This window comes from Pyrus communis, chromosome 12, assembly GCF_963583255.1.
Source record: "Pyrus communis chromosome 12, drPyrComm1.1, whole genome shotgun sequence".
NCBI classification, from domain to species: Eukaryota; Viridiplantae; Streptophyta; class Magnoliopsida; order Rosales; family Rosaceae; genus Pyrus; species Pyrus communis.
In genome coordinates, this window is record NC_084814.1 from 21,487,635 (window position 1) to 21,542,499 (window position 54,865).

Below are 54,865 nucleotides of genomic sequence, written 5' to 3' on the forward strand. Positions count from 1 at the left end.
TAATGGCCTCACGTGCTCCACGTCACCCAAGTTGTGTTGTGCAAGTGTTAGGTTTGAAAATTTGTCACACATGATGAGACGTGTTAAGAATGAATCTCATATTGATTAGAGGAAAGACTTTTCATGTGCTTATAAGTTGTTAAACTACTCAACATACTCCCCTTATTACCAATTGATTTTATATACGTGTGAAGCCCAATGGCCCCACGTACTCCACGTCACCCGAGTTGTGTTGTGCAAGTGTTAGGTTTGAAAATTCGTCACACATGATGAGACATGTTAAGAATGAATACAATATTGATGAGAGGAAAGACTTTTCATGTGCTTATAAGTCGTTAAGCTACTCAGCCTACTCCCTTTATTACTAATTGATTTTATAGTGAAACCTCAATTTTCTTACTGTTTTCCCAATAAAAAATTGTTATGGTTTGCATAGTGATCTCATAAACTCCATTCATATAAATACTAATTTTAAAATTTTCTGATTCATCATTGCTAAATTGAAATTTTATAGTGCGCATAGATGTTTAAGTGGCAGAAAGCCTCCCATTTCATATTCAAACCAATTCTTTTGCTCTCAAAATTATGCAACCAAGTAAGAGACTCAAAAGATGTTATGCACAAATTATTGAAAAAATTAGACAACTGTGTACTTTTCTCAATCCAAAGTCAACGAAAATGCTTCATGATTTCCCAAAGTAATTTAAGAGATTATATCCATGATCAAACTTCAGTACAGCTTATGCAAGCATAAGAGAAGATTAACATTTTTTTTTTCTTTAACTAGATTCTAAAATCAATGAGAAGGATTAGAATAATGAATTTGATCATTTTTAGGTGAATTTAAGAATGACCCTTCTGTATGCTCAAAAAAAGGAAAGAAAAAAAAAAGATTGACCCTTCTGAGTTGACGGGGCTATTCACTTGTGATTAATTGTTTTCTTCATTTATGAAAAGAGTGAAATAAACACCGTAAAATAATATTTATAGACAGATAGACTATTTTATTCATAACAGAGACGTGAAAGTTGATAACACGTCATCTTAACTAAACACAATAACGAAAACAAAAATATGTTGTTATTTCAGAAAACAAAATAATATATGATTCATATAAGAATTGCCACAAAAATGGAGCAGGTGTTTCTTGAAGCCAGCCCCAACCAAGCAGGTGTTTGCGATAAGCAGTGCAAGTTTGGACGTGTTCTGATGGTTTTGTCACAAAATCAGTGGCTTGAAGTATTCCAGATTTAGCATTTGGAATATGTACGGTCAAATCGTAGCTGCAGGTGCGGTTTCTATAGGATAATATTCGGTTCTGTAAGCCGAACTTGCAGGCCTTAAACATGGTTTTCTTTGGGCATCAAGGTTGGGTCTTGATCATGTTCTGGCGGAAGGAGGTGGAAGGATATAATAGTTTCTTTCCTCTAGAAACTATTATAATAATTTCTTTTTATAGCCACAATTTTTCAATGCAGAAACAAATGTTTTTAATAAAATGAAGTACAAAATTCCTCTTAAGATTGTTCTCTCCTCTTATAACCCCAATTCTGTTTAGGTACTGCCTATTTTCATCGCGATTGTTGCGAATGTATGAGAGTTTGTGTAGAGCTTGGGCTCAGGTGTTCGCACCACCACCTTTGTCGGCCCTTCCCTATGTTCGTCCTTGTTGGCGATGTTGTACATGAAATCTTTCTTCCCCCGTACTTCTTTGATTTCAGGAGGCCAAGATTATTAGAGTTTTTATGTGTTGTTTTTTTGTGGGTTGGGCTCCAAGGCTGGCTTTGGGCTTTGTCTTCTGTGTTTTTGAGCCCATCTGATTTTTTGTGCTTAACTTGTATTTGAGCCTCTATTGTACTTATTCCTTGTTGGTAATGAATTTTATATTTGTCCAAAAAAAAAATTCCTCATAATAATTTGAGGTATGTACTAATTCAAATTTGGGGTTTGACTATAATACTTATACGTATTAAATACAATCATTCTCTAACGGTCAAATATGTTCATGTAAATATATGTATTTAATACAATCACTATCTGATTGAGATGGTGATTGTATTAAATACATATGATGATTGTATTAAATACATGTAAGTAGAGGTGAAAAAATACCAAAAAATCCTGAACCGAACCAAAAACGCCCGAAATCGAACCAAAAAGGAATAGTCTCAATTTTATGACCCCATACAAGAAAAAAAAAAAAAAAGGAAAAGTGTTTCCAAGGTATCTGCTAGTTTCATCAAACGGGCACGACTTTAGTTTAGCGAAATTTTATTTTTTGTCTTTTATTCTTTTTTAATTTATTCAATTAAAATGCTGAAGATGAAAAAAATATTAGTGCGGAAATCACTAGCAATTATGACTATCTTGTTTTCTTTGATCTACTCCAGATGCTTGGTAAAACGATCTCCAGGTGAAAAGATATACTATCTTATTCTTTGATGAAAAGCAGAAAGTTGATCATGCACTAGAAAAGAAGGAAAACTTTCCAATGAATGGCAAAGCATATGAGTTGGCCGTCAAAATAGAATAATCTTGTATTAGTTGAAGAAGCCCAATCAATCATTTGTGAAGGTGGAAAGTAAGTTTTTCTTCCTCAATAACTGATTTTCTATTTCTCCATTCTTTTTGCGGTGGGAAGGGGTTTACTTATAGCCCTTCCACCCTTGTTGTCATAGTTATTATCCGAGTGTATCTTTATCTCGTAAAAGTGGTAGTTCGTGGTAATTATTATTAAAAAATTATATTTTGTAAACAAATTATTAAAAATAAGATATTATTTTATTTTGTCTATTCTTTTTGAAGGCAGATTATCTGCCCTTTTATTTGGACGTCATTCACTTCTTCTTTTATTTTGTACGATCGGTTAAACCGTTAATATTTTATATTAATTTTTTAGAAAAATAATAAGAATATAAAATTTTAACGTGATTTAATCAGACAAAAGGAATGAGAAGGAGCGCAGACATTCTGCCTCATTCTTTTTCTCCATCATCTCTCGAAACATCGACCTCTCCTCCCTCTTTTTCTTTGTCCCCTCTGTCTTCCTCTCTCTCAAAACTCTCCTCCCCGTCTATCTTCCCCTTAGAAAATCACAACCCACAAGACTAATCAACACTCCACGCAACCTCACGACGCCAAATCTCATCACACCGCTACCGGCTATTTCTGACCATTCTCATTAGAGCCCCATCAAATCCTAAATCTAACTCCGCCGCTGGTTGCACCCAACACCCAGATCGTCGTCCCTCTTCGACAATGACGACGACCTTAGCTCTATCCCCCGCCGCACGGTCGACGAAATCCTCAATGACACCGATTCGTCCGCCTCATCGTCCACGCCCTCCTTCATTATCCACCGTCTCAATTTGGATTCCATGGTTGAACGTGGCTGACGACAACGTGACGTCATACCACTTGAGTAAAGCTAAAATACAAAAGAATCTCTAAGAAAGTTGTCTTGCGAACGACTTGATCGGTTATTTCTATCGAAATTTTCTCCATACTGTGAAAAAACAATATAAAAAGTAGTGAAAGAGAAAAAATAACAGATCTTTAACGAAAAATTCTGGGTACTATTTATTTTAACGAAAAATCATATTTTTATACTAAAAAGTTAATCTTGATATTATTCATTTTACACTTTATTTTGTTATTATCGTTAAAATTTAAAGTTTTCGAATAATTTTCATTAGTTTTCCTAAATAAAAAAAAGCAAATAAATAAATTTATATATATTCATATGTGGTGCATATATGGAAAATGTTGCAATTAGAGGTTCAATCATCATCAACAACTCCTCTCATCTCTATCACATATCCGACATTTTATGCTAGATACAGCCATTCATTAGCCTTTCAACATATTATCTAATATTTCTTTATATTAAGTTTGAAGACATCACATTCACACATCCACATGTTGGTAGAAGAAATTTGCTCAATTATCAAGATTAGATCAAGAAAGAGGAAACAGAAATTTTGTATTAAAAAAATATATAATATGTGGAAAGATGCCTCTCTAGGTTGGAAACTTATTGGGCATTCATTTGTGTATTTTGTCTGTCTTTCTCCAATCCTGCCCATTTGTTCAATCCCAGCTGTAACTGACCTCCAACCCCTCTCCCTCTTGGGCCCCACCTCCTCTTTTAGCAATCCAATCCTCCAACACACAAAATAATCTGCATCCTCACCGTCCCATGCTGTCCCCATTCCTTGATGTCCCATGTCGTTTTCCACCCTAGCTCATTCCTCTAGTGATGAAACCAATGATATTCCAAATCAATTACGTAATATCATGTAAAAATGTTAATGTACATGAATAACTTGAGGAATTGTCATCGTGCGAACTTGAAATACCGTCACAGTAATGTCTACGATGAGTATAGTCTACCAAGAGATGGATACATTTTCTCATTCAACCTTCCAGGCATAAAGAAACAAGCAAAACTCGGATGAACAAGCAGAACTTGCATTAATCCCTTCTACTGATGCAGAACTAGTCTGAGATGACAATGGAGTTGATGCCGATGAAGAAAATGGCAGCGAGGACGACGAGGTTCTCGATAACGGTGGCAGAGAGGTACTTGAAGCAGGCAAACTTGGCTTGAAAATAAACAATGCATGCCTTAATCCAGGACTAAAAAGCCAGTCATGGACATCCCAATAGACCTCAATTCTCAAATTGTTGATACGAATGGACTCATTACCTCTAAACTTCCATTGAAGATGCTTCACATGAACCACCAAATGCCCATCAACCCTAATCTCCAACTCCGGCTCCACCCCATTTAGGGTACTTCCACTCCCAATGCTCCCGCCGCCACCGCCACCGCCGCCGCCTCTGTGTTTGCATTCAATTGCAATTTCGTGCAGCCTGCCTTTCTCATAAAACTTTGCTTTTGTGGAAAACTTTTTCTTACCAAAAATGTGCTCTTTTTTAGAAACCAAAGTGGGATCGGTGAGGGCAGGTCTAAAACCTGTTTTTCTGTATGCATCTTTTTTGAGATCACCAAGAAGCAAAACAACTTCCTTCTCACAAAGAACCGCAACGTAGTACTCTGATTTGGGCTCCGTCCCGCCGTTGAATTTTGCGGCCTTGAGGTCCCAGAAGATCTCCACTGCTTTCCCATCAACCACAAAGCGCTTGGAGCCTTGCTTCCTCCAGAAGTACCATGGCTTGAGCTCAACTTTGAAGCTGTGTTGGGTGTGCTGCTGGGTTTGATCTCCATCCTGGCCCTCCATGGTCACCGATAGGCCATGGAGGAGCAGGTTTTTGCACCATGTGATCGTGATCAATCGGCTCTGATCAGCTATCTTGGCTCTGTACACTGACATGTAGACACTGTGGCCTGACCTAGCCACAGCTGATGCATCATCACTTAACTTCTCACCTGAGGAGAAGCAAGCAGGAATGCCAATGTGGTCTTGCATTTTTCGTCACCACGACGGATTCAGGATTTGAAAAATCAGGTGCGTTGAACGACGAATCCAAGACTCAAAAATGAGGTGCGACGAACCTTTTTAACAGTGACGGATCAGGATTTAAAACTAAAGCATATTTAAAGGAGTTTTCAAAGCAGAAAGTTTCTCAAGAGGATGAAAACCAAAGGAGCGGAAGATGAGGAACAGATTGGAGGAAGGAGAGTTGGGGGGGAGAGGGGAGTTTTAAGATGGTGGGAGAGAGTGAGTGAGAGAACCTAGTCACAAGATGTGTTGAGTCACAGATGCTGCCAGAGGTGTGTTTGGCAGCATTGTTTAAAGAACAATTTCTAAACTGGCAGATAGACTGGCAGTGTATTTCTAACCTCTCTCTTACCTGGATTTCAATTTATTTATTTTGTTAGTTGTATTTTAAATATATTACAATTTTCTTTGCAATTTTACAAAGACAACTTTATTGAATCCGAGGTGGTTTTGCTTCTGCTGCAAGCACTTAAATTACATAATTCCATGCATGGTTAAAAGCAGCAATAAGACCATTTGTCAACACATTATTTAGGGTTCAACCTTGTTATTTGACTTTTGTAAAAAACAGAATCTTAAATCATGAGTCGAACTATCAATCAACCATCGATCAACACATCATGCATTTCATAAAATATATAATTCATAATCTCTCTAACATCAACAAAAAAATCCAGTCAAAATTATATAACGTAATAGAGTTGGGTATTTGGTTTGCTTCCCGATGTGGGTCTTGTGGATTTTTTATTGTTTGAATAAGTGTTCATAAAGTTTGTTTATGGGAGGCGCAACTTTTTTTCAACTTTGTATTCAAACATGTGTAGTAATTTAGGAGAGGAATCTAATACTCCGGGGGTGGTGGCGACAATTGCTGAGGAAAAAGTCTGAGGAATCTAATGTTTGTAGCTGCTGCAGATCTGGTCCAGCTAGCTTCCTCTTTACATTGCATTGCAGCCCTATGGCTGCCCACTAATGGTTGCATAATAATGCTTGGATAATCCTTTCTTTTTTACCTATAAATGATATCATTGTGACGGTTTCATTTCAAGTCAATCAAAGCATTATTATGTATCTTAATTTTAATATTTGTTTTACATGATAATGCTTAATTCACTTAACGTACTGCTATAGTGATATCCAAGTTGATAGACCAAAGTTGAAATCCGAAATATCATTAGACAAGGAATGAATCCAAACTTTCTCACATAATTTAGAATGACCTATATTAGCAAACGCATCAACCAGCATTGTTAGTTGTCATTCGTGACATATCAAAATGTGTAAACTAATACACATGGATTGAAAAATGGGCAAGTTCCACGTTGAAACTTGGTATGTCATACTTGAATATCTAGGTATGTTTTTTGTTGTTCAACTCAAACCTTCATCTAAACCGCATATAAAGAGGGATTAAAAAACAAGAGGATCCTCAAACATAAACAACTAGATATCATCCCCCATGTCATTCTCTTTCTTCACCTTTCTTACACGAACAATGATTGACTACTGAAAGAAGAGTAGAAGCTCATGTTTAAAAATTGACGTGTGTCCAAATAAGTAGGATGATGTTGGTTCAAGTTTTAATTCTTTAAATTTGTGGACATGTGTCCAATTTTAATTACACTGATTGAATTCAGTAGGAGCTCCAGCTTTTCTTTCGGCAGCCAATCCTTATTCTTCTTACACATGCCTCATGAAATATTACATTTAACCTTTAATTTGGCACTTGAAGAAAAGGGCTAGTCATCTTCAGGTCCAAAGTCAATTACTGGGCCAGATTATACCGTTGATGTAGGCCCGTTTGTAAAATCCTTGGGCCCAAATCGGAGCCCTAATGCCTTGAAGCCAATGAGGGCATTTTCGTCCATCTACCCTGAACATAAACCCCATTTCCCAAGCGACCGTGGGTTTTGGGTAAGCCACCGGTCATCCCTCCCCGTTTGTTTCCCTAGAAAACCCAATAGAAAATTGCCTCCATTTTCTCAGCAACCAAACAGAAAATTTGATTGCATACCCACTTCGTAAAAATGCAGTCTTTAAGCGCGAGCATCCGATTGGTCCGAAGACAGAGAATAGACAGCTCAAAAATTGCTCATTTTAGATCAATCGGAGCTTACCAATGGAGTAGCGGTTCTGGGTTTAGCTCGTCGGCATCGGATCGTTTGGCGTCTGCCAAGAAATTGGGGGATTCTTCGGGGTTGGGGTCTCTGAAAAGTTCCTTGTTTCAGTCAATTTCCAAGTTTTCGTATCGGTCTTCGGCCTCGTTCGTAAGTTTTTGACTCGTTATACTCTATTTAACAGCATTTTAGCATGTTTTAGTTGATATTTAATTTGAAGATTGCATTTTTAACATGTTTATGGTATTGGATTTTACTTTGAATATGCCTGTTATTTGTGAATTTTAGGTGTTATTATTCGAAAACACAGTGTTCTTCGTGTAAACGAGTTACTGGGTGTTGGTACATTTGAAAAAAGAAGATTTCTTTGTTAACTTAAAGGTATTTGATGCACTTCGAGCTTGCGAATGAGTCTACAGGCCGATTTGCTTCGCATTTTGCCTTTCGTTTTTTGGAAGGTCACTTGCCAGTGTGCACAATGGAAAGGGATCCGGATCTCTTTCCACCTAATCCACCATGTCCATGATCCGGACCGTTGAAATTTGATCCAACGGCAACGGCTACAAACAAGGAGTCCCTTTAAAAGTTATAATAACTGTATCCGTTGGATCAAATTTCAATGGCCCGGATCCTAGACTTGGAGGATTAGGTGGACAGGGATCTGGAGAGGATCTGCACAATGGTCATAAGTCATAAATTTTGGTAGAGAAGGTGAATTGGACGACTATTTTTATGTGTATGAGATGTATATATAGTTACAAGGGTTAACCCGAACACCTGTAAACCGGAAATGTGATAGAGAAGTAACTAAAGGATATTCTGGAGATGTGGATTATGACATAATTACCGTACAACTAGGAAACACGAACATTAGATGACACGTCATAAACACATATTTATGTTATACAGTGTGGAATTCATCTGAAGTGCAATATTTTGTCTTTCCTTCCTATCATCGATTTTTTGTGATGCTGTGTACTATATTGTACCAGACTACGACTAGCTCTCCAAGTGAGACATCAACTTGTTCGTGTAGTTCCAAGGTATTAAAGAGTTCTCGACCAGGATTTTGTCGATGTGCGGGGGTTTTACCTCCTTTCCCAAGCAGGTGCATTACAACAGGGGCAAATCCTGTTCAATCAGCTACTCAAGATTCAGGAATGTATGAGTCTGATGTAGCTCCTCGCATCAAATTCAAGAGGCTTGATAAAACTGCTCACCACATAATGCAGGCATGCCTCTATCTTTTGGTATTCATGAAAAGACATAACGCATGTTCTATTCCTTTTATATTTATATTGGTTCATTGTATTTCCACAGATTCTAGATAAGGAAGCTGTAGAGGAAGTGAGGACACAGAGAGAAATACCGGATGTAAGGCCCGGGTACATGGTGCAACTCAGAGTGGTATGTTGTGTTCATTTTGAAAAATTAAAGTTTTGTAAGCTGCTTTATGTTGTGGACGGAGTTCCTTGCGAGATTGAGTAGATTCTTTTTTTCCCAATGCTTTTCTGTATGTGAACAGGAAGTACCCGATAACAAGCGACGTGTTTCAGTCGTGAAAGGCGTTGTGATAGCTAGACGTAATGCTGGTCTAAACTCTACAATTAGAATCAGGAGGCAAGTGGCCGGGGTCGGGGTTGAATCTCTCTTTCCACTGTAAGCAATTCTGGTTTTTATTTTCTTTGACATTGATGGTCCTAGCCTGTATTGTCTTTGCTACCCTGCTTTAAGATGTAAAGAAAACATGTGATTTTCATAGTGGGATGTCCTGGAAGTGGGTGTATTGAAATTTTCCCGTGATAACTTATTAATTCTCAACTCTGATTATACGGGTATTACATGCTTGTACAACTTTATGCATACGACAATTCAAAGATTAGTTTGTTGTTGATTGTCTTATAAAATGTACATTAAAATGGAGCCCGTAGAAAGTTACTGAATTATATAGTCAAAATTCTGTACTCTAAAAATAAGAAACTAACCATGCTCAGGAAATTATTTTGTATGCAAACTGGGTGTAGTGTCTTCAAACAAATATTTATATTGATTGCTGATTAGTTCATGTGCAACTCATGTGTGGGATTTGCCTATTCCTATCATTTGTTTCACATAAGAAGAACTGTGCTCAGTCTCGACAAAATGACTGAAAGTGGACAACGTATGGCAGGTATTCGCCTAATATAAAGGAGATTAAGGTGCTGGACAAGAAGAAAGTGCGGAGGGCGAAGCTGTACTATGTCAGGGACAAAATCAATGCATTTAAGAAGCAATCGTAGCCGGTGGGATCAAAAGGATGTTGCCTGACGAAGATGGTACCCATGTATGACTTGGGTCAGAAATCCAGCAAAATTTTTGGTGATCTCTTGTCCTCTTATTCTTTTTCTTTTGAACGCGTTATTAGTGTGTGAATCTTCGTCAAGTCTTTGAGAATCTGAGATGCCTGGTAGAGATGTGCGAGTTCAATTGAATACCGGGCAACTTACCTGAATATTTTACTTACCGATTTAGTATGTACTCAGGTTGATGAATGTTATCAAGTTGGCATAAATGTGATTGTTACACACGTAGACTGTTTTATCATTTATTTTACTTTGGTTAGCTTCTTCTGTAGTTTCAAGTCCGTTGGCCATCTCTTGCGTTGCTTGCTACGGAGAAATGAGAAATTTTTCAGTCTAATTGTCATATTTCTTTGTGATGTTACTAATCCACATGTTACGATATGGTATCAGTGGACAACATGGTTTAAACATAAGCGACCTAGGGTACGAGTGGAATTGTAACACAGCATGGCAGTGTGACCAGTCACACTGAATCTTTTGCTGACATCGCTTGAAACAATATTTGACAGTCAACTTTTGAATGCGTGAATTGTAATTGGTAGATAGGACAGAGATTTTTTTTTTTTTTTTTTTATTTTATTTAGTATATCGATATTTTTACACTAGGAAAATAAGAAGTTCGGCGAAACCACACAATTGGCAGTCTTATTTGGTATTGAATTTGCTATCCACGAGATTCGAACCTAAGACCTCTAATTTTTAAGACAAGAGGAATATCATCAGATCGTAGTAGTAGGTCTTTTTTAGCTTAGTGTTTTTGGACGTGAATTCAAGCTATGAGGTCACCATCAGCATTTGTGTGCTAGTTCGTCATGTCTTTATGTGATAAGATTTCTTTTGGAAAAATTATTTTTGTACATTAGCGTGACGAACATGATTAATTAAATTACGATTAATTAATGTCACATTAGGTGCTAAATATCCTGTATTAAAAAGTCAACGAACAACCCACTAACCTTATAGTACAATATCTAGTTGTGTCGCTCTCATGAATACTAGGTCCATTTTTGGGTGTTGGCGGAGATTAGTTTTGGTGAGCGTCTTTTGATGTTTCGAATTACAATTTACATACGTATTAAACTGTGATTTAAATATTTTCACTTTAAATTACAAATGGGATCTCTCTTTTCTCTAACATATAGCTTTGTTCAAGCTACTATCTTATTTGGAAATATTTCTAAAATGATTGAAAGTGTTTTTGATGAATGTGTTTTTAGATTCAAAAAACACTTGAAGCGTTTTAACTAAAGATTGGTTCTAAAAACACTCTTATGAAAAACGTTTTCAATCATTTCAAGACACTTTCAAACGAGTCACTTTCAATTGATTGGTAGTTTTATAAAACTTAAACAGTTCTGATCATGGATTAACCTGCTAACTGGTTAGCTTGCAAGTTTATACAACACTACCACTTTTTTGGATGAATATGTTTTTTAGCAGTCGTCTTATTAAGAAAGTCAAACTAATATTAATCAGTAGAGCCCACTTGCAAAAATTGTCAACCGTTAGATGGCCACACATAAAGAATCAACGTAGCAGTTTAACGTGCGAAAGCAAGATGAAGAAACGCGCGTAGCACATTACTCCCACTTGACCGCAATAAATACAACAAAAATAAAATAAATCAAATCAAAATCTCAGTTAGTTCTATCATCTGACTTGCTCTCTCTCCGTCTCTCTGCCAATCCGACGGCTTCGCTTTCACGTCCCAATCTCTCTCTCTCTCCTCCTTTCACTTTCTCACACCTCCGCAAACGCACGCTCCTACGTCTGTGCTCTCCGCCTTCATACTTCAGCACCTCCGACTGCCGGTTTCCTAATACGGTGCGTATTGGAATTTGATCCGAATCGGGTCGTTTTCGGGTCGATTCGCTTGGAAAAGACGAACGAGTCGTCGACAATGCCACATGATTTGTCGTCGGAGCAGGACACCGACGATGCCGATAGCGAGTTCGTTGAGGTTGATCCCACTGGTCGATACGGTCGGGTCAGTGGCCGTTACTTTTTTCACTCTCTCATTTGTTTTAATTTTCATTTTTTTCTGTTTTTATTTATTTATAATTATTTGTCGATTTGATTTAGCTGGTTTACTTTTGAAATGTTTGGAAATTAATTACTCAATGCCTTAAAGTCTTAATCTTTGATTAATAATGTAGTGATTTAGATTGATGTGTGTTGAATTCTCTTTTGTTTTGGTGATTTTGCAGTATAAAGAGGTTCTAGGAAAAGGGGCTTTCAAGAAAGTGTAACCTTTTTGCTCTCATTTGTTTATTTACTTATTTATTTTGTGAATTAATTTTTGGGTTTTTAGTTGGATACAAATACGTTTGAATTTGAACCATTTTACTTGATATTATATCGAGGCCGAATTGTGTTGTGGATCTATTTTTGTGTGGCCTTGATCGGTAAGGAACTTAGATATCGAGCATTTGATGAATTGGAAGGAATAGAGGTAGCTTGGAATCAGGTTAAGGTGGCGGATCTACTACGCAACTCCGAAGATGTAGAGAGACTTTATTCGGAAGTTCATTTGCTTAAGACTCTAAAGCACAAGAACATAATTAAGTTTTACAATTGGTGGGTCGATGCCAAGCATGAGAACATCAACCTTATTACAGAGATTTTCACTTCGGGAACTTTACGACAGTGAGTTTTTAGTGATCTGTTGTTGTATAACATTCAATGTATGTGATTCCTTTATGCTTTTATTCAGTGTCCCAGTGTTTCAGTGTCCATTATCGTGTAGGTACCGGAGAAAGCATAAGCACGTTGATTTGAGGGCGTTGAAGAAATGGTCTAGGCAGATCTTAGAAGGCCTTTGGTATCTTCATAATCATGACCCCCCAGTAATCCATCGAGATTTGAAGTGTGACAACATTTTTGTCAATGGGAACCAAGGTGAAGTCAAAATTGGTGACCTAGGACTGGCTGCTATTCTTCGACAGGCTCGTTCAGCTCACAGTGTCATTGGTGAGGACTACAATTATAATCATTATTCATATTTTTCTTCTGGGATAGTATTTAGTTCAGAATCTTTAGTAACAGAGCCGGCAATGTAATTGTTTCATTTCTTTAGGTACTCCTGAGTTTATGGCGCCAGAACTTTACGAAGAGGAATACAATGAGCTTGTAGACATTTATGCCTTTGGCATGTGCATGTTAGAGTTGGTGACCTTTGAGTATCCATATGTTGAATGTTCAAATGCTGCTCAAATATTCAAGAAAGTGACATCAGTAAGGGCTTCATGACCTTTTTATGCATATTTTCTATGTCATAGTTGAGAAGAATTTCCTGTCCTTGAAAGTTACACCAATTAAAAGTGTGGACATGAACAGTCACTGGATCTATCAGACTCAAGTTTTTTAGTATTTTAATTTTTCTAGATACATTGCATTATTATTTCTTTTGATTGTGGTTAATGATTCATCTCATTGGATTGTGATGCATGATTCAGTTGTTTAGCTTATTGCACTACAGGAACTTTGGATCCTTTCCCACCAATAGAAAGGTTTATACTTGTAATTCTAGGCATATTTGCACAAACGCCCCTTGATCTCCTGTTCCAGGACGAGCATAAATTTTGTTAGTTTGCCACTTTTCTGAAAAATAAAGTTGTTAGGAGGATTGTGGCGAATGATTGTGATACATTCTAACATGGTCCTTGAATCAGTTATAACATGCTACTTATATCGGTTCTCTTTTTCATTATGGGAGGGAGTAAAGCCAGCATCGTTGGCAAAAGTGACAGATCCTGGAGTTAAAGCATTCATAGAAAAATGCATTGTGAAAGTTTCAGAACGCTTGCCTGCAAAAGAACTTCTTATGGATCCTTTTCTCCAATCAGATGACGATCGGGAAAGTATAACTCGCTCTCTACGACCCAATCATTACTCAGGTAAAGTGAGTTTTTTATCTAGTGCTCAAAAGCTTTTTGTGTCATTCTCCTCACATTGTGACATGCTAGATGCAGAAGGCAGTTCTGATCAGATTGATATTGAGACAAAGGATATGGACCCTTCTCATGAGACAAATCGAGACTTCAGTGTGCAAGGTCAGAGGAAAGATGACACGATATTTCTGAAATTACGAATAGCAGATTCTACAGGTAGCCTTTTGTTTCTTTTTTTTTTTTTTCCCGCTTTTCCAGTTTATTTACTTTTCAGTCAAAGAAGTATGTTTTTATGCCAGTTCCTGGTCTTAAAATTGAGAAAGTTTCCACCTGGGCCCAGGTCATTTCCGAAATATTCACTTTCCATTTGACATTGGGGAAGACACTGCAATTGCTGTTGCCAGTGAAATGGTTCAAGAGTTAGACCTGACAGATCAAGATGTTTCAACAATTGCTGAACTAATCGACTCCGAAATCCATTCCCACATTCCAGATTGGCCGATCGGAGAAAATTCTGGAGATCATATTGATGGTGAGGCCTCAACTCCTTATAGCCATGCTTCTGAGTATAAGGAGGATGCTTCCCCCGTGATACATGAGGCCCTTCTTTCTAGTAGTCTTGCGTTAGAAAGATTGCCTTCAGGCCGCAAGTACTGGTGTGAATCACCCAAGGAAGGCGGTGGAAATTCTCCAGGGAAGTATGTCATTACCAATTTGAATTCTCCAGCCGATTCGGTCACTGCAGGAGGTGCTGAAGAAAACGAGAACTCTCCTGGTAGCAGCCCTAGGGAGGAAGATGATGAAATTGGTGCTGGCGCATCAAATTCACCAAATGGTGGTGTTGAGGAAGATGAGAAATCTCCTGGTGGCCATAGAGAGGAAAATAATCCAAATGGTGATGGAGCCTCTGAATCACCGAGTGGTGATAGTCATGCAGCTACTGATCCACATCTTATTAATGGAGTTCATCCATTTGAATCAGAAGAAGTAAAGATCATTGCCGAGAAACTTGAGAATCTATTGGTACAACAGAAAAAGGAGTTAGACGAGCTCAAGAGGAAGCATGAATTAGCAATATCAGACCTATTGAAAGAACTCCCACCGGTTTTCTGTCAAAAAGTTTTAGATAAGTGTAAGACAAGATTTCCAGACTACAAAGTGCGGTATGAGGGAGACAGCTAAACCAATCAATTTGCAGATTCAGCGTCCCGTTTCCATTTCATATCTCCACTGCCAATGCTGGGATATATAGATTATTCAATTAATTTTCCAGTGACGGAAATAGAAGTTGCAGATATATCCTGTACTTCGGTAAAAGGTTGGGGAGCATGAGCTAGTAGCTGTGTTTTTGGCTGCTGGATGTGGATATTGAGGGAGATTTGTAATCTAGATCAGCTTGTAGAGTGACCCGGGAAGCCCTACAGATTCCGGCAGTTGGAACTCCCGCGAGGCAACACATGAGTCTGATAAGTCGATTTGATGCCCGAAGATCAACAAGCTCGCCTGCATATAACGAATACGCGGTAGCCATCACATGGAGTACATACCTGTACAGATAATTCTTTACCCTTCTTCTTTCGGTTATACCTCAAATCAGTGCGTTGAGCAAATGTGAAAATTAATTCGAATTTCTTAGCTTTGGGGGTTTTACTTGTTTGTCAAGCTATTGCTGTGGCATGCTTTGCCCTTGGTTTATTGTTAAATTGCATAATAATCATAACATGAAAGTTGAAATTTATAATTTGCCCTTGTATTTTTCTGGATTCCAAAATATGAGGTTGGTGTTCGTGGCACGTTTGCCATGGTAGATTGTGACTCCACAATCCATGGTTTCATATGATTTGTTTCCAAAAATTAAGGTATTTGCATCAACTACGTGGCACAAAGGGAGTCTGGCTTTTGTGGGTTGCCATCACATAATGGACACAAATCACCATCGATCAGTCGACTGCACATACTTTGGAGCCACAACTTGATGAGGTGCATTACGTCGTTTTGGAATTTCTTTTAAAATGACTGAAAGTGATTTTGATGAGAGTGTTTTTAGAATTAATGCTCAGTAAAAATGCAAGTGAATCATGAAAAAACACTTAAAGTGTTTTTTGATAAAAGCACATAATTGTTGATTCTTGCAAAAGTATTTTAGTGTTTTTAAAATCCAAAAATATTTTCAATCATCTTTAAATTACTTTCAAACGAAGCCTTCTCAAATGAATTTAAGAGCCCCATGGGGATTTTTTTTTCTTTTACTTTAAAGAAAATAAATTTTTACAAGCCATTTTTCTCTTTCTTAACATTTCTGTTTACTTATGTTTCTTAATAATCATTTGATTTATTCATCAAATGATCGGTGGTAAACTTGAGTGTATAATGGGACGGAAGAGAATGTGTGAAAAGCAGCTGAAATGTTTTCGTTGAAAAAGAGTACGATGGTGAGTTGCCAAATCAAACTATTTTCAAAATAATTTAATAGTTTAAGCTTTGAAATTTATAGAAAACTCGGAGCTTGAGGATGGATATTCATACTCCAGAAGTTCTTTGCAATTGGAATTGAAATCGAAATCCCTAAAAATGCAAATAAGAGCAGGAAAGGTTTTATTTTCACACGTGTGAGCCCACAACCCTGGTTGCACAGAAACGCCAAATTCCCACCAGTAATCCACAAAGACTAATCCCTCCAAAACTCTGAGGCAGAGAAATGGATAGACCACCCCATATGAGGTCCTCTGTGTCTTCCTAACCAGATAACACTCATCTCACTCTCTCACTCTCTCACTCTCGCTCTCTCTCTCCCTCTCGCCCTCTCTCTCTAAAGACTCAGTCTTTCCATGGCAATTTCCACAGCAGCAGCTGCAGCTGCAACCTCAGCCTCCTCAAAGCTCACATGCCCATATGCCTCCACAGCCTCCCCATCCCCCACAACCTCTTCTTTCTCCATTAGACCTTCTTCCAAGCTAACCCACCTCTCCTCCTCCTTCCTCAACTCCTCCACCATCCTCCACCTCACACCCGCCTCCACCACCCGCCACCACCGCCGCAACTTCACCGTCAAAGCCGCCAGAGGTAAGTTCGAGCGCAAAAAGCCCCATGTCAACATCGGCACAATCGGCCACGTCGACCACGGCAAGACCACCCTCACCGCAGCCCTCACCATGGCCTTGGCCTCCATCGGCAACAGCGTCTCCAAGAAATACGACGAAATCGACGCCGCCCCGGAAGAGCGCGCCCGTGGAATCACCATCAACACCGCCACCGTCGAGTACGAGACCGAGAACCGCCACTACGCCCACGTCGACTGCCCCGGCCACGCCGATTACGTCAAGAACATGATTACCGGCGCCGCCCAGATGGACGGCGCCATTCTCGTCGTCTCCGGTGCCGACGGCCCAATGCCGCAGACCAAAGAGCACATCTTGCTGGCGAAGCAGGTGGGTGTGCCGAACATGGTGGTTTTCCTGAACAAGCAGGACCAGGTGGACGACGAGGAGCTCCTGCAGCTCGTCGAGTTGGAGGTGAGAGAGTTGCTTTCTTCCTATGAATTTCCTGGTGATGATGTGCCTATTATTTCTGGATCTGCATTGCTTGCACTAGAGGCTCTAATGGCGAATCCAGCCATTTCGCGAGGCGAAAATCAATGGGTTGATAAGATTTATGAACTTATGGACTCTGTTGATGATTACATTCCGATTCCTCAGAGGCAGACTGAGCTGCCATTTTTGATGGCCATCGAAGATGTGTTTTCGATCACTGGCCGTGGCACTGTCGCCACTGGCCGTGTCGAGAGGGGGAAGGTTAAGGTCGGAGACACCGTCGACATTGTTGGCTTGAAGGACACCAGGAACACAACTGTCACCGGTGTCGAAATGTTTCAGAAAATTCTCGACGATGCCATGGCTGGTGACAATGTGGGGTTGTTGCTTAGGGGTATTCAGAAGATTGATATCCAGAGAGGGATGGTTTTGGCCAAACCCGGGACTATTACCCCGCATACCAAATTCGAGGCGATAGTGTATGTGTTGAAGAAGGAAGAGGGGGGCAGGCATTCACCGTTCTTTTCGGGTTACAGGCCGCAGTTTTACATGAGGACTACTGATGTCACCGGGAAGGTGACTTCGATTATGAACGATAAGGATGAGGAGTCGAAGATGGTGATGCCTGGCGATCGCGTTAAGATTGTGGTCGAGCTGATTGTTCCGGTGGCCTGTGAGCAGGGGATGAGGTTTGCTATCAGAGAAGGAGGGAAGACTGTTGGAGCTGGTGTTATTCAATCCATTATTGAGTGATAGAAAATACAAATTATGTGGTGGTCTCAACTTGTTTTTGCAATTTGCTGCCAAACTTCAACTCTCTCAGCTTCAATTTTTATCTAGTTTTTGACATTTTGAAGCAATTTCCCCAATGAAATGTTATATATTTTGTAGGTTTCATCATCCCAATTTGCTCTGCTTTTTGTGATCAATAACGTTATTGTTGCATTTTATAGCTCATATTTTGTATGTTACCAAATGAATCAACAGCTAGAAACCGCTTATGTCCGACCGATTTGCCATGCCGCCGCTGTATGAGCTTCAAACGATATGGCCACGGGGTTGCCTAAAAATTAGGTGAACAAAAATTTGGTACTAGTATATAGATTAGTAGATAATATATTCACTAAACCTGCCATTATCTGCTAATCATCACTAATTATAAAAAGTCTGCCTTTAAAACAAGCTGTTTATATATAAATAGACAATTAACGACACATTGTACACGATATAGTACACATATTGCCTTGCTGCAGACAAATATTGTCCATCTCAAAGACAACTTCTCTCTTACTTACTTGCCTAACATAGAACTATCTTACTTTCCTAAAACCATGCTCCGCTGTGTGTGCTGCGAGTGCCGGATGATACACCGTCCTTAGCGACTAAGATCAGTCCTCGGCGTCCTCCAGAAAGCTTTGTATTCTGATGAGTTCATATATCCAAGAATATGGTTGATGCAATCAACTCTTGCACGAATGTCGCCCTCTGCCTCCTCTCTTCTCTATCCTTTTCACAAGCTTCATCTGGCAGAGATGGCTCGGCGCTGCACAGACAAAATGCATCAGTAACGGGGCATCAACAGGCATCACCATGATATCACATATCCTAAATGTTAGTTAGCGAAACCAGTAGAACTTGCAGCGGAGTCGTGTCATCATGACTTTACCCAACAAAGTAGAAGAAGGGCAACGGAAGAGTAATAAAGGGAATTAATAACAACTTGGCGAATTACCCACTTACGACAAATATCAGGGCAAAATGAAGTGAAACAACCGAAGAAGCATTAATAACAAGTAGTGAATTACCGACTTACGACAAATATCAGGGCAAAATGAAGTGAAACAATTTAATACTGCATCTTGATGAAATATGTCAGACACAACTGAGGGATAATGGTTGGGTTTCCTTGTTTCCTGCTTCCTATTTCACTTCATCTCCCCCACAGAAAACTGCCTAACTGGTGTGATGGAATTGTAACTGTCCTTCACTTTTAGTGCGAAAGTGAAGTTGGTTGGAATTGAAGTAACATAACATTTCAAAAACTAAAGAGCCCAGGTAACGTAAAAAAGCACTATCCCATAATTCCCAGATGATTATGCAACTTTTCAGACATGTACAGTTAAGGTGTCAACCATATATTTCGAACGGTAGTAAACTCATCAGATAAAGTTCCAAATCAATACCATACAAAGCTACTAGTGTTCATTGGTTATTAGAATCGGTGAAAGTAAATGATTAAACAAGAGGTTACGAGACGAAGATAGGAAACAAGAGGAAAGAGATACAATCATATTACGATAACTTAGACCCTAACAGAACTAAACAATTTAAAGGATTTGCAAAATCAATATATCTTGAAATTTTTGAAACCGGAACTGAAATCAGATTTAGATGCAATGTAAGCCTTTCCCAGATACCAAATAGTTATTAGGGTTGGAAAACATTTATAAATCACAAATCTTCTTTTTTGGAAAGCTTATAAACAGAAGATCTTTCGTACTATTGGAACATATAGTAAGGACATTTAGTTTCTGCTTTATGAAATCACTATACACCTGGGTTTTGAAGACCCATTTGCGATCATATCATCAGTCCATAATACATGGTGATATTAAAATAAAGATTTCTAAAGTTTGAAATCCCTATTGTACCTCACACTCAAACAATCACTAATATGGTATCGTTAAACTTTCATAAAACAGCACAAGGAGTGTACCTTTTCAGGCCGCAAGTGACACGGGAATCGATATTGGAACAAACATCTTCGGGGATACCTTTAGGGTCTGGAAAAGACATATTGCAGATAAATGGTGAGAGGAGAGGATCAGGTGCAGATTCCTGTGCATATGACCTTCCATTTTTCAGCAGTGCCTTCCCAAGCATTGCTGAACTACCAGGCCACAAACCGGATTTTTGCGATTTTCTCCTGTGCTGAAAGATAACAGATGAATCCCTTAAGGGTCCGACAATGATCAACAAAGTTATTGGCTAAATTGACTATTATGAATCCCATGACCCAGTACAGGTAATAATACCTTGAAGGAGCTTGCATGATGTACCGTAAAATGTGCAATTACATCTTTCCCCAGATTCGCAGCGCACAAAGGACAAACCTGGAATAGCGGGATTAAAGCTACCATCAGGTTCAAATTCTAACTGAAACATCCATCAATTTCACACAGCATCTTTTTTGTCGAAACCTTAAAGGAATGACCCAAGAATTCAATTTTGATAACATCTATCTCCTTTAAATCGCACTCCGACAAAATATCAGGTAAAGGAAAGCGCTTACTGCATTTTTAAAGTCAAAGCAGTGTTCTTCCTCCAAGTGGCCGCAGAGCAATGGGACTTCAATATCCACATAACAGAAAGGGCATGGAAAACAAGATTTTGCATCGTCATCTCCTTCAGAATCTTCCAAAGCCATATGATTATCTATTTAACATATATAGAAGATAGGAGATCTATCAATAGAAATAAATCGCAGATGTATATATGCACACGTGTATATGTGCGCACACGTGGATTTAACAAGAAGAAATCAAACGCTTCGTGAAGGTTGATCTCAGTATTAAAAGAAGGTACTTGTCGTTTCCATTAAAGCAACATCTCAAATGTTCAGCCATTTAAATTACGGGATCAAACACATGCAGACAAGCACACATGCACATACACTCAAACGGACACAAAAATGACTATATTAGAATGATAGAACCTAACACGCAGCTATTACTCCGGCCCCAAGAAATTACTGTAAGTGAACTCTTTGCCTCGCATTGGGCAATCAAGTACGAGATATTCATGAAACAAACACCATTTGATTCTTCCCCAATCGGACAATAGGCAGAGACTAAGAAAATATGAATGCATCTTGTTATCTATACACTGTATAAACTGCATATGAATTAACCAGTCTCAACAACCATCCAAAAGCGGATTTTTCATCTTTCTCCATATGTTTTTCAATCGAACCCTCAAATTTCTCACCTTCACAAATAACAACACTAGAAGCACCAAGCTCAGATTTTCCTTCACCCAAGGCCTTGGACAAAAGGGCTTCTGCTTCCTTCAATATCTGCTCTCTCAGTCTCTCCAGATCTTCCCGATAACACTCAAGTTCTGATTTGTCTACATTTCCCTCTCCAAAATTTTCGTGCCCATCATATTCTTCACATTCACTATAATTTTCCTCATCTTCTTCATCCCCAGTATAATTTGTCATGCTGATAAATCCTCTTTAGTCTCTCTTTTGTGGGGTTGATTAACCCCAATATAATCAAACTTTCTCCACCTAATTAATCAAAGCTTCTTGATTTCCATGTGGTCTATACCAAACCCTAATTCAATCAGAAATTGAGAGGCCCAAATAATCACACAAACAGGCAACCCTAAGTCCCTACTGCAATATTACAAACAGGGAAAGCTTTTATGAACAAATCTAGGAAACTTGATAAAAATACCAATATTGCTCATACGAGATATGGAAAATCTCAGATTTTTCGGACTTTTTTATTTTATTAAAATGTGATATTTTCCCATATTTATATTTCAGGATAAAACATTATCCGCTTGAAAATTCAAGCAAAAATAGATCACTTAAAACAGGGTTTAACAAAAAAATTAGTAAAAAACAATGTGCCAATTTCTTTCTTAAATCCAACCAAAGTTTTAAACTTTAATCCCAACCCAGTTCTAGAAATCTCTCACACAAGCATTGCTTCACTCAAACATAAAAAATAAAAATAAAACTGAATCGGTGCAAGTTTTATTAAAATTTAAGGACCTCAATTAACGGATTTTTAGTTCAGGACCAAATTTAAAATATGGTGAAAGGAAAAGGACTACTAAAGTTTACTCAAAAGAAAATGTTAAAGCAAAAACAGAAAATTGAAGTACCATAGTGAAGGCGAGCAGCATGAACAGCAGAAAAGCTCTTAACTGTATGAACCCTGGAAGCCCACAAGTCAGCGTCCATGGTGAGCCAACTCTCCGGCGACCCAAGTCAGCTTTTTCCGGCGACAAACGGTGGAAACGGTCCCCTTGGGAAATGGGTTGGGATCAAAAGGCTTAAAGTTCCAAGCTTTGAGAGAGATTTTGGGGTGTGAGTGTTGTGGTGATGTTTTGCTTACTCACTCTCCTCTCTCATATATTGCTCTGACACTGAGTTTTTTCTGACACACAAAAGATACTTGATGGATAGATGGCACGTAGACTTTTTATTTATTTATTACACTATTGTTTTTTTTTTTTTACCAGATGAAAACATGTTAAATCATTTGTATGGTAACGCAAATTTGAATTTTATCAATGATTAATTTAACATCTAATTTAATTAAATTTATGGTTTAATAAAGAAAAATATTGTACCTGATTAATTGCAGTAGCTGCAGTTCTGCTTGTCAATTGTCAATCTTTTTGTCAAAGTGCAGAGAAAACCATGATTTTATTCTATTTTTGTTTAATTATTTAAATATTATATTTGCTTTCATGCTGCATTTGACATGTATTAAAGCAGGATTAGTCTTATTTAATAATTAAGTCATTGTTTTGTTATTTTTTTGGTCAATTAATTAATGTGATTGTTTAATGACCACAAGAAAAGAAAAAAGAAAAAATGGAGTTGGTTTTATTTTATATGACTTGTGTGAAATAACCTTTCTGCGCATCACATGGAAGCTTTTGGCAGGTCTTGAAAGCCATTGATGCTGACGTTGCACTTCTTTTGGGACCTTTATATTAAGTGTGAATGACGTGCGGTAATTTGGTGAGATTTGGATTCTGGGAGTAAGGCTACAAGCCTACAATACTTGACGGATAGTGATAGTCATCCGCTTATTTTTACTTATCACGTAAGTTTTTTAATTTTCAATCGTCGGATCAAATAAATTGAAAAATATCATTAGTTAAAAATTAATAAAAATATATGAAAAGTAAAAATAGATATTTGAAATACTACTTAGAGTCTTTAAATCCAATTTAATGGTTGTCTAATTTCTTTTTATAGACGTTAAATTGGATCTAACGAATCTAAGTAGCAGAGTACTTAATATTTTCATGTATTATAGAATAGATTTCTTGAAAATTGTGTTCATTGTTTATAAAATTCAACGTAATGTTGCTTTAAATGTGACTCTTATGATATTCATTTATTTGGAGTTAGGAAAATCACGAATTGAAATAATATTTATGTTTTAATAAGGAAATTGTTATTAACACTCCAAAAATCTCATTCTACACTCCTCACAAATGTATTTTTCTTTCTAATTATAGAAAATTTAGAGTGCCAAATGAGATTTTTAAAGTGCTAAAACAAATCCCTTTAATAATTGTACGAAGAGCAAGATGTGGAACTCTTAGACGAGATTCACTTTCAAGAAATATATAATTATAAAAGTATCTCACACATCACGTGATCAGTCATTCATATACTAATTTTGCACCCCATAATCTTAAAAATGTACGTGAAAACATACTACACTAAAATATATATGCGATAACTTTACTTTCTAATGCATCTCCAATTTTACGTCTAGAATTCGTTTGGTAACAAAACGAGCATGTGCCGCCTTGACAATTACAAGGTAGGTTATTTCCAACTTACCTCCACACTTGTCGGGGTTTTCGAACTCGTGCCCTAACCAGAAAATACAAAACAATTAGGTTTTAGGTGATCAACTTTGATACACAAAGATTAATAATGCAAAAAAAGATGGGGAAACAGATGGGGGTGACAAGGACAACCTAATAACCCAAGGGTCAAAAGACGCAAAGCATAGATAAGCATGCGATAACAAGTTGGACAAAAAGTTGCTTTGGTGAGGAGGATGGTGGTGACTTAGCGAGTGGTTCATGCATGAACTTGGGCTAGGACGGTGCACTACACCTAGAAAAAGAGCCAAAAAACAAATGCTCAAAAGATGTGGTGGGACAACTTATTCTCTTAAAGGGATTAGCTCAATGTTCTAATTTCTAAAATACTCAAACCCACCAAAGGGGATTTGTAGTTCTCTTTTGTTTTCAACTTATAAAATAATCAATATTAGAGACTAGTTCTCCATAAGTTTAGTGACAAGTAATAGTTTGCTTGGCATGAAAGGAACTTAACAAAATCCAAAAGACATGTGAAAAGGAACTAAAATCTCGTCTGATGACTCAGCCTAAATTGGATTGTTTTAATTGAATTAGATTAATATAGTAGTCACTTTTTGATGAACTTGTAAATGTTAGAATTAAGCTTATTAAATTGGAAAGGAGTCCAATATATTATGTCTCCCAAGTGTTGTTAGAAGGGTTAGACATAATAGGATTGGCTTGTACTCAACTCCGATCTTAATCCAATCTTAGCCACCAAACAAGTATAATGGAATCACAATATAATCAGTGGATCCCAATTGGGATTGAGGCTAATTCAGGCTACACAAAATAACTAATGTTTGGGATTTGTTAGTTTTGTTGACTAAGTAAAACAATAATCCACTCAAATAGGAGATGGATTATGAAGACATGATTAATTTACATATTAATAATGATAATATGAGAAATATGCTTGGAATGGTAGACTTGATCTAACCTAAGATGCTCCATCCTAAACCGTAGCAAGACCACTATAAATACAGGTCTTGCGGAAGGGTTAAAGGCATAAAAAAACAGCAGCCTCACACTAGCCAGCCGAAATTCCTCTTGAGAATTTCCTCTCACCCTCAAAGTTTTCTTAAAACACTCGGTTCACCAAGGTGGAGGCGCTGTCCATGAAGGTCTAGCTTGTGTGTCTTCGTTGTTCCTCGCTCGAAGGTCGCAAGAACAAGACAATCGTTCGACTCAAGGCATAACTTCTAACTTGAGTATTCGTATACGTTTAACACGTACATATATATCCAACAGGGATGAACTGATATTTTCTTTGAACAAATACTAGGAAGGACTTAGCCCAAAGTTTGAGAATTGTGAAGAGATCCAACATTAGAATGGGCCAAAGGTGCTCATGGTAGGGGGATATCACTAGCCTTGACAAAAAAGGAAGCTAGGAAATCTTTTCATGGATATCTAAGACCACTTTGGACATATTTTTTCTAGGCAGATACTATTGTTTTGTGTGGATTTGATTTGATTTGAGGGACAAGTGGACAATCATTAGGGAGAAGTCATGGCCTTTTGGCAATTGTATGTCTCTTAATTTGCTAACACTAAAGCTTTAAGCTTTCATAAAGACACATTTTTAGTTTTTTTTTTTTTTTTTAATTTACATGGACCAATGAAGATATGGATATGTTAATTGTCCCTTGATCTGCTGCCTCAATTTGTTCAAACTTAAAACAGAAAGAGAGTGGGACCGACAAAAGGCCAAGCTAAAGTCATTCTAACTATTTACCTTTTATGAGGATAGAACTTTAGACCAATAAGGCTACAAACAAGGCGGATATTTTTTTTTTCACCATTTTTAAATGATGGTAATATTCATTATCTTATTAATCATCGTTGAATGAGTTTTAAATTTTGAGATATGTGTAGTGGATCGGTACAAATATTAAAATTTAAACTCATCCAATAATAATAAAGGAAAGTAGTAACATTTCTGCCAGATTTCATGATATCATGATTCCTCCTCATTCCTCACTTCAATTATTCATTATTTCCCATCATTTAGTTAGTAAGAAAAAAAGAGTAAAGAAAGAAGAATATGATTATAGTACTCAAGAAAGCTTCATTAGCAGACTGATGGTCAATAGTCTACCTATGCTTTTCAAATCGGGATGCTATGCTCAATCTGTGCATGGTAAACAATTTCTACACCATTTTTCCTCTCCCTTTATGTACACATGTTTAACATTTTTCTTTGATTTTATTTGAGGAGCAACGGCATTGTTGTTTCTTTGTGACCGACAGGTTATTGGTTCAAGTTGTGTAAACAACCTCTTTGCAAAGTAAGGGCAAGACTCTCTCTTCGATTCCCGCAAAGCGAAAAACGTTACTAGCTTGTTTCTCGTATATAAAAATGGTGTGATGAACAGTGGTTCTAACGTCCAGAGGGAACCAGCACCAACCATTGTGGTAAATCTGACAAATAGGCCCCAAAACCTAGAGGACCATCACTCATCAGATGTCAAACTTGAGTTCCCCTAGCAATGGAACGTATGACATGTCCTTTCCTTTAGGGATAATGCTTGCATCACTGTGTGAATGCAAGTATCTCATCCTTTACAAATAAGGTATTTTTACCGTATACATTTCATATTGGAGCTATTTAATTTCTTAATATACATTTGAAGATTATCCCTACAAAAATCATTCGAATCATTTAAAGGCTTTCGTGTGGAAAATACATTTTCTTGTAGTGGAAAGCTATTCAAAAACCAGGCAGCACTTCAAAGTTTATCAGTCTCTTCTGGACTTCTGGGCTGTGCACTCTTCAATACTAATATTACAAATGGAAATGGAAATGAGTTTCTTCAAGACTTTTGTTGGGTCTTACTCCAGTTTTCTTTAGATTTTTACCAAAACATATGAACACCGTACTATTTTTGGTCGCAGTAGAGATACGTATAACTAAATTACATGAATATATATACCATATAGGCTAGTAATTTGAAATCTAGCTCAAATCCAACCCTAAGAGAATGCTAAAGCTATTAATTCTTATTCTACATAATATATACATACACACACACACACACACACACACACACACATATATATATATATGACTGCATAGTGCATATATATATATATATATATATATATATATATATAGCAACTGCAAAGGCATAATTGAGACTAGGTCTTTTCATTACACATCCGTACTACATTAAATCTTACAAGAGAATGAAATATGAGAGCCTGACGGCATCATCATATATAGAATATATTTGCTGCATAAACTCAAAACGAAAAAACCTAAAAAAACTAGAAATCAAAAGGAAAAAGAAAAGAAAGAAATAAAATAAGGTGATTGATCGGACCAGGAGAGCTTCATTCCCCAGTTAATGGATGCTATATATCCATTATATCACTCTTGGCTTGGAGAGACCCCAAAGTTCTTTAAATGGCAGTTCCAAGAAACACCCATCTCTTGAAATTGAGGAAGAAATTAACCCTAATTTGGTTTCAGTACTGCACTGGAGCACCAAATATTTCAGAAACAGTTCCAACATCGTGATCATGGAGAGAGAAGATGTGCAGTCGAGTGAGAGTAAGAAAGAAGGCAGCAGAGTTAGAGAAACTCATAGAATATGTTCACATGGTACACACACACATATATATAGATGGACGTATAAATAGCTATATCTAGAATGTTATATATATAGAGCTTTACATCAGGGAGAGAGAGAGAGAGAGAGGTGAAATATTGTGAAGCACGCATAGTGTGGACTGTGGAAGTGTGGACATCTTATATTCCCGCATGCAGGTTTCTTCTCTTTAAGAACAGTGCTATAGGGCACGTTTCCACAGGGAAAAAGGAACACCCAACAAACAAAAAGGGGGACGACACACACACTGGTCACTGTGGACTGTGGAGGCAAATGTGTGTGTGTGTCTAATTTTTATCGTGGTTACATTTTTGTGAAGGCAAAGCAAAGTAGCAAACTTAAAGCATGATACATTGGTGCCCGTAAGGTGGGGCTAGCTAGCTCCCTAACCTTTGAAAAAGGGTCTTTATCTATGTACAGGTGTTTGAATTTTTGGCTCTTTCTCCCTTTTATCTTTTGGTCGGTTCATATCGAAAAGGGTTATAATTTTCTTTTTGTGTTGCCTTTCATATGCTTTTGTGGTTTGATTTAGGTTTACTTTATTTTCAACATCTTATGAGATTAAGTTAAATATCAGAAATTTAGCGTAGTTTGTGAAGTTGGTTTGACCATCAAAACTTCGTTAACGCACATTTAATTAGACCAAGACTAATTATGTCTTACCATGTGCAAATTGGTTGTTAACATTCTTCTTCCCCAACCTGCATTTCAGTATAAGAATTATTGTATAGTGGGGTTAACTGCATTGTTAAGTGTAAATATACCGTCATCTTATGATATTGACAGATATAACGATTTTACCGTTGATAAGATTGTGCCAAACTTGGCAGCGTATGTAAACTTGTAAATTGTAACTAAATAGGTCATTAAAGTGATTTATGGGTGATAAAGCCTAAGCCAAATGAGATATGTTGTTAGAAATCTGTTTGAAACATCTTCGATTCCGGATTAACAAAATACATTCTAAGTTTCTAACAGTCAGCCACCAATTAATTCTAAGCCACAAAACCCTTGTTTCCGTTGTCAGAACAAATTGGTTTCTGCATGAAAGCTGTTCACCTTGATTTTAGCTATAACTGTTGATCCTAAAAATTACAAAGCCTACGTGGCGCGCAGGCCGAGTAACTAATAAGCTAACTACGTCCTTCGGTTGAATGCGGGGCGTGCCAACTCGTCGGCCGAGCTCGGCCGAGGAGTAAAATTTGTTGATGTTGCGTTGAGCGCGTTGTTGACTTCTTTATCTTGCGACTGCGGCCGAGGAAGGAACAAATCTCGGCCTTTGGATTCTCGAGCCTGAAGACAAGGCTGCTAGTTCTACGAAGTTCAATATCAAATTCAGCTCTCAAGGTGCCGAATGTAGTAACCTGGTAACACCTCACTTCGCCGAGAAGGCTAATGAGATGACCTCTGCCAATAAGGATTTGAAAATCCTTCTCGACCGAGACTTGGATAGATAACCAGTCGGCCTCGACGCAGTGCTGTTTATCCAAACTGAAGGTGCTTCGGGAACGGCTGATTCTACGGCAACAGTGCTGTTTATCCAAACTGAAGATGTTCGCCGGTTGCCTTCACAGTGCTGTTTATCCAAACTGAAGATGTGTCGGCGGAAAAAAGAAAATAAAAAATCTCAAGATGTTTGAGAGGTTTTGCGCGGGGCAGTTGGGTGTTGAATTCGAGGTCCCTTGAATGATGCCCGTTGCACTGTATTTATAGTCTTGAATACCCAAGCCGTGCAAACCAATCCTAATTGCATTGTGACTCTGAGTCCTTATTTGTTGATGCTGACCACGCACTTATCCCAATCATAATCACTATAATTAAATAAAGCTCTGAAAACTTTATCTCATATGCATATAAGTCCACGCCTAATCACCTTAACCAAAGCTTGAACCCATCTTTTCCATCCTGACCTTCCAATTCAATCCTATTTGCGCCATCACCATCATTCAAAATCCACGTGATGCAGTCCCACTTTAACTCTGCATCTTGCATGCAATCCCACCTTTTCCTGGATGTGATAATGCATGCAATTTCATTAACCCCATTTAATTAAAATACTTGGCATCCTGCCAAGATACTCGGTGGCTATGATTCTTCCATATCTACACATGTTGTTTGAACTCTTCCGTGCTTGAATTATTAGAAGATAATCTCCTAATATGCTTAAAATGGGCTCACCAAATTTTTTAGAAATAATTTTCTTAATAATTCGCCAGATAACATTGTGATTATTAAAATCATAATATTATCTAGACAATCTTCCAATCCAATGGCTCAGAATTTTACTCATTCTACGGTCTCGATTGCTCAGGCCGATAGTGTAAAATCGGGTCCAAACAATAACATATCCAAAAATCAGAACATCCAACTCATATCCAGCCAGCTCCAGGCGTCGATCTGGGCAGAGGCTGTGCGGGTTACTCGGATCTTATCGTTTCAGGTTGTGAGTGAAGAATGAAGATGCAAAGGAAGACAACATAGAATCCATGAAAAATTTAGTCAAACCATGAAGCGGTAAGTTTAGGATTATAATTTACAGATTTTACTTTCATATTTCATATCGGAAGTTGATGAGTAACTAGTTCGTGATGAGTAAAGGGGTTCATACAATTGAAAGATTACATGTGTCATGCTAAATATTTGGTTGTCTTCACATTGCATCTTTGATATAATACACACACACACACACACACATGAAAAACTCTAGATATTGCTTTAAATATGTTCGCATGTTATATAGAAAGCCAACGGAAATGGTAACTGTGCAGCACAATTTTTTTATGGCTAGATGACCAATTTACCCTTGCATAATTTGAAACATGATTTTGGGCAAGTTTTGAATTTTTTGGCTGAGGAGCATTTTGGTCCACTTATTTTTGTCGAAGCGCATGACACCAAAATTTTTGTCTCATGTGCGACCCCAAATTCCACTGTTCTCCACTGTTCATCAAAGAAAAGAACAAAAAAAAAAAAATGAAAGGAAAGAGAGAAAATAATAAACAAATGACAAAGTTGATGTGCTCACGTAATATAAAAAATGTCTTTCATGTGCGGATAATAATGTGATTAAATAAGTTATCAAATGATTGTTTTTTTTTTTATGTAACAAACAATATTATCTACACTAAAGGGAGGGGGTGGGCTTAGTCTCACAATGGATTAGCAATAATGTGATTCGATCAGTTGTTTATTAAATATTATTTTCTCTATTTTTAAACATGTTCAAAACATCGTAAGAAGCGTGTAATGCCTGTTATAAAAACGGTCTTTCACATGCGGATAATAATGTGATTAAATTAATTGTCAAATGATTTTTTTTAACACACGATATTATCTACACTAAAGGGGAGATGGTTAGCTTGGCCTCACAATGGCTAACAATAATGTGATTCAATTAATTGTTTATTAAATATTATTTTCTCTATTCTTAATGTAAATTCTATAGAAACCGATTTTATTATCTAAATTCAGCTGCTTTAATTGGTTTATGAGAAGTTACTTCTAGCATGATCTAAAATTATTTATTTACTTCAATATTTGACTTTTCTTTTGTCAATACAACGATAAACAGTGTTTTAATATTTTACTATTTAATGTACATTGTTAAACAGTTTTTTAATATTTAACTTTTTCCTGTATAGTTTTTATTTTATTTATTTATTTTTTATTTTTATTTTCTTAATAATTAGTACCTCACAATGAGTGATTCAATCAGTTGTTTATTAAATATTATTTTCTTTATTTTTAAACACGTTCAAAATATCTTAAGAGGCATGTAGTACCGGTTATAAAAAAAAGGTATTTCTCACGCGCATAACGCATAATTAATTCTTTTTGTATACTTTTTTAATATAAAAACATTTAAAAAGTGTAAGTCCATCGTAGCACACCGTGTTTTTTTATTTTTTGTTTTAATAATTAATACCTCACAATGAGCTAGCAATAATGTGATTTAATCAGTTGTTTATTAAATATTATTTTCTCTATTTTTAAACACGTTCAAAATATCTTAAAAGGCATGTAGTCCCGGTTAAAAAAGATCTTTTGCACTCGCATAACGCATAATTAATTCTTTTTGTACAATTTTTTTTAACTTGTAAGTTCATCGTAACACGCCGTGGTTCAAAAAATATATTCTGCACGTGCGTGACTGGCGTGCATGAAGGCTAGTGTAAAAATTGAATTAAGAAACAAAATTTCATTTCTTTCTCCTCAATGAAATGAGGGAAACTCCGATTGACTTGATCCCTTTATCGAGTAAATAGGCAAATTAACTCGAACAATTGATGCAACCAATAGGAAAAAAAACAAACAAAATTAATTGGTACTATGTAACTCGTTAAGCTTAGTCAAGTTTTGGGGTTTGTTTTAGGAGTGTGACATGTGAGATCATTTAAGCATGTCCTAAGTTATATATGTGTCAAAATACTTATGTATGATATATATATATATATATATATATATATATATATGGGAGGTTCAATATTTTCTTATGTGAAACTCCCTTTGTTAGTTAGTGTGTCTATATTTGTCCTGACAATCGCTTGACACACACCCCTCTAAAGATAAGAACAACCATTCTGTCAAGTTTGCTATTGAAAAACGAATAAAAGGACTACCGTTGTTATGTTGCGTGAGTTCCCTACTCGATCCTTTCCGCGGTTCCACCGTCCTCTTTTCTCCTATAAACACCCGCCACGTGTATTCAGACTCTGCAGAACTTCCCGCACGCCGTTGAGAAAAAAGGGTGAGTTGCCGGTTCACTTTTATATCCGACACGACTTGGCGTGAAAGAAAATCAAGGTGCGGCCCAGGTGAAGAAATTTTTCATTGCGATGGAATACAAGTAATACATCACGTGTTATTATATAAATGATGAAAATTTTAATTTTTTTAAGTTATTAATTTTTTAACACACATATCTTACTATTTGTATAATGACACTTTGTATACCATCCCGTATTTCGATCACATTGAAAAATTTCTTTCCTAGGTGACCGTTCTTACAACATTGGTGGGTCCCTACTTGTGAAGGTCCTATATAAAGTTGAGAAATTTACACAAATGGCAGGTAGACTTTTTAATTTCTGTGTTTTTACCCCCGAAACTAGAAGAGGTTACAATTGACCACTTTCACTTAATATGTTTTGACAATATTTCACTTGCGTCCAATTCTATGCCAAAATTAACCTGTGTCCAATTCAACCCACAATTTTGTTACGTATAATCATGTGACATGTACGATCCAATTGTTTGAAATCGTTTTTAGTTAAGGAAGGTAACGTATATTTGATTGGTCCTCAATTCTACGGGATGAGCGCAAAATGAATGTAGATGGTATGTTGTCAAAATAACTGAATAAGGAAATTGACCTTCGAAGTTGGTTTGTGCAATTAACGTCCTCGAATTTTAGAGGATGAGTGCAAATGAATGTGAGTGGTATATTGTCAAAAGTAACTGAAGTCCGGTCATTGTATAAAAGTGGAAAAGTATGTTCCAGTTTTGCAATTTTCTCATAAAAGTACCATGGTCCCTATTTGGGTTGTGAAAAGCCCATGGATTCCCATTTGGGCCCATCAACATATGACGCAAGAGAAAATAACTTGCAAGTCCACAGTTGACCCAATTATATTCGGGTTGGCCCGGAAAATGCTTAAACCCTGGAAATCCCGTCAATGTCTCTGTAGGTTGTCCCAGTGAGAAGTTTGGCAGCCATGAATCGAGCAATGGCGGCGTTTCTCACTACCCGCCGATTCGCCAACTCGCTCGCGGCGGCTCAGTTCGACGTCATAACTCGGCCGCTTTATTCTCAAGTGACTCATTCCTCTCACCTCTCTCGCTTCCTTTCAAATCAATCCCACTGTCATTCCCATTTCCTCAACACCCATCAAAAGCTCTTCTTTTCCTCGACCCCCAACTCGGTCCTGCAACTCGTTCTGGCCAACAAGTGGTCTGCCGAGTTGGAGACCGAGTTGTCCGAGTCGTACCCATCACTAACCCACGATGTAGTAATCTATGTTTTGAAGAAATTGGATAAAGACCCACGAAGGGCTTGGGATTTTTTCAATTGGGTCTGCGAGAAGAACGGATTTAGGCCGAGTTCTTCGGTGTTTAGCTTAATTCTTAGGGTTTTAGTGCATAAGAGCTCGATGATGGAGTTTTGGATTGCTTTGAGGAAGATGAAAGAGCAGGGGTTTTTCATCGATGAGCAAACTTATGTGGCAATTAGAGAACAGTTGAAAACGGGGAGGATGGATAGTGATGTCGTGGCTTTCAAGCATTTTTACCAGAGGATGATCGAAGATAACGCGGTGGATGATGTTGTGAAGAGCGTGGTGGATGTTGTTTCGGGGTCGGATTGGAGTGATGGGGTTGAAAAAGAATTGGGGGAGCTCAAAATTGAGTTATCTGATAATTTTGTTGTTAGGGTTTTGAAGGATCTTAGGAATTACCCGGTGAAAGCGTTGAGGTTTTTCCGTTGGGCTGGTCAGTGTTCTGGTTATGAACACAATACAATTACATACAATGCAGTTGCGAGGGTTCTTGCAAGGCCTGATTCGATAGGGGAGTTTTGGAGTGTGATTGAGGGGATGAAGGGTGCAGGTCATGAGCTGGATTTGGACACCTATATAAAGATTACGCGGCAGTTTCAGAAGAGCAGGATGATAGAGGACGCGGTGAAGCTGTATGAGTTCATGATGGACGGCCCTTATAAGCCCTCTGCTCAGGATTGCAGCATGCTTTTAAGGAGCATCTCAGGGAGTGATAAACCGGATCTGGATATGGTGTTTAGAGTTGCAAAGAAGTTTGAGTCTGCAGGGAATACCCTCTCCAAGGTTGTTTACGATGGGATTCACAGGTCTTTGACAGGCGCAGGCAGATTTGATCAAGCGGAGGAAGTTATGAAGGCTATGAGAAATGCAGGGTACGAGCCGGACAACATTACATACAGCCAATTGGTCTTTGGACTTTGTAAGGCCAAGAGACTTGAAGAAGCCTGCAATGTGTTGGACGAAATGGAAGCAGACGGATGCGTTCCTGATATCAAGACTTGGACCATTTTGATTCAAGGGCATTGCGCCGCTGATGAAGTTGACACGGCGCTGATTTGTTTCGCAAAGATGATGGAAAAAGGCTGTGATGCGGATGCTGATCTGATGGACGTCTTGATAGAGGGGTTCCTTAAGCAGAGGAAGATAGATGGTGCATATAAACTGCTTGACGAAATGGTGAAAAAAGCTCGTTTAGTACCGTGGCAAGCCACATACAAAAATCTAATCGAAAAATTGTTGGAGGTCAGAAAACTCGAAGAAGCATTCAAACTTCTTCATTTGATGAAGAAACAGAACTACCCACCTTATTCAGAACCGTTTGTCCAGTATATATCGAAGTTTGGTTCTGTGGAGGATGCTGCAGACTTTTTCAAAGCATTGACTGTTAAGGAACATCCGTCATCTGCAGCGTATGTCCATGTTTTGAAAGCATTCTTTAAGGAAGGTAGATACTCCGAGGCGAAAGATCTGCTTCATAAATGCCCTCATCATATTCGAAAGCACGGTGAAATTTGCAAACTTTTTGGTTCTACGGCAGGCAAGCTGAAGCAGATTACTACAGAAGATGAAGGCAAGCGGAAGCAGACTACTACCGAAGACAAGCAGAAGCGGACTACTACTTGACTTGTACGTAGATAGTTCTTGTAGTAATTTCATGGCTAAACCCCAAGAATTTTGTAACCTCTACTCATTTTTCAAAACATCTACCAAGTTTTTCAGACAAGATTGTTGTCCACACCAAATTGATTACATGTTATTTGCCAAGAACTCGAACCATGCCTATTTTTGTATGATTTGTTTTTTGGTAGAGATACTTGATGACATCTTCATCACAAAGGGAAGCTACGAATGCTTTAAAATGAATTAGATTTTGCGTCATCGTTTGCAGTAAGTGTAAGAATACATTGTTTACAAGATGTGAAAACTGTTTAGTTCAGTCAGGTAGCTCAGAACGCTCCCTCCTAGCCGTATCTGTCATTGTACTCAAGAACTTGCTAGGGTCACAACCGTAAGGATTTGCGAGAGCCGCATGTGCTAGGAACGGAAGCTTTCTCAATGATCGCCCACTCAATCCCTAAAGAAACCAGAGACAAAATCAACTATCAGATAGACTGAAAAGGGCCTAACTTACAACTTTAGAAGGCAAGGAATTGAATCCGTTGCTGACCTCGCATGCTTCTGCAGTTTCGAACAATTGTTTACACAGGCGTAGTGGCGTCTGGGCATCTTGTACCTCAGGTATATTCAGTTTCTCTTTCAAGCTAGCAAAGTTAGGAAGCATGCTTTCACAATCCTACAATTTACAAAGTTCATTACGAATGGCTTGGAACATTCCCACATACTCGAGGGAGAATTTTAATATGTTAAAACTTTAGTTACAGTATCAGAACAGAACAAGGTTAGCCAGACAAATGCACCTCTAGATGTGATAAGATTCGTGTTCGTATAAGTTCATGCAAGCAGGATCTTAGGATTTCATAACGCGCTTGCAAAGTTGGGGGACCAACATATGCTTTGATATCAGCTCGATCAACAAACGCAATATCTGCAACCCAAGAAATGGTAAATCCATACATACTAGGATGGTGAAAGTTAATTTTTTTCCCTTCCACAGAGAAAATAAAGTATTTCTCTTTCTCTAGCTTGTCAGAACCAGAGAGACCTCGTGACTGACAAGAGAGACTGATAGAAAGAGAACCAGAAAGAGACTAAACTCTTTAATATAAGGGAAAAGTATATCAACTCTTGGCAAACTACAGTTTACCTCTCCAATCTACAGATGAAAAATTGCAAGCAAACCTCGAGAAATTCATTTGTAGCCTTACCAATTGCAGCGGTTATGTTCGACGTTGTCAGAATTATAACATTTGGTGCTGATTTCAATTTATCCAGCTGAGTTAGCAGCGCATTCACTACCTGGCATGTCAATGTTTAGGTGTTAAATGAACTCAAACTGAGCTATACTGAACTGTATCGAAAATGTTAAATGTAAATTGTCTGCATTATTCAACCAAAAAGCTTAGAAAGTAGTCTGGAATAGGATAAAGGAGAAAGTACGGTACCCGAATAGAATCTGAAGGTTCGGAGCCAGATAAAGCAGCTTTTCTAGCAGCAGCAAGGCTTTCTACTTCATCTGCAACATCACCGTATATTCATGAATTATAATCCAAATGGAAGATATATGATCATAAAATGAAAGCTCACAGTGAAAATAAATCTCACCAATCAAAACAAATACCAGATTGTTTTCCTCCTCAACCATCTCCTGAATTTTTGAGAAAAGCTTCGCAACCTACGATTGAGAAATACTTTTAATGAAAACAGAGAACTGCATGTACCAAATCCAACTCCTGTTAACAAAGAGCAAAAGCACCTTTTAGGACTTGCAGTATCAACTACATACCAACTTGCCACTCTCAGAGAACCATTTACTGAATAAAGAATGTGCATTAACTTCAATCAGTTGGCATTGCGGGTACCTGCAAAGAATAAAATACTGAGTATGGGAATCTACACGGATGCACATCCATTTTAGTGATGCATATTCATCTGAACAAGATAATACATCAACAAACCTGGAGTTAAATCGAATAGAAAGTTTTTGAGCCAGTGCTTTGCATAAAGAAGTTTTACCAGTCCCTGGAGGTCCGTGTAAAAGAACAATGCTGCAAAGAGATAAAAACAATCATATAGGTGCCAGAAAGCAATTCCTCATCAATAAAGGAAATAACAAGCATATGTGTATAACTGTACATAGATGAAATCAACAAACAATTCCTTACCGATTCCACGACACAAGGAAAGGATTGACACCCTTTTCAGTAAAAAGCAATGCACTAGCTGCATAACGCAGCAACCTTTGCTTGAGACCAGATTCATAAATTAGGCTGCAAAAGTAGATGAGCACTGAGCACGTTACATTATCAGTTGATTTCAAACTACGAAGGAGAAGAAAATTAGAGAAGTTCCAAACCAACCTTTCCCACATGCCATCGAATTCCTTTGCAGGAAGGATCCATTCGTTGAAGGTGGAAGGTTGTCCATCCCCACTTATATCCTCACATGCTCCCTCTTCGCTAAGCTAATGAGCACATACAAGCAGGAGATCAACACTTGAATAGATATCGAGTCCCAAAGTAGTCCAGATGGTACACCTATTACCTGGAAAACATGCACAACAGGTTTCACTTGCCAGAACAAAAGGATCTCATGGTTCTGCACCCACTCATCTACAAAAACAAACAGTTCAAGCATCAGAACCGGCAAATATCTTAAGACTTCATCCTCCTCCTCCTTTTTGTAGTACGTAAAGTATCACAAATTTTGTGCAGTCAGATTTCTGTTTTATCAGATGAAAAGTTGCAGTATTGATTATAGCTGACCATCAGTTTCAAAATTTCTTCACTTTGCCTTCAAAAAAAATAACCCGTGACTAGTTCAAAGATAAAAAAGAATACCCGTATCGCAAATACAGATACTTTGCACATTTTCTGTTAGAAACCGATCATCAAGAGGCACCGGCACGGGTCCATCAGAATAGCTCAAACTCCTCTTTTCAAGCATTCTAAGCATTTGACAAAAGAAGAAGAAGAAGAACAGAAAACAAAAGCACATTATGTTAATCCTCAGCGCTGATTACCGAACTTTGCCAAACCGTTAAGCTAAGCAGGCATTTCATCAAACACATAAGACCCAATTGAGAAACAACTGAAAAATCAAAATCGATGATTCTAATTAACGAATTTAACAGCACACCTCTCAACGGCAGACTGCACGTCGTTGGCCCGAGCTGTGCTGGAGGGCTTGAGGCTGACTTCAACTGAAACCCACAATCAATTTCTCTTAAAGAAAGTAAATTTACGACTAAATCATCAACACAGCCTCAAATTAGAACAAATTGGCTCAAAAACTAAGAGCAACAACTAATTGAAGGCAAAAACGACGCCGTACACACCTGAAACGAGGACTTTGTCTTGGGGAAGAATGGGAGAAGGAGCTGAGTCTACTGTGACGCCGCCGTTTTGGTCGGGGATGCCGGCGTCTTCTTGGGGGTTTTGCATAGAGACCTCCATGGGACTGGGAGCGCTCATTCTTTGGGGGTTTAGGGTTTAGGGGGGGCTATGAAGTGGAAAGCATCAGATAGCTGAGAGCAGCTTGGAGAATGGAGGAGATGAGCGAAACCCTAGACCCCAACAGAAATCTGGGAAATTGTTCTTCGAAATGAGCGGGAAAATTTGAAGGATTATACTTCTGTGTACATCGATAATGCTATTATGCATTTTGGACCGACTACATTTCACACCTCTATATGTGATTTTGAAACAGGCCATGAAGTTTTAATTTTCTCACATTGCTCTTTACCGTTTTGAAATTATAGCAATTTACATATTTTTGTCTCATGAATTGTTTAAATTTCACTAAATTGATGATATAGTGAGCATAAAATTCGTAACAGAATTGATATATAAGCCGCATTTACATCACATTCGTCACCAAAAAACTCATCACTGCAATTAGAAATTCAAATCTATCAAAGGTGAAAATTGATACAATTTTAGGATCTTAAAAGAGAATATGAGAAAATTGAAATCTCATGGTCTGTTTTAAATCACTTCAAACTTTGAGGATGCAAAATGTAGTTAGCCTATATATTTTTTCTTAGCTCAACAAATGTGATTGCTTGTTCCCTTTAGGAATAAGTTATATGTTTTTTAAAAAAAAATTGGTAAAATATGTTTTGGTTTACGTGCGGAAAATCTACAATAGCTTGCAACTCAAAATAAAATGAGTTGAGATTTGAAGAACATATTGTACATCTTCATCACATTTCTCTACTCCACAGATATACCAATGCACTTAAATCACGAGATATTGTAGCCACACTCGTTGATATGAATGACATAATTCGACAATTAACTTTAATTTGCTACATTTTATCGCCCAAAGAATACATTTGTGCTAAAAGAATCAAATGTCGTCACTTCTATAATAATTTATGTAATAAATAAATAAATTTAAATGTGTGTGTGAAGAAAATTGAGATTTCCCCATAAAACCAATTGACAATATAAAAAGTAGCTCAATTACTTATAAGCATATGCAATGTTCATTTTTCTTTTTTCTTTTCCGGGATGTGAAATTAATATTCTCAACAATGTGTCACATACCCTCAATTTTAGAGTACTTTCGTCAAGTAATGTCTCTCTTGATGTCTATAACAAAAATAAGACTTTTAAGTAAGGGTGCAACTTAGGTAGATTGACGCAGATTGACCAGTCACCGCAACCCTAACTTTGCTTTCATAATTTTGGGATTGGGTTTCAGTCAGGTTAGGCTCACTTGGGTTGGGTTAGAGTTGCACAACTTTACTCAGCTCAATCGTGTAACATCTTGTTTACAAGATTTTTTTGGAAAGTTTGAGCTGAATAACGTGAATACTAGTTAAAATTTGGACTTCGAAATTATGCCAAAAGTTTGATTCAGGCTATTCTCCTAAAAAGTACTTTCTCATTCTATAACACCAGCAATGAGGCTAGCCCAGCCCATTTTTCATGCCCATTTCCCGATCTGTAAGCGTTCACCTCACAAGCTTGTGAAAGACAAAATTCTTACGCCCACAAAAAGGATATGGTTGCCTAAACTTATCTCCGTTTGACACAGTACCAATTTCTGAGGCTCTAAGTTGCTCAAAGACAACATGCATGGCCCATACAAGACTTTGTTAGAGCAAAAAACTAACTCACCATGAAGCAAAAGTTACAGCTTGAAGATGACAGAGAACTTGAAATCCTCAAGGCTGTGGCACAAGCTTGGTACAGCCACTCCGGCAGCTCCCGGCCCATGTCCAAATTTGACGCCCGCCCGAGAAATTACAACGGCCAATCGCCATCCCGGTTCAAGCTTGAAGCAATGAGAAAATCATCATCAGCTGGTGGTACAAAATGGGATTTCGGGCAGTCACTATGGGATGCTTATGAGATTGTGGCCGTTTCGAAAAGGTTAGAGACAGGGCTAGTCCTTGATGAGTTGGAGAGTGTGGCACGAGTCCGTCGGAGGCGTAGGGAGAGCAAGCACAGCCTTAGAAGTTTATTCAATAAAATATCTTTAAGAACATTTGATGAGGCTAATGTTCCCCCAGATGACGATCCATAATTCGTGGCCTTGTTTATTTTTTGCAGCATTATTGCTCTTGTTAACATAATTTTTTCTCCGAATATCTACGATTTTGACACTAGGAGTGCAATAAAAAAAAGGAGAAAAGTCTGAATTATATGTGTGTTATTTCTTTTTTGTGTGAAGAAATTGTTAATCTTTCAATCTTCATTTGCTTTGTTGGAGATCAAAGTCCTTGTGTTAAGCTAAAGTAGTACTGCGCATCGTAACTTTTGGCAAGCGAATGGTGTATCGCGGTATGTTACCAACAATTGGTTTCGATTGATTTCTGCAATGATGTATAAAAGTTCTATGTTGGAGAACCAAACTAAGTTCTGCAGATGGCATAAGACATGAGGTAGAGCAGGATTTTACCAGATGTTTTCGCCCGTCTCACGGAAAAAACACCAAGGATTAGCATTTAGCATCAGTTCTTTTACCGTCAATTCTCAAACCATCACAAAGTCTTACACACTTACTTGCTGCGGGAGTAAATATCACACATACCGCTGCTGCTGCAGTCTTGTTTCAATAATTAAAGATTAATAACTGAGACAAAAAGGAAAAAGAAAAACTAATAACACGAGAATAACAATAAGTAATAATAACTTGTTTATTTAGGAAGTGAAATACATTAAACATGACGATGGCATCTTATTAAGAGCCTAATTAAGGAAGTTCATCAGAACGGAGAATTGCAGGCACTTTATTTATATAAGTCATGGGTTGCTTATAGTTTGCCCGCCAATCATCCTTGTCAAGAACTCTCCGGCACCTTAGCGTGGTTTGAAGGTCCTCCACTTGAAGAGCTCAAACCCCTTGTGCTTCTGCTGGATGTAGCCATCGGCCTCAACATCAACAGTTTCCTCAGACACGACACAGTTCCCGTCTTTGTCGCACTGCGTGACTCTCTCGGTCACTTCAACCGTCTTGTGAACTTCCGGCTTGTACTGCGGGTTCTGCTGACGCTGTTCGTAGTACTGACCGCCATAGCTCTCTCTCCCAGGGGCCTGGTTGCTGAATAGGGTTTGGCCATGAGGGACATCAGTGAGGACACTAGGGGTTCTTGCCATCCTATGCACATGGGAGTAATAGTCGTTCCCATTTTGGTGCTTGGTTGGGTACTCGTAGCTTCGCCTCATTTTTTTCTTTTTTTTTTTTTGCAGTCACAAATTCACAAGTACCTTGAACTTGAAGCATTAGGAGGATGCAAAAGCTTCAATTTATAGGCAAATTGGTTTGGCCTTTATTCTAAAATGATAAGGGTGGCATCTAGTTCTGCTGACATGGTTCTAAAAATCTCCGCCTAACACCGCTTAGGCGCTAGACGGCTGGCTATCATCCCGATTAATGCCTAGACATTTGAAAATTAAGAAAGGATGCCTAGACCTGTTGAGGCACCCGCTTAGACCGCCTAGAGACCTGCCTAGCCCGTCTAGACCCATCTAGGCATGTCACACCCCGAGCCCGAAAATATTAATTTCGGGAAATGATATTGGTGACAGCCCAAAAACGTTGCTTTATTTCGCAGAATTTTAAATCACGATTCTTTATTTAAATTCCTTAACTCCCTCTCAATAAACATAAACATAAACATAATTAATTTATAAGGTTAATTCTCATTTTATTTACCAATTTCCTTTTCTTTGTACCAATTCTCAACAAAGGATTTAATTCGATTATTTAAGGCTGCATCTAACACAGTTAGACTGCCTACGTACCCTGGAACGGGATCAAGCCTTTCGCAGTTCACCTTTCCATAAATTCAAACCAAATCCAAATATATTCATTTAATCCCACATATACCACAATCGTATTAATATTCAAACCATAGCAATTAGGTCTCAAAAGCATAATTAGAATAACGAAGTTCGCATAAAAACACAATGTCGGCTCCCTGGTGGCGGTCGGCCGCCCCGGCTTACCGAAAAGTTCAACTATTTCTAAAAATTCTCAAAAATTACAGAAATGAAGATCTCAAAGAGTAGAGCAAACTTTATACCTACAGCCAAGTCCAATTTGGCCTGAAAATGCTCCAATTTGCCTCGAACTCACGGGAAACCCTATAATTTAGGTGACCTCGATCCATGTCCTCCGTTGTTCCACCACCCCATCCAAGGCTTGGGACATGTTCTTTGGTTCACAAGGAGTCCATTGATAGTGGTGGTGGTCGGATTTGGCTTCAGAAAACGGCGGATTGCCGCCAAGGAGCTCTGGTGCACCCCGCACCCACCATGCTAATTACACGATTTCCATAGCCTCTTATCTTGAGTTTTTGGAGTGGATTGGGTAAAGGGGAGGTCGTGAAATGATTTCCCAAGGTTTGATCGACGTGATTCGCCGGGAAACCAATGAAAACCACCGGAGAAGATGAGGAAAATGGGTCGGATCGCTGGGTCCATGTGATCCAGTGTTCCCCCATCTCTATCCCTTTCCTCCTGGTTCTCTCCTCCCATTGGTCACCCCCTCCCCCCCCCCCCCCCCCCCCCAAAAAAAAATCCTTTCTTCCTTTTCTCATTTCTATTCTTTCCTTTCAATCACAGTCGTCCATCACTCATTTTTTCTTTCATCACAGCCACACACGTGGCACAGCTCATTGCTCCAGATTTTCTGGAGCCTTCTAAAATGGAGTAAAATTACCCAAATATCCCTGACTTTAAACGTTAATAACTTTTTCGTTATAAATCCGTTTCACGAACGATTTTCACCTACGTGCTCGTAGGATCATCCTCTATCCAAATATGTCAAGAGATATGCCAAAATATATGAAGATAAAATACATTACCATATAATTACGTTAAGCCAACTAGTCGCATTTAACTTCTCACAACCATAAATCGATTTATTTTCGATTTTCTCCACATATTCATATCTTTAAATTTTCAGGGTATGACATTCACCTCCTGTTAAAATAAATCTCGTCCCCGAGATTTCAACCACCAAGTTACGAAAATAAATTAAAACTAATTCCACTATTTCTTTTATGGTGAATATAATTATAATCTCAGTCTACAATTTTATTCAAGCTCCGGAAATAATTAAACCAACGAATAGTAATCGTGATTCTCACTCACACTCTCAAATTCTCAGCCACATTCATTGGCAAAATAAGTATAAAAAATTCTAACCATGCCCAATGGCAAAATAAATATCCACATTAAGCCAAAATTTCTCATGGCCTCCGTTGGCTATACACAGCCGTTACCACAATTGTTCTTCTAATTTTTTTTTTTTTTTACCACCATTATTAACGATACCAACAAAAAAAATACTCAATATTGGCAGCATACATATTATAAATTTCCAGCCATAACTATTTTCAGCCAATTTAATATCAAAATTCGAAGTCATCCATTAGTAACCTAGTAGAATCTCAAAATTTCAAGCCAAAGCTTTATAATTGACAAACCGAATATCAAAAATTTCAACCAAATTCATTGGAAATTCCCAATCACACTCACTGATTAATGGAAAGAAGATTAAAGCCAAATTCCAAACACCACTAACATAAATTCTCATTCTATGATTCCTTTCATTTTCGCAATTAACTAAATTGCCCATGGTAAAAATTTAAAGCCTTTTAAATCTTTCTTTCAATTGCTTTTCTTTTTAATTTACTTCAAAGTGCAGCCACAATTATAATAAATGAGTGACTCACTCTTTCAGAATGCCATTCACATTTCATCAATTAAAAGAGAAAATTGAAATATGTAACACTCTATTAACCAACAAAAATAAACCTTATTTATCACATAGCCACAAGAATAAGTGCTCGTCCTCAACTTGGTTCGCAATAACCAATTCAACAATGACAATTTATAACTGTGGTAACCAAACCCATTGAAATTAAATTTACAAACTTCTCCATCAATTCTAGCTGTAATCGTCAGTGGCTAAGTAAATATCACAATATCAAACCAAACCACTAAAATAGACCTTAGCAAAAATTCCAACCAAAACCATAGTCATTATTTTGGTAAGAAAATAAAAAGAAGTATATGAACATGTTGTCATGAACCCACACAACACCCCCAAATTTGTCACGATACCACATACTTATTTTGGCATGTCAAGAGGCAACAAATTGTGTAGAAAATAGAGCATCAATGAATCTCTTTTAACTAAGAGTGGTCCAATAATTTCCTCTTACATTTACAAATCTAAAGGCAAATCCCAAGCCGTGACTATCATGGCTAACAAAATATCATAATTTCATGCCATAATTCCTCTTATTTTAAATGAACTCAAATTTCATTCCATAATTTCATTCATATCCACCCACCATTCTCATTATAATGGAAAACCATAATCACAGTTTGTAATTTCATTCCCCTTCAACAAATCACCATATCTTCCACAAATATTAACATTTCCAACCACATTTATTGTTGGCCATAACATTTTAAAATTTCTATCTACACTTATCATTGACAAAACAATGATTTCACCATCATTTTCTTTTATTTCAATTAGTGACTAGTAGGCTGGAAAAGATTGTAATATACCTGGCCAATACACATCACACTTTCTTTTTCTTTTCTTCTTCTATTTTTTTTTTTTTTGGTCCTATTCACATCTACGGGCCTTTTCCACCCAATTTCACATTCACATGCCTTTCTTGCCCAATTTCACATTCACGGGCCTTTTTCGCCCCATTTCACATTCACGGGCCTTTTTTCGCCCCATCTCACATATCCACGGGCCTTTTTGCCCAATTCACATATCCACCCTTGTATCCACGGGCCTTTGTGCCTAATTCAATTTCTCAAGTGCCAGGTATAATACAAATTCTCCATCTACTTATCACCACCTCACAATCACCTTAACATTCAACATTTTCATAATGCATAGCCTAATATCGATTCAATTCAAGATTAATCCAAAACTTTAATCAAATGCTCATCTTCGAAGCTATAACATGAATACGATATTTTAAAATTTTCCTACTCCCATTCAATTCAATTCAAGGCATCATAATTCACAATATATGCATTCCACATAATTCCCGTCATACTCATAGAACTTATGAAATAATGCAATATAAACGCAAATCACAATTCCCATTAACGAAACTTTCATATTTACCAAGGAAATTGCACCACAATCATAATACAATTTATATATGTATTTCACATATAAAACGTGAATGCCACTTTATTCCTAAAAATATGAATTAATGTAACCACAATGCATGTCATAATTCACACCAACAAGACTCACGAATAGTGTATCTTGTAGAGTTGGATCATCTGCTCTGATACCATTTGTCACACCCCGGGCCCGAAAATATTAATTTCGGGAAATGATATTGGTGACGGCCTAAAAACTTTGCTCTATTTCGCAGAATTTTAAATCACAATTCTTTATTTAAATTCCTTAACACCCTCTCATTAAACATAAACATAAACATAATTAATTTATAAGGTTAATTCTCATTTTATTTACCAAATTCCTTTTCTTTTTACCAATTCTCAACAAAGGATTTAATTTGATTATTTAAGGCTGCATCTAACACAGTTAGACTGCTTACGTACCCTAGAACGGGATCAAGCCTTTCGTAGTTCCCCTTTCCAAAAATTCAAACCAAATCCAAATATATTCATTTAATCCCACATATACCACAATCATATTAATATTCAAACCACAACAGTTAGGTCTCAAAAGCATAATTAGAATAGCGAAATTCGCATAAAAACACAATGTCGGCTCCCTGGCCGTGCGCCGCCGTTGCGGGTGGCTGTCGGCCGCCTCGACTCGCCAGAAAATTCAACTATTTCTAAAAATTCTTAAAAATTACAGAAATAAAGATCTCAAAGAGTAGAGCAAACTTTATACATGTGGCCAAGTTCAATTTGTCCTGGAAAGGCTCCAATTTACCTTGAACCCATCGGAAACCCTATAATTTGGGTGACCTCGATCTATGTCCTCCGGTGTTCTGCAGCCCCATCCAAGGCTTGGGACATGTTCTTGGGTTCACAAGGAGTCCATTGATAGTGGTGGTGGTCGAATTTGGCTTCAGAAATGGAGGATCGGCACCAAGGAGCTCTGATGCACCCCGCACCCACCGTGCCAATTACACGATTTCCATACCCTTTTATCTTGAGTTTTTGGAGTGGATTAGGTAAAGGGGAGGTCGGGAAATGATTTCCCAAGGTTTGATCGACGTGATTCGCCGGGATACCAATGAAACCACCGGAGAAGATGAGGAAAATAGGTCGGGTCGCTAGGTCCGTGTGATCTGGTGTTCCCCCATCTCTCTCTCTTTCCTCTCGGTTCTCTCCTCCCATTGGTCAGCCCCCCCCCCCCCCCACAAATTCCTTCATTTTCTCATTTCTATTATTTCCTTTCAATCACAGCTGTCCATCACTCATTTTTTCTTTCATCCCAACCACACACGTGGCACAACTCATTGCTCCAGATTTTCTTGAGCCTTCTAAAATGGAGTAAAATTACCAAAATATCCCTGACTTTAAATGTTAATAATTTCTTCGTTATAAATCTGTTTCACGAACGGTTTTCGCCTACGCGCTCGTAGGATCATCCTCTATCCAAATATGTCAAGAGATATGCCAAAATGTATGAAGATAAAATACATTACCATATAATTACATTAAGCCAACTAGTGGCATTTTCGTCATTTCCACTTAACAATAATTTTACTACGAAAATTATAATAATTCTCGGAAACAGAACTTTAAAAGTTTTCAATTTAACTTCTCACAACCATAAATCGATTTATTTTCGATTTTCTCCACATATTCATATCTTTAAATTTTCAGGTTATTACAAGGCACCCGCCTAGGTCACAGCTCACTTAGACAGAAAATATATCACTTTCATTTTGCATTTTTTTTCAATAAATTGTAAGAAACTTGTTGCATGCTTAAATAAACACACATTATATCCTTGTTTCCCATATTTTCATTAGGCTCCAGCCCGCCACTCGACCAACGCCTAGTGTCTTTTAAAACCTTGTGTAGAATAGATGGTTAAGTGGATTGAAAATGAAATAGACCTAAGGAAGACAAAAGGACGCAGTGAAAATTTACATATTTGTTGTCCAAGCTACGTTTTGGTGCATTGAAGATGAAATAGAACGAAGGAAGACAAAAGGACGCATCGGAAATTTACATATTTAGCTATTCAAGGTCGTCTAGACTTCCAAAACAGCGTTTTAAAGTTTGTAATAAAATTCAAACTTTCGATTTACCGTCCGATTTATGTCATTTCAATGTCCCTAAGACCCTTGAACTCCCTCATGGCTGAGTTTAAGTATATTTAAGTCTTTTGGCTTTGTAATATACATTCAAGAATTAATCAAATAAACCTTTCAGTTTTCTTCCAAACTCTGGTGGATTTTTCTTCTAGGGTTTACGTTTGTATCTCTTGTTATGTCGGGCCCCTTTCTTTGAGTTCAAAAATTAGAATATCGTCTTAGTCAAATAAGAAGGTGGTATCTAGTTTTACTAAGAGCAACTCCACAATTGTTAAAGCCCCCTAGGGCTATTCACTATTTAATCCATCCAGTGAACAATAACTGCCTTTAATGAACAATAACTAGCTTTTGCATCTCCACTCCTACACTGAATAGCCCTGACAATAGGCAATAAAATAGAAGTATTTTTTTTTTAAATAATACAAAATAATTTTATTTGTAATTTCGGATAGGATTTTTAATCGGTTTCGTTATACCACTTTCTATTAAAATTTTAATTAAATATTAAAAAATTAATTAATTAAATATTTAAAACAAAAAAAAAACACAAAAAACCATCCACACCCAGATCCTTCCGCCCCACCACCCCTCGCGCGGAAACTTCCCATCAACCCATGTCCCCCCCCCCCCCCAAACAACACACCCAAACCTTCCTTCAGCACTTCACTGCCGCCTCTCTTCCTCCATCTTCACCATCTCACCTAGCTCAGCCTCCATCAACAGTCCCAATCTTCCCCACTCCCTAACCAAACTCTCTCTCTCTCTCTCTCTCTCTCCTCTTTCCCCCAAAAATAAATCCCAAATCATGCGATCTGGGCGCTCAAGTGGAAGGAGGGGGATTGCGAGTGTGTGGGGGCAAAGGCGATTTGTCTGTGGGGTACGACGGCAGCTGCGGCGGCGGAGGGACTGGATCTTTGCCATTTGTCTGTGGGTGTATCAACAACCTTGACGACGAACTCCTGCGAGAGCCGTTGAGTTCGAAGCCTACTGTGTTTTACATTTTTTTTTTTAATTTTTATTAATTTTATATTATAGCTGACGTCGCCCTGACGTCAGCCTTTTGTCACGTTGCCTTCGAGCTCTCGGGCCAGCTACTCATGTTGGACCTCTACCATGGGCCTGCTCGGGCTCCCTTGCCAGCACACGGTGGACCACCTTCCTCGAGCTATCTGGCCCTATTTGAGAGCCAGTCCATAAGGCTATTGCCCATTGTGGAACTACTCTATCAAGAGTAAGACTAGTTTATTAAGCTATTATGCCGGCCTATTTTATTTAAGTTTGAATTTCTCTCTCTACAAATACCGTCTTGTTAAATAAATAAAATAACATCTAGTTCTGTTGATGTGAGTTAACCTAATTTACCAAAGCAATACGTCGACCTCTTTACATTCAAGTTCAAGTATTTTTCTCATGTAAATTAGAATACTGTCTTGTCAAATCAAAAGGGTGTAGCATCCAGTTCCCTTGTCTATTTCAAACTGTTGATTCAAGCATATGAATCTAACATGGCTGGAAAAAGGAGGTGAGCCAGAAATAGGCCTCTTTTGAAGAAATTTTTAGTTGTAACGGGAATACAGGTGGTACATCACGTGTTTTTATATAAGTAGTGAAAAATTTTATTTTTTAAGTTATTAACTTTTTAACACATATATCATATCATTTATATAACGACACGTGATATATCATCCCGTGTGATAGTCACACTGAAAAATCCCTCCGCAAGGTTTCATATCTCCCAAGGCATAATATCAGTTTCCATCCTGATATTAAATTATTCTCACACTTTTCCAGAAGCTCCTGTTCCTATTTCATCCAACAACTTGCTACTCACTTTAAAGAAAACGGATTTGGATCCTCTCCTGATCCTCATGATTAATCATCGTGTACCGTTGAATTTTTATCCAACGGTTACAAACTGGGAGGTTCCTTTAAAGTTATAATAATTGTAGCTGTTAAATAAAAATCTAACGGCTCATGATGATTGGTCAGGAGGATCCTCTCCATTAGCTCAGGAGAGGATCCAAATCCAAAGAAAACTAGCTTTCATGCACGCGTTCACGTGCATGCAAAACATATTTTTTGAATCAGTGTGTTATATGCGAATTTTTGTTTGAACGTGTTGTCTATATTTAATCTAACAACGTAACATGCAAATAGCTCGAAGACAAGGAAGTGTTTACATAAAAGAAATTGGGACATTAAAAAAACACCCCCAATATTGAACAAAATGGCAATAACAACCTTTATTATCCCTCCCGCCAAACCCAGCACTGTAGTAACTATGTATGCGGTTCAATATTTTAGTAGATAGAGTGTTGAATTTCCATCCATACGTTCAAAATTCAGAACTCCTCCTCCCTTAAATTCTTGTAATGGTTTTGATCATTTAATGTTCATAAAATCTATTTTCGTGACATTTTCGCTTCATCCTAAGCTTCGTAGTGTTATTGCAAAATGATTTTAGAGATGTTCTGGCCGACGAAAATCCGTTCTTGCTATTTTTAATTGATTTTCTGTATTTCAGCTCAAAAGTTCAACCAAAATTACTTATGTGACAAAATAAATGGTCAAACCGCTTCCAAATCATTATCTGCACGCAGAAGAATCTACGAAAAATTAACAGTTGCATTTTTACACAAATACCGTCAGCATTAATGCAAGGTTTGTCATCGTTTTTGTGAAGTTACAGCTTCGATTTTCCGAGCAAATGGAAGCCGCTTCCGATGAAGAAAATTCGCATATAACACACCGTGATTCAAAAGTATTAGCTACCAGACGTTGAAGAATATCAAATCGGGGTTAAGATCCTACACATCGACAAGATCCAGCGGAACATTGGATAGATACAAAGTGGTGTATTCGACAATTGAACTTGATGAAATTCGACACTGATCAGCTTAAACATTTACCATGTTAACAAAATGCACCTGATCGGACTAGATTCTGGTGTTTACGATCTTACCTCCGAACGTTATTGACCCGAAAGACGGATTTTATGGATCTTCTCTTCAACTACTCAATAACACTGGTTAAAGCAGAAGAAAAAACCTTTTGGCTTGTCTTCCATTTCTCCTAATTTGGGCGTCTCCCCTGAGCCTTCGCGTGCTGCCATCAAGGCGCTTGTACCAGGAGACTCTGGTGGCAAGACAGTGTTCTCAGTGAACATCCGTGATGGAATGACAGGTTCGGGAGGAGATATGGTGTAAAGAAAATCGAGTAGCATTTGAATTATTTGGCTGAAATTAGGCCGAGCATTTGGGTCCTCCTGCCAGCATGAAGTTAGGATGATGTTCAACTCCTCAGGGATGTTCTCAGAACTAGGCCTCACATTCTGAAATGTTAAGTATCCATCAAATAATTAGTAAAACTTAGCAGCACCATAAGCATTTTGGAGAATTAATGGTTGGAATCGGAAATAATGTATCGATGAGGAAGATATGTTTACTTTAAATGCAGCTGCATATGCTGCCTGGAGATTTGACATGCCTTCGAAAGGCAATTTGTTGTGTAAGAGTTCCCACAAAACAATTGCGAAGCTATACGCGTCCACTTTGTGGTTGTAATGCTTTCCCTCTCCTTGCCTTAATGTAACAGTACTGTACAACTGCCGAAAAATAGGAAATATCAACTCAATAAAGAGGTATTTTTAAGCGTCAACAGTTCATGAGAGTGTGGGGGAAGAAGGGTAGTACCTCCGGAGCCATCCAACGGTATGTCCCGGTTTCTGCAGTCATCATCTCTGTTAATGACTCTTCTCTTGCCAACCCAAAATCCGCTAATTTAACTGTTTTGTGGTCTGCAGTCAAGAGCAAGTTTTCTGCACCCAAAAGTTAAAAAAAGACAAAATAAGTAAGAACATGAGGTAAAAGACAAGTAATTTTTCAAAACCCAACAAATAATTCACCCATCCACATCAATGCATTGAATCATACAATGCAGATCCGTTGTTAGAAACGTAGAAACAAGGGAAATCCACGAGTCGAGGTTTTTATTCAAAAATGGAACTGGAGAGGACTAAACCGACTATAAGCGGTGTATAACCCTCAGTTTGGAGCCCCTCGGGTTCTGTTTTTGAATAAAATCTTCTACTCCTTGAAGCGCCATCTTACAAAAATTAGTCTGAAGTCGAATTTGGGAACTTAAACATATGACTATCTACTATCTACTCTTTTTAATATAACAGTACAGTTCAGAATAATAATTCCAGCCTGACGGTATGGCAGTGATGAAATCTATCATCGTAATGCAAACACGGAAAATATTTATTAAAAATTTAATACCAAAAGAAAGTTGGGTGAATGAGAGTTATTGCAGCCAAAAAAGTCAGAAAATATTGACTACAGAAAAAAATACGACAATCCAGTTCTGAAACAGTTTATGAATCTAAACCTTCTTAAACTTACTCACACTTATCGAATTCAAAGCAGTTAAAATGGGATAGGAAAAGTTACCAGGCTTCAAATCACGGTGTATGATCCCATGAGAGTGCAAGCACTCCATCGCACGAGCAATATCCAATGCGAAACCAACAGCAACACGTATGTCCAAGCACCTCGGCCGCATGTTTAGACAATATTTGCGCAATGTACCTCCCAACAAAAGCTCAGTAACTATCACCATTACTGGCTCCTTGCAGGCACCAATAAACTGTTGAGAGGCAGGGTACCTTTATTAATTATCAGATGTCGACACATAACAATTTGATGTTCATGACTACACAATGTAACCATTGTCACCCGTTACCACAATGACTTATCAACTAAATGGCGGCAATTAAATCGAACCTTCACTAAATTTTTATGTTGAACTCTCGACAACATTGCAACCTCTCTGGCAAACCGTCCTTCTTTCTTAATAATCTCCTCTGGAGTTTCTCCTCTATGAACAACTTTGATTGCAACAGTCTGGTTTTTGTATCTGATTGGAATCCAAAAGGCCGAAATCAAAAGGAGTGAGATAACTGCAGCATAACAGAACTCAAAATTGAACCATAATTACTTCCAAGCTGCCAATCTAATCGCTTAAGAAACTCATTTTTCGCCCTCAAACCAAATTCATCAGGTATCTTCTACTGAACTACAATTCACCAAAAACCTGACCATTTTCGGGATCCTACCAAAATTTGAATCTAACCACTAAACCAGATTAAATTTTCAGCAAAACCCAAAATGCAGTTCAGAATGCAAAACAAGAAAGGAGAAAATGTATTGCGAATCGCCACAAGAACGCAATCGTAGTTTACCTAATCTAAACAAGATGAACCAAAAACTTGCAAATCTAAACAACATTACTCTCAAATGAAACGAAAATGCGAACCGCGGAAACGTCATTAGCCACAAATCAAGACACAAGGTTTCCACTTATGCAGACCAAACAATTCATGGGTACAAATCGAAAACTCAAACAATTGAAAGTGAAGCGAAGCTGTACAACTTACTTGCCCTCATAGACTTTGGCATGAGCTCCCTCACCTATTCTTGGCCCAACAAACAGATGCTTGGGATCAATCAGCCATTTGGCATCCAATCTGAACTCATCAGCTGAGTAAAACCTACTCCCAGATTCCATCTTTCTACACAACCAAACAATCCAGCATCAAAACCCAAAATCCATATAACATAATATCTGAAACCCAAAAGCCAAAAAGCACTTGTTGAGAAGCTAATTCATTCATTGATTCTCTGTGAGTGGATTAGCTGACACAAAAGAGATAAGCAGCATCCCAAAGCTCAAAAAACTCACAGGAAGGAGGATATGGTACTTACATGTCCTTGGCGAAGGCAAAAGCATGGAACCCCACATGTTCTACCAGATAGCAGACTGACAGCAAAAGCCCCAAAACAAAAGCTCAATGCCCGAAGTGCTTTTTTTTTTCTTGGCAAGTTTTTATGGGGAAATGTGAAAGAAAAAAAAAATCCCTCAGAAAGGCAAAACCAGAAGGTCCAGAAGCAGATTAGCAAAAGCACTTCCCCAGGTGAAAACTAGAGTACTGCATACGTATGCTAGTTTGATTAAAACTCCATAGTCCCCATCATTGAGGGTAATTAAATGGGGTGTGATGGGATTTGTGGGATTAATTAACCTCTGATGGAAACAGTGGTTTCAGTCTTGATCTGCAGCTGGAATCATGGGAAGGGAGAGAGCCTAAAGATCAAGTTTTTAAGAATTTGGTGTGTGTGTGTGAGGAGAGAGAGAGATGAGAGAGAAGGGAGTGTTGAATATATTGTAGTTAAGTGGGTGGGAGCCATAAACTAATCTAGAGCACATGGAAACTGATCTTGTCAACATGGAGGGTAAACTGGTAAAGCTACTCAACAACATGAGTACTATCGAGCTCCTTCCTATCTTTTACTTGTACTTCACTTCAATCATGGCTAATCATTTAATTTCTGGTTTTAACCGTCTGCATTCTAAACTGAACCACCGAATATTTTACGACTTATGCTTAGAAGATAAGTGTTATATACGTAGTTCTGGATAATTAATAAAGATCAATTCGTTATATGTAAGCAGTCAAGCAGTATTACTTAAAAAGGAAAGATGTGGCAAGAAATGCGAGGGTGTGGAGGGCAGTTAAAAAGACGAGAGGCAACCGGTGGGAAAGGAGATGAGATATGTCGGTAAACGAGCAATCCATGCAGCAAAAAGTCTTATCCTTTCCCTCCAAATCACTTGCAACGTTCTTGTCGTGGACCAAAAAAAGGATATACAGGATAAGTCGCTTCGACCGTCCAATTTGCCGTGTAAAATTGGCAACTCCAGTTACTCCACCTTATTTCCAAAGGCACGAGACCGGACAAACGGGTTATTTTTGTTGTCTTTATGTAACATTCATATTATCTTAACAAATTATGTC

The 54,865-nt window shown here is 37.9% G+C and overlaps 9 protein-coding genes across 11 annotated transcripts; 5 read left to right on the top strand and 4 right to left on the bottom strand.

The window, feature by feature from the left end:
- Window positions 1-4,412: 4,412 nt before the first annotated feature.
- On the bottom strand, window positions 4,413-5,432 carry LOC137710170 (uncharacterized). Its single transcript, XM_068449117.1, has one exon. The coding sequence runs from the start codon at window positions 5,430-5,432 to the stop codon at window positions 4,413-4,415; it is 1,020 nt and encodes a 339-aa protein (XP_068305218.1).
- A 2,011-nt stretch (window positions 5,433-7,443) lies between these two features.
- Window positions 7,444-10,437, top strand: LOC137711464 (uncharacterized). The gene is made up of 5 exons (XM_068450710.1): window positions 7,444-7,732; window positions 8,575-8,814; window positions 8,903-8,989; window positions 9,108-9,241; window positions 9,753-10,437. Exons 1-5 carry the CDS (start codon window positions 7,493-7,495, stop codon window positions 9,859-9,861), a joined length of 810 nt encoding a protein of 269 aa, XP_068306811.1. The 5' UTR covers window positions 7,444-7,492; the 3' UTR covers window positions 9,862-10,437.
- A 1,118-nt stretch (window positions 10,438-11,555) lies between these two features.
- LOC137710508 (probable serine/threonine-protein kinase WNK3) lies at window positions 11,556-15,555 on the top strand. 3 transcript variants are annotated; one of them, XM_068449551.1, is made up of 8 exons: window positions 11,556-11,911; window positions 12,132-12,169; window positions 12,343-12,570; window positions 12,671-12,894; window positions 13,001-13,158; window positions 13,649-13,820; window positions 13,890-14,030; window positions 14,155-15,555. In XM_068449551.1, exons 1-8 carry the CDS (start codon window positions 11,825-11,827, stop codon window positions 14,994-14,996), a joined length of 1,890 nt encoding a protein of 629 aa, XP_068305652.1. In that variant the 5' UTR covers window positions 11,556-11,824; the 3' UTR covers window positions 14,997-15,555. The 3 variants fall into 3 exon arrangements, with proteins under 3 accessions (XP_068305652.1, XP_068305650.1, XP_068305651.1); XM_068449550.1 differs by having other exon boundaries at window positions 11,557-11,911; window positions 13,640-13,820; window positions 13,896-14,030; XM_068449549.1 differs by having other exon boundaries at window positions 13,640-14,030.
- A 990-nt stretch (window positions 15,556-16,545) lies between these two features.
- Window positions 16,546-18,241, top strand: LOC137709823 (elongation factor Tu, chloroplastic-like). The gene has a single exon (XM_068448809.1). It carries the CDS (start codon window positions 16,643-16,645, stop codon window positions 18,095-18,097), a length of 1,455 nt encoding a protein of 484 aa, XP_068304910.1. The 5' UTR covers window positions 16,546-16,642; the 3' UTR covers window positions 18,098-18,241.
- A 256-nt stretch (window positions 18,242-18,497) lies between these two features.
- Window positions 18,498-22,491, bottom strand: LOC137709825 (protein DEHYDRATION-INDUCED 19 homolog 5-like). The gene is made up of 5 exons (XM_068448810.1): window positions 22,241-22,491; window positions 20,637-20,779; window positions 20,380-20,457; window positions 20,061-20,275; window positions 18,498-18,887 (listed from the first exon to the last, which is right to left on the bottom strand). Exons 1-5 carry the CDS (start codon window positions 22,317-22,319, stop codon window positions 18,776-18,778), a joined length of 627 nt encoding a protein of 208 aa, XP_068304911.1. The 5' UTR covers window positions 22,320-22,491; the 3' UTR covers window positions 18,498-18,775.
- A 10,800-nt stretch (window positions 22,492-33,291) lies between these two features.
- LOC137710804 (pentatricopeptide repeat-containing protein At3g48250, chloroplastic-like) lies at window positions 33,292-35,361 on the top strand. The gene has a single exon (XM_068449935.1). It carries the CDS (start codon window positions 33,303-33,305, stop codon window positions 35,262-35,264), a length of 1,962 nt encoding a protein of 653 aa, XP_068306036.1. The 5' UTR covers window positions 33,292-33,302; the 3' UTR covers window positions 35,265-35,361.
- A 119-nt stretch (window positions 35,362-35,480) lies between these two features.
- LOC137710806 (pachytene checkpoint protein 2 homolog) lies at window positions 35,481-38,888 on the bottom strand. The gene is made up of 14 exons (XM_068449936.1): window positions 38,596-38,888; window positions 38,397-38,460; window positions 38,099-38,205; window positions 37,803-37,870; window positions 37,619-37,722; window positions 37,424-37,528; window positions 37,217-37,306; window positions 37,045-37,120; window positions 36,864-36,933; window positions 36,704-36,774; window positions 36,467-36,557; window positions 36,059-36,186; window positions 35,809-35,934; window positions 35,481-35,715 (listed from the first exon to the last, which is right to left on the bottom strand). Exons 1-14 carry the CDS (start codon window positions 38,729-38,731, stop codon window positions 35,575-35,577), a joined length of 1,377 nt encoding a protein of 458 aa, XP_068306037.1. The 5' UTR covers window positions 38,732-38,888; the 3' UTR covers window positions 35,481-35,574.
- Window positions 38,889-40,385: 1,497 nt separating this feature from the next.
- On the top strand, window positions 40,386-40,793 carry LOC137710171 (uncharacterized). Its single transcript, XM_068449118.1, has one exon. It carries the CDS (start codon window positions 40,386-40,388, stop codon window positions 40,791-40,793), a length of 408 nt encoding a protein of 135 aa, XP_068305219.1.
- A 10,030-nt stretch (window positions 40,794-50,823) lies between these two features.
- On the bottom strand, window positions 50,824-54,229 carry LOC137710693 (serine/threonine-protein kinase STY13-like). The gene is made up of 7 exons (XM_068449795.1): window positions 53,775-54,229; window positions 53,447-53,581; window positions 52,794-52,926; window positions 52,461-52,656; window positions 51,702-51,826; window positions 51,455-51,613; window positions 50,824-51,340 (listed from the first exon to the last, which is right to left on the bottom strand). Exons 2-7 carry the CDS (start codon window positions 53,575-53,577, stop codon window positions 51,026-51,028), a joined length of 1,059 nt encoding a protein of 352 aa, XP_068305896.1. The 5' UTR covers window positions 53,578-53,581; window positions 53,775-54,229; the 3' UTR covers window positions 50,824-51,025.
- Between the last annotated feature and the right edge of the window lie 636 nt (window positions 54,230-54,865).

Coding starts and splice junctions, on each gene's coding strand:
- LOC137710171 (XM_068449118.1), top strand. CDS start 40,386: ATGAAGCAAAAGTTACAGCTTGAAGATGACAGAGAACTTGAAATCCTC.
- LOC137710806 (XM_068449936.1), bottom strand. CDS start 38,731: ATGAGCGCTCCCAGTCCCATGGAGGTCTCTATGCAAAACCCCCAAGAA. Junction 37,307..37,423: donor TTCCTTGTGTCGTGGAATCG/GTAAGGAATTGT, acceptor ATCTCTTTGCAG/CATTGTTCTTTTACACGGAC. Junction 35,935..36,058: donor GAATCTTATCACATCTAGAG/GTGCATTTGTCT, acceptor TGTAAATTGTAG/GATTGTGAAAGCATGCTTCC.
- LOC137711464 (XM_068450710.1), top strand. CDS start 7,493: ATGCAGTCTTTAAGCGCGAGCATCCGATTGGTCCGAAGACAGAGAATA. Junction 8,815..8,902: donor CTGCTCACCACATAATGCAG/GCATGCCTCTAT, acceptor GTATTTCCACAG/ATTCTAGATAAGGAAGCTGT. Junction 8,990..9,107: donor ACATGGTGCAACTCAGAGTG/GTATGTTGTGTT, acceptor GTATGTGAACAG/GAAGTACCCGATAACAAGCG.
- LOC137710804 (XM_068449935.1), top strand. CDS start 33,303: ATGAATCGAGCAATGGCGGCGTTTCTCACTACCCGCCGATTCGCCAAC.
- LOC137710693 (XM_068449795.1), bottom strand. CDS start 53,577: ATGGAATCTGGGAGTAGGTTTTACTCAGCTGATGAGTTCAGATTGGAT. Junction 52,657..52,793: donor AACATAAAAATTTAGTGAAG/GTTCGATTTAAT, acceptor GCCTCTCAACAG/TTTATTGGTGCCTGCAAGGA. Junction 51,341..51,454: donor CATATGCAGCTGCATTTAAA/GTAAACATATCT, acceptor TTAACATTTCAG/AATGTGAGGCCTAGTTCTGA.
- LOC137709823 (XM_068448809.1), top strand. CDS start 16,643: ATGGCAATTTCCACAGCAGCAGCTGCAGCTGCAACCTCAGCCTCCTCA.
- LOC137710170 (XM_068449117.1), bottom strand. CDS start 5,432: ATGCAAGACCACATTGGCATTCCTGCTTGCTTCTCCTCAGGTGAGAAG.
- LOC137710508 (XM_068449549.1), top strand. CDS start 11,825: ATGCCACATGATTTGTCGTCGGAGCAGGACACCGACGATGCCGATAGC. Junction 11,912..12,131: donor CCACTGGTCGATACGGTCGG/GTCAGTGGCCGT, acceptor GTGATTTTGCAG/TATAAAGAGGTTCTAGGAAA. Junction 12,895..13,000: donor TTCAGCTCACAGTGTCATTG/GTGAGGACTACA, acceptor TCATTTCTTTAG/GTACTCCTGAGTTTATGGCG.
- LOC137709825 (XM_068448810.1), bottom strand. CDS start 22,319: ATGGACGCTGACTTGTGGGCTTCCAGGGTTCATACAGTTAAGAGCTTT. Junction 20,276..20,379: donor ATCATGCAAGCTCCTTCAAG/GTATTATTACCT, acceptor GTTATCTTTCAG/CACAGGAGAAAATCGCAAAA. Junction 18,888..20,060: donor GTCACTTGCGGCCTGAAAAG/GTACACTCCTTG, acceptor TTGTCTGTGCAG/CGCCGAGCCATCTCTGCCAG.